At 44.6% G+C, this 60948-nt stretch overlaps 1 protein-coding gene across 2 annotated transcripts; it reads left to right on the top strand.

The window, feature by feature from the left end:
- The first annotated feature begins 16958 nt into the window (after positions 1-16958).
- On the top strand, positions 16959-25296 carry LOC132591828 (uncharacterized). 2 transcript variants are annotated; one of them, XM_088652649.1, is made up of 2 exons: positions 16959-17218; positions 19186-25296. In XM_088652649.1, exon 2 carries the CDS (start codon positions 19242-19244, stop codon positions 20556-20558), a length of 1317 nt encoding a protein of 438 aa, XP_088508775.1. In that variant the 5' UTR covers positions 16959-17218; positions 19186-19241; the 3' UTR covers positions 20559-25296. The 2 variants fall into 2 exon arrangements, with proteins under 2 accessions (XP_088508775.1, XP_088508774.1); XM_088652648.1 differs by having other exon boundaries at positions 16959-19686; positions 23086-25296.
- The last annotated feature ends 35652 nt before the right edge of the window (positions 25297-60948 follow it).

The raw sequence follows: 60948 nt of genomic DNA, 5'->3' as shown, positions 1-60948 counted from the left end.
TCCTGAAAGTGGATGCAGGATTGCAGTGTAAAAAACAAGTTTATTGTCTGTTTATTATTGTTTCTTAACTCAATGCTGTTCAGATAGTGTAAAGGAATGAATCTGTTCCAGCTATTTTGTGTTTTGCTTTGAAGATGTAAAATGGTAGCTTTCTTGTTAGGATCTCCTACTCACGAGTAGGACTCTGGCAGAGACACATGCCTGACTGGCATTTTCCCTCCCTCCTGGTCGATCGTTTGGGAGCTTCAAAAGCTTTCTTCAGCCCGAACATCACAGCGACTGATGCCAAGAAACATCAGCACACTTACAGATCAGCAGAGTTTGTGCAGTTGCGTAACAGAACTAAGCAACTCAGCAATTTGGCTAATCTACTTTTATTTACATAAAATACACTCGGAGCACTGCAACATGGCCATAGCTGCCAAGTTTTCCCTTTTCTCGCGAGGAAGCCTATTCAGCATAAGGGAAAATCCCTTTAAAAAAGGGATAACTTGGCAGCTATGAACATGGCTCCCTCTATTTCTAGCGTCAGGCAGCAAAAAGAAAAGAACAAAGGACAATAGTCCCACTTCACGGCACACAGTAACCCAAACATCCTGTCTTCGTCACTTCCCCACTGTGGAATGAAAACATACACCATCATGTGATAAACAACAATCCCATGACAGCAGACACGGGGAATGAATCTTCAACATTTCTGCCTTAAAAGCTGTTCTGAGGAGGGTCAACCTCAGGGCCGTCTTAAGCATATCTGGCGCTGTGGCGCCATAGTGCGAACAGCCCTCTGGTGCCCCCCGCCCCATTTCCCAGCGCAGCTGTCTGGCGGGTGCGGCTGTCGCGGGCTCAGCAGCACGGTGCCCCCCTGGCGGCCTGTGCCACCCAGCCTTGCCGTAGGGCCGGCCCTGGTCAACCTAGGAAACTGACACCTAATGGGGAAATGAACTTTAAAACACGAAATGGGTTGAGGGAGAGAAACAAAGAAATTATGGGAAAGAGTAAACCCAGACATAGCTGTATTGTCCTTCTGGGTGACCAAGAGTTGGGGAGCAGATATAGAAAAAATTACAGTGGAACCTCGGTTTATGAACACCTCGGTTTATGAATTTTCGGTTTATGAATGCCACGGACCCATCTGGAACGGATTAATTCACTTTCCATTACTTTTAATGGGAAAGTTCGCTTCAGTTTATGAACGCTTCAGTTTATGAACAGACTTCCGGAACCAATTACACCCATGTTTCAGTTTATGAACGCTTCAGTTTAAGTACTTTGCGGACCTGTCTGGAACGGATTAATCCACTTTCCATTACTTTCAATGGAAAAGTTCGCTTCAGTTTATGAACGGTTACTCCGCGGACCCATCTGGAACGGATTAATCCACTTTCCATTACTTTCAATGGGAAAGTTCGCTTCAGTTTATGAACGCTTCAGTTTATGAACAGACTTCCGGAACCAATTGTGTTCATAAACCGAGGTACCACTGTATATAAGTAAAGCTGGGCAATAGAGTTAGTTAGAATTGAAGTTTTTGCTCTTAAGGAATGAAAAATGAGCTGCAATCAGAAGAGAAGCTATGATGTAGAGACCTGCAGTGGTCCCGGAATACAGAAGCTAAACCAAAAGGTCTGGAAACTGCTGTACAGAATTGGTAAAAATTTGCTTGGGTGGGGAAACTGTGTAGACTTAGCTTTAGACAGATGTGCTTCTCTGTATTATTTTCAATTGCACTTAAGGTTAACTGTTACAACTGTTTTACAATGAGCTCACCCCCTTCTTAGAAATATATTCACAATAACTTAGGGCCTTTCAAAAAAAACACCTGGATTTGTTTTTGTTTTGCTTTACATGAAGCCCCCCGAGTCTAATTGCTCTTCTACAGGACTCCAGTAAAAAGAGTGAGCTGGATCAGAAAGTAAAACCCAGAAAGGGCTGCTTTGAGTAGAAGCAGCCAGAAAATTAAGATAGCCACATGGTGGCTGCAGGAAAGACCAAAGAAGGGTGGAGAAGACTTTGTTAGTTTGTTTACTCACCTTTCCCCACTTTCATGGTGCAGGTTACAACCCTGACTGTCTCTAATGGGGTGAGAATCTGTGGAGCAAGGGTTTGTGGAAGGAGTCTACTTAACCCTTTTCCTCTGGTCTTTTTCCATCTGAAAATAATCCACTCCCCAAATAGCTTTTTCACATTTGCTATGGAAATAAAACAGCTGTGCTGTTCTTCCACTCAAGACTTCCACCCCACCCAGGCTCTGTGTTGTTGTTGTTTTTTAAAAAAACAAATCATGGAAAAATCTAGCATATGTTTGAGCCTTAGAAGTTCTGCTCAGAATAGACCCACTGAAATTAATGGACTCAAGTTAGTCATTTCTGTTTATTTCAATGGGTCCACTCAGACGATGCATCATGCTGCATATAGTACTTTGTCTGTAAATCACAAACTTTCGAATTGCTGTAGGGTAGATACCATTTATACCACTTGATCTGGAAATGACTGAGCCACTGCTGTATATTACAGGAATACTCCTAGGCTACTTTTAATTTTTTTAGTGGAGAATATTCTATTGAACTATATACCTGCAGTATGGAAATGATCAACGGGACAACGAAAATGGATTTTACGTGCCCTAATGGTGGCCAAGAGACTGATATTGATGAATTGGAGAAATAAAGATATGATACCCTTTAATCAATGGATTGGCGATGTGACATCACTCGTGACATCACTCGCAACCTATGAACGGACTGTTTACAGGTGCAGACTCTGTATGGATAAATACGATAATATTTGGAAGGACTTAATACAAAATGTAGAAGGCTATTAACATTTACATAAGTATTTAGAATAATAATAACACTATACCAAATTATATAAGATTGTATGGAATATCATATATTGCCTATTCTTTTTTTATATTTATCTTTGTTATTCTTTTTTCTTCCTTTTCCTTCTTTTTTCTGTATCACTTTATTTCTTTTAGTTGACACCACTTCAATAAAATATAAATAACATAAAATGAATACTTCTAGGCTGCTATGATAGTTACCATGTGGGCCAATTAACAACCATGAGTCAAAATTCAAATATGTGATATTAGCTACCCTAGTAGGATTAATCATATCCCCCCCCCCCCGGAATGTGTCAGATTTCTCATTTCCATTTCGGAATGGAAATGTGAACATTCCCTTGGTTCCCCCCCCCCCCAAGAAATTCTCCCCAACCCCAAATGGCTAATTATGAGGAGATGGTTGTTATGGCTATGACGGCTGAGCATGGTCTGTGTTCACTGTCAATAGGCCTTTCACTGTTTAACTTGACAAAACACGTGGTCAGGATGTTTTTGTGTTCTGTACACCGTTTTTTGAATGCTTGCTCTATCTCAGTGGGTTTCCAGATGAGGAAACCAGATGTCTCTGTTTCTCCTAGCTTTTCAGATTATTCCACTGGTGGTGGTGAGCAATCTATAGAACAGAATATCATTTCTTCCCCTTACATGAAACCATACACTGTAATGAGAGAACAGCATTGCTGCTTCAAGAAAACAAATACATTATCTAGGCCTTCCTCAAATCCACTACAGTGGAACCTCAGTTTATGAACACCTCGGTTTATGAATTTTCGGTTTACGAACGCTGCAGACCCATCTGGAACAGATTAATTCACTTTCCATCACTTTCAATGGGAAAGTTCCCTTCAGTTTATGAACGCTTCAGTTTATGAACAGACTTCCGGAACCAATTACATCCATGCTTCGGGTTAAGTACGCTTCAGGTTGAGTACTCCGCGGACCCGTCTGGAACCGATTAATCCACTTTCCATTAAATTCAATGGGAAAGTTCGCTTCAGTTTATGAACGCTTCAGTTTATGAACAGACTTCCGGAACCAATTGTGTTCATAAACCGAGGTACCACTGTATTACTGTAGCTTTTAACACACTGACAAATGTTTGAAGTTGTCTCTCCTCTAGAATAGAGCCATTTGCTCCTTAGTGCTGTTTTTATACAATAGCCAAGGAACTGGAGGCAGCTTCCTGTAAGCTGCTACCAGCTACAGCCATGATGGCTGGCTGTGTATGGACACTTCGGCATAGTGATTTTGAGAGATGCTGGCAAAATTCTCCTGAACCAGACCCAGAAACTGATTTTGAAGTTCTATGTCAAGGCTGGAGTACCTTTTTCAGCTTGAGGGCTGCATTCCACCTCAGACCAACTTTTGTGGGGCTGCATCCCAGTGGTGGGTGAGGCCAGACACCTCTCCCTTCCTCAGGGTAAGCAAGAGGCAATCACAGTTGAAGGAGGCATTGCAGCCAGATGAAATCATTAGATTGGAGTCAGTGGCCTGGGCAGAGTCCTGTGGACCAGATAGAGATGCCCAGAGGGCTGTATTCTTGGACTTAAGGTTCCTTATCTCTGCCCTGAGACTTGAAGTCTAAAAGCCTGTCCTGAACAAGAGCCAAGCTTTTAAGGCCCCCAAGTTCTCCACTTGGGATCAAAATCTCACTGGGGAATTTCCTATTTTTCCCTTGCTGTTTACTGCATCTTTCCATTCTTCCCTAAGAGAGCAGCTAATAGAAAACATGCCAGAGAGAGAGAGAGAGAGAGAGAGAGAGAGAGAGAGAGAGAGAGAGAGAGAGAGATCGTGTCCTCCCTCAAAGAGGGCATGTGTTGTGGTGAGACCTGGCAACCAAACCCTGTGTTGTGGGTGGGTACAATTGGATAGACACAACACCCTGTTGGAGGTCCCTCGATGCTGGGTTTAATCAGGCCAATGGAACGCTAGCCAAACCGATCAAGGGACCTATATATGCCCATGCATGTGACCCAGAGCTTCCTCTTTTGCTCAGTGCATAGCAACACCCGCCCACCTCTCCCTATTTTTAGGGCTTGTGCGCTTGACCTTGCTATGCCGTCATGTGTCGTCTGTCATTGGGACAGGGGCACGGCAGGAATTTTCCCCACTTGGCTGATTAGCTGGTGCCACTTGGGTTTTGCCTGCCACGTAGCAAATCGTCACAACTTGTAAGGTTGCTGATAAGCTCTGGTTCAGGTTATAGGGATGGGGGAACGCTCTCGCCATCCCCATGTGAAGGGTATTCCATTAAAGGAATCCAGGGACTCAATGGTTTGGTCAACCCTGTGAGGGGGTTGTGCCCATGCCTGAGTCCAGAGGGACATCTGGTTGGTGGACATAGCTTGTTCCCAGCTTTCCACCATTCCAGGTGTTCACCCTAGGCTGACCTATGCTGGTGCCCTGGGTCAGCTCTACCTGCAAGGGTGCAGGGAGCTAGTCGAACCAGAGCCTATGCAACCACTCACCTGATGTAATCAATAAAGTTGTGGCATAAATTCTGCCAAAAACCAAACCAAAATTTGTGTCTTGTCTGAATTTATTTAAGGGGGGAGGTTTAAAGGTCTAAACATGCAAATGCTGCAAGTGTACAGAACCCAAAAAAAGGAAACACGCAACACCTTGCCTTTCTCTTTGAATTACTTCCAGGCCTTCATCTTTTAATGCATTTCCCCCCTTTCAATTCTTTGTGCAGTTTCGTGGCTGTATCCCAAAATAGTTGAGGCAGTATGCTGAGGAGAAGAAATGGAAATGGATTAATACTAAAATTCACATTCTAGGACTGTGGAAAAATGCAATTTTTAACTTCTGCAAACTGCATGCATGTGCATGTATACACACCCATAAAGACGCCTGTGGATGAGGACAGGGGAAGAGGTTATAGGGGGGATGTTTAAGTGAGTTCCCAGCTAAAAAGCAAAATAAGGCTTTGCAAAGAGGGCGTGAACTCACCTGGCCTTTGTGGCCATGGCTTGCATTGGTTGTCACAGGTGCATTATTGCAATGGGGATTTGGGGGCCTTTCATTGTATTGTGAATATTTGAATGTTAGAAATGGACATGGGTCCCCCTCCCTCTCCTGTGAAGAAAATAGTGACCTGCTATTTTATTTCTGCAGTGTGCTACAGCCTGTGTTTATAACAAGTGTTTCACACTGTGCTACTACTTTAAAGTCCTGAGGTTGATCCATAGCAATTTCCCACATTTTTGGTGCAAAGACTTGAGAAGATGCCTCAAGCAAGACATTCAATCAAAAATAAAACATGCCAGTTATTGACTGTGTCTCCAGCTCCTTGGGGTGGGGGTGGGGGTGGGGAGCTTACTGCTACACTAGTCTGAAGAAACCCATGTTATCAAAACCAAAATGAAAGAAAGCAGAAATTAAAGATAGGAGCTTTGTCTGGGTGTCCCACACCAAGAGAGAGAAAGAGAGAGAACACCTTTCACTCTTCCTACAGAGATTCTTTTTCTTAGGCCATAAACACTCAGACAATGATCTAGACCAGGGGTACCCAAACTAAGGCCTGGGGGCCGTATGCGGCCCAATCACCTTCTAAATCCATCCCGCGGATGGTCCGGGAATCAGCATGTTTGTGAATGTAGAATGTGTGCTTTTATTTAAAATGTATCTCTGGGTTATTTGTGGGACCTGCCTTGTGTTTTTACATGAGTAGAATGTGTCCATTTATTTAAAATGCACCTCTGGGTTATTTGTGGGGCATAGGAATTCGTTCATTTTTTACTTTCAAAATATAGTCCGGCCCCTCAAAAGGTCTGAGGAACAGTGGACCGGCCCCCTGCTGAAAAAGTTTGCTGACCCCTGATCTAGACTGGGGAAACAGGGTGCTATGTATAACACAGTGTTTCCCCTCCTATGACCACATCCAAACAATCTAGTCCACCTGTAGAAGGCATGTGCTCTGGTTGCAGGCAGTGGTGGAGGAACCCTCTCTGGCACCCGGGGCAGGATCCTGAGGGGCAGGGCGAACCACCCTGTGACGCACATGCGACGTCTGTACAGACTGCGCACACGCAGCATACTGTACGGACTGTGCATGTGCGGCATCCCGTACCTACAGATGCCCGTATGGACGGCGTGTGAGAGCGGCAGCTTGTACGGACGCCGCACGAGTGGCGCCCATACTGATTGTGCACGCCCTCGGCCACTCTACAGCTGGGGGGAGGCAGGGGCCATCTTGTCACTCCTCCCAGAGTGGCACCCGGGGCGGCCCGTCCCCTCTGCCCCCCACTTCGTACACCCCTGCTTGCATGGAGTGCTTTTCTTCTGCTCGCAGCCTGGGACTCTTCATCAATGGAAATGTAATCTTATAGCCATTCTCTTACCTGTGGGTGTATTGGGTAAAAAGGTCATGTCCCCACTTATACAAAGTGTTCTGGACTGTGTTTATTTGTGTCACACCTTGGCCAGTGACCTTGGAACTATTGTAGATCCAAAAAATCTTTTTTCCTTATGGCCAGACAAGATGGGATAGGACACCTACATGTATTTTGTGCACTTTATCTGTTCCATTCACATACAAATCAGGGAAGGACATATATTCTTTACCCACCCCAGAAAAGGAGCATGCAGGGAGGGGAGTTTAAACGCTTCCTCTTCCCAGGCATCCCCAAACTTCGGCCCTCCAGATGTTTTGGACTACAATTCCCATCATCCCTGACCACTGGTCCTGTTAGCTAGGGATCATGGGAGTTGTAGGCCAAAACATCTGGAGGGCCGCAGTTTGAGGATGCCTGCTCTTGCCCTTTCAGCTTAGCTGGCTCTCCTCCATTGCTTTAGGAATTCCCCACTCTCACCTGGTTCTGAGACTGGAAAAGCAGGGTAGAGGTAAATTTCCTAAAAGCAATGAGTGCTGTAAGGTCCGTAGAAGTACAATTGATTATTCTTGTCAAGCTCCTGATGAAGTAGACAAGGGGTAACCAATGTGGTATCTTCCAGATCTTGCTGGACTACAGCTCACATCAGCCCTGGCCATGTTGACTGGGGCAAATGGTGTTCAGCAACATCTGGAGGGCTACTCCTGGAGCAGATACATGAATAAAATGCACCAGCCTGCCATGTCGTATCTGGGCCTGCATAATGCTAAACCATGGTTTATTAAACTATAGCTTAGTGTTTATTAACTATGGTTAAAGGTTGCTCACTAACCAAGGTTCCCAGTCATTTTTTAAAACTTTATTTAATGTTAACCACAGTTCAGCATTACAGGTGGACCTGGGCTTTCTCTATAACTATGGTTAAGGAGCTGCCACCACCCAAAAACTCTAGACCTGTGAAAGAAGAGGGGCCAAAAATTCAAGCCACAGTCAAGACTCAGTCACTTGCTAGTTGTTTTAACTATTTTGTAATATCACAAACCAAGGTTTAAGTGATCATCTGCCAAACACATCTTCTTTCACTATGATTAACTGTAGTTAATGTTAACCCTGGCTTAGCATTATGAGTGAACCAGACCCTGGTTTGGACCTATGAGCTGTGAATGTCATATGCTAGAGCAAATGTTCCTGCTATTCTTTTCCAAATCACCGAGGAACATTTTGCACACTTTAAATGTTTTAAGTGTTACAACTGTGTCATATTCATCAAATAGTGAAAGAGAGAGAGAGAAAAATCCTAGCTGAAGCTCAGTAACCCTAAAAGATATGCCAGGGTTCACTTTCTTTCCTGAAAGGCTGCTTTCACATGACTGATTCACCCTGCTTTTGTTTGTAGCTAGATTTATACTTTGCTCGTTTTCGTGGTGCTCAGTGAAGTGTCTTTAATCTCTGTTGGCTATATTTGTATTCAGCTCTTCTGTCAAGTAGCTCAAAGAAGCATTTTAGCCTCACAATTCCTTTTTTTTTGAAGTCAGTTCGGGTGTGTGAATGAGTAATTTGTCCAAGGTTGCCTGGTAGGCTTTATAATTGAATAGAGATTTTAATCTTGGTTGCCCACTTCCAAGACTGCTTTAGCTACTACTTCACAAGACTAGATTACTGCAATGTGTTCTTTGTGGGGCTGCCCATGGCCCTGGTCTGGAAGCTCCAGTTAGAGAGGAATGCAGCAGTCACACTGCTGATGGGAGCAAATAACAAACAGCATGTAACATCTTTGCTAAAAGATGTCTGCCCATATGCTACTGAGCCAGACTGAAGGCTCTTGTAGTAAGCCCTGTACAACTTGGGTCCAGGATGTCTTAAGGATTGCCTGAGTCCTTATATCCCAATTCAAGATCATCTGAAGGATTGCAACTAGTTGTCCCCCACAAGTGACCACAACCAGAAGTTGAGCATTTAGAGTTGTCAGTCCCAGGCTGTGGAACACACTTTCAGCAAAGATTTGGCAGGCACCCTCACTGTTGATTTTCAGATAAGCTCTTTTTATGTAAAGTGGCCTATATAACTGTTTAAGCGTTTTTTTTTGGGGGGGGCAGCCATTTTAATGATTTTTTTACAGGTTTTATGGTGCATTATATTTTATTGCATATATTGGGTGGCAGTCAACTAAATTTTACTCAGAGTAGACCTATTAAAATTAATGGACCCAGTTTAGTCATGATCGTTAATTTCTATGAGTCTGCTCTGAATAAAACTTAGCTGAATGCCACCATGTTGTACACCACCATGTTATGTTGTATGTATTGGCACATATAAATTCAACTAAAATGTATAGTGAAGTCTGGCAGTTGAACCTTGTAGTGACTATTGCCTTTAAAAATGTCTGGCCTTGGCAAAGCTGAAGAGTAACCACTGAGAGGGCCTCTTATGTTGTTGTTGTTTAGTCGTTTAGTTGGGTCCGACTCTTCGTGACCCAAAGGACCATAGCACGCCAGGCACTCCTGTCTTCCACTGCCTCCCGCAGTTTGGTCAGACTCATGTTCGTAGCTTCAAGAACACTGTCCAACCATCTCGTCCTCTGTCGTCCCCTTCTCCTAGTGCCCTCCATCTTTCCCAACATCAGGGTCTTTTCCAGGGAGTCTTCTCTTCTCATGAGGTGGCCAAAGTACTGGAGCCTCAGCTTCACGATCTGTCCTTCCAGTGAGCACTCAGGGCTGTTTTCCTTAACAATGGATAGGTTTGATCTTCTTGCAGTCCATGGGACTCTCAAGAGTCTCCTCCAGCACCATAATTCAAAAGCATCAATTCTTCGGCGACCAGCCTTCTTTATGGTCCAGCTCTCACTTCCATACATCACTAGGGCCTCTTATACACCCCTTATATGCAAGGAAGAATCTCTTCAGTCTTAGCTGGTTGTAGATTCTGGGATGGGACATCAAAGCTAAGATGTTTAGGGCCCAATTTAGGAACATAAGAAGAGCCTTGCTGAATCATACCTGAATCATATCCATCTCGTACAGCATCCTGTCGTGGCCAACCAGAGGGCCAGATTTGATGAAGTGAAGGGCCGTGAGGGCTGACCAAAGTTGTTGACGCTTTTTTTAGGGTTGAAGTTGTTGAGTGTTGTTTTTTTAGGATTTTACCCCAGAAAATAAACTGAGGCAGGGGCCAGATAAAACTGACTGGTGGGTCGGATTAGGCCCCCGAAAAGACTTTGGACATGCCTGGCCTTTGCGAAACCCACAGACAGGACACAAGGGCAACGATCCTTTGCCACTGGTGTTCCTGGAGAATGGTACTCAGAGTATGCTGTCTTTGATCCTGTAGGAAGTATACAGCTATCAAGACTAGCAGATATGGATAGCTTTATCTTCCATTAATGTGCCTAATCCCAGTTTAAAGCCATCTAAATTGAGTGCCACCACGACATTTGTGGTGGAGAATTCCATAGCTTCACTTTGCACTGTGTGAATAAATTCTTCCTTTTGTCTGTCCTGAATCTCCCACCCTTTCCTTCCATTGGGCCATGGGTTCTAGTACTGTATTATGAGAGATTTAATACTTTATAAATTGTGAATTCCTATATGAACCCTGAGCCCTATGTCCTGGCTTTGCTACTTAGATGACTTAAAGAACAGTGGTTGAACCACAGGAAAAATCAGCCCTGTCCCGAAGTAAGCCACCCACCCCTGGGTGGATTATTTGTCAGATAACACAGACAGCGAGCATCCTGAATGCAGAACTGCCATCATTGTAAGAGAGCTGCGACGTTTTAACATCGATATTGCAGTGCTTCAAGAGACTCAAAGAGCAGGCGAGGGACAACTGAAGGAAGAAAAAGGAGGCTACACATTCTTCTGGAAAGGTCTATCTGAACAAGAACATTGAATACATGGGGTAGGCTTCGCTATCAAAAATGACCTTGTGAAGTGCCTGTCAGAAGTCCATACCGGCATTAATGAGCGACTCTCAACCCTTCCAAATAAAGCTTTCAAAAAACCAACAGGCTACTATTATAAGCGCTTATGCACCAACACAGGATGCCGATGAAGACATTAAAGAAAAAAAATTCCTCTTAGCTGGATACCGTCCTAACAGTGACACCTAAGGAAGATAAAATTATCCTCCTGGGTGATTTTAATGCAAGAGTTGGGCAAGATTTTGATCTGTGGCCTGGGACTATTGGGAAAGAAGGAGTTGGCAACAGCAACCAGAACGGAATCTTACTTTTGATGATATGTGCAGCGCACAACCTTCTTATCACCAAAACACTCTTTCGACAGAAAAAGAAAGTTAAAACTTCATGGAGGCATCCTCAATAAACCACTGGCACCTCTTAGACTATGTTATTGTCCGTGCTAAAGATCGCCATGATGTGCTCCTTACCAGAGCTATGATGAGCGCTGACAACTGCTGGACAGATCACCGACTAATACGCTCCACGATGGCTTTCAATATTATACCTCAACGCAGGCTTAAAGGAAGGAAACCAAGGCGCAAAATGAACACTCAAGCCCTTCAAGATCCCATTAAGTGGGATTGCTTCCAAACAACTCTTAAGGACCATCTGATTTCAGAATTCCCTGATAACATTGAGGAACACTGGACCAAGCGAAAAACATCTGTTATTGCAGTCTGTGAACAAACTATTGGATACCAAACCAAGAAACACCAGGACTGGTTTGATGAGAATGACAGTGAGATTGAACACATGATTGACAAGAAAAGGAAGGCCTTTCAGATCTGGCAAAGAGATAGAAACTGTGCCACTAAGAAAAAAACCTATGCCAATGCTAAGGCTGAGTTTCAAAGAAGAACCAGAGAACTTAAAAACACCTGGTGGGGGGGAAAAGCTCAAGAGATCCAGCACTTAGCCAACACTCATGAGGCACAGAGTTTCTTTAAAGCCACAAAGACCATCTATGGGCCAATAAATCATGGCATATGCCCCCTACACTTAGCAGATAGTAACACACTTCTAAAAGATAAAGAAGCTATTGCACTGCACTGGAAAGAACATTACCAACATCTCCTTAACCGCAACTCCCCCGTAGCTGCTGAGGTCCTCTCACAAATTCCATAAAAACAAGTTAGAGATGAGCTTGCAGTATCTCCAAATCTGGGAGAGTTGTGTACAGCTATTAACCAAATGAAAAACAACAAAGTCAGTGGACCTGCCAAAATCTTCAAAGTGGGCGGAATTGAACTTACACATAAAACCGTGTTTATGGAAGACAATCTTACTCGGATACGAGTGAAAGAAGAAGAAGAAGAAGAAGAAGAAGAAGAAGAAGAAGAAGAAGAAGAAGAAGAAGAAGAAGAAGACCCAGTATGTATAGAAAAGTGTGACTGGGCCCATAAAGTTTTAAATATGGTTTAAGAGGAAATACTGCACATCCTCTTGTGTTGTAGACACAGCTGAATAAACTGCTCCAGGGGTGTTAAGGGCCACTACAATGTAAACAGAAAACAGCAGTGACCTGCACTGAATGCTTGAGACACAATAAATACATTCTTTCATGCTGTTGTTTGCCTTTCTGCTGAATCAGGTCACCATAAAGCACCGTGGGTATTCTTGGCATACCAAAAAAAGTCAACCTAATTTTCCATATTTACACTTTCCAAAATTTTGTTTGAAATGTTTCAACTGGAGTTGTCAAAAGTGTATCTGTTGTAAGTTATGCTGTTGGCAGAACATCCATGAAATATAGCAGTTTGAGCAAGTGCAGCTGAGCTCTAAGTAGATGGTAATTGCCCAAACTGGCATAGATCACTGTTGAGTCTCATTGAATTCTTATGAAAGGCTTAGCAAAGATTCATTACATATTTTATGATGTTGCACTTTCTCTTCTAACAATGCCACATATACGTAAGATATTCTTATGAGTATCTTATGAGTGTCTGTACCTTCAGTCTGTATTCTTCTAACTGTTGTCAGTTTGCAGTCTTGGGATATGCCATAAACCAATTTGGAATCTCCACTGGTGGTATTGAGAAGTCTACCTAGAGATCACGCTCTGGATCATCAATGTGATGTGATAGTGACATTAATTTGGGACCTGGTTGAACAGTTCTGGAACAAACCACATTTATCTTCCATGAAGTGTCCTTCAGCCAAGTACTCTGGGCTGCCACAAGCATTCAAGCAAAGGTGAACCTATAACCAAGCAGTTCTCCATGCATGTTTACAAAAAAGATTGTGAACACATTCCTGGCCTTGAAGCTTTTGGCAAGTAGGGCTACAGTCTCCTTGATTGTGTAAACTGCTGTTTTCCCCTGGGGCAGGAGGAGGTGGAAACAGCAGTGAGCACTCCCAGGCCCTGGCAGAGTATCTGTTAGTGCCAGAGGTTGGAATGAACAGCTCCAGAATTTCTGGGCAGGAAGCTGATGTTATGCATACCATTTTCCCAAAAGAGAAGGACTTCCAAGAAGGGATTCTGGGACTTGTAATTCTAGTATCAATTTATTCTATTCTGCTGGGACTTGAGGCTCTCAGTGGAAGTGGTAACAAGCTTGTTTAATTAATGTCATACCAGATAAAAACTTTTCTAGTATGATCATGTCAAGTAAAGTCTCAATGAGCAGATTTGAACTATGTAGAGTCCGATTCAGGTTGCACGAGGCTTGACAAGATAGTGAGAAGCCTTATCAGGACCAAGAAAAGCTCCCAGTGAACTCTTTTGGCTGTGGCTTTCTTCTTGTTACAGGATATGAAGAAATGTTGCCTCAGCAAAGAAGGCTGCTCTTCTGCCCTTGGCCCCACCTCCCCACAGGATCTGGCTCTGCTAAAGGACTCTTGTTTAGTTCTATAACTGATGGTTTCTGTACGGCTGGGGATATGTAGACACTACTGGGGATTGATCCCTGGAGTCAGAGGACAGTGAAAGGGTCACATCCTCAGGTTGGGAGAGCAAAGAAGGAGGTGCTGGATGTCCACCTGGAGAGCAGCAGCCTGTATCTCTTCCTCACCCAATTCTAAGGCAGTGCAAGGGCTTTGTTTTGGAGGTCATAATACAGTCCAGGCTGATAACTGACAACCACTCTCTTGTTCCCAAGAGTAAGTTTCTGGGCCACACTCCAAACCCTACTTGATTACTTTCTGTAAGCACAAGGGTTACAGCGTGGTGACCTGACCTCCTTATGTTAAGGTTAAAGGTAAAAGGGCCCCTGACCATCAGGTCCAGTCGTGTCCGACTCTGGGGTTGCGACGCTCATCTCGCTCTATATGCCGAGGGAGCCGGCGTTTATCCGTAGACAGTATCCGGGTCATGTGGCCAGCATGACAAAGCTGCTTCTGGTGAACCAGAGCAGCGCACGGAAACACCATTTACCTTCCCGCCGGAGCGGTCCCTATTTATCTACTTGCACTTTGACGTGCTTTCGAACTGCTAGGTGGGCAGGAGCTGGGACCGAGCAACAGGAGCTCATCCCGTTGCAGGGATTTGAACCGCTGACCTTCTGATCAGCAAGCCCTAGACTCTGTGGTTTAACCCACAGTGCAACCTGGATCCCTCCTTATGTTATTGGATCCCAAATCCCATCAGCCTCATCCCCAGCATGGCCTATGATGAGAGCTAGGGTCCAGCACCTGGAGGGTGTACGACATTGGCTAACCCTGCTCTAAGCAGTGAAGACTGTAAATATAGCCTGACTGTCCGTTAGGTCTAACATCTATAGTTTGCCATGTCCAGGCTAAGCATTAGTATGTGTTCAAAAGGAGACCGTCCTAGATTGCTGCTGTGTTAAATGCAACAGTACTAACATATACATGGAAGTTCTGGATGACTGACAGCATCAAAATACCTAGCAGTTTGCCAAAACCTAACACACATGGCCGCATTTTATGTGTGCTTCAAAATGCAAATGGTCTCTAGTGAATTCATTAGAGCCACATTACTGTTTTTCCCCTAGCATAACTTTAGTGTGTAGGTTAAATTTTTGAGTGTCAAGCCATATCCTTTATAACAAAAATCAGATGTTTTAGATTAAGCAGTTCAAAGTCAGCAACTCCTTTACCAAACTTTAGTTTATCTTTTCTAAATTAAGCCCAGGCCTGGGCACTTAAATTATGGGATACACTGTGCCAGGTCTTCGTGCACTTTTCTGTGCACATAATAATGTGTAATGAGTGCAATAAAGCTATTGACAGGGATAATTATGGCCATGACTGGTATGAGAATAGCATGGCCATTTCCAGACTGAGTCGTACCTTCCATAGGAATAAAATAAGATACATATGGATTTATAAACTGTGGAAAGAAATAGGGGTGGAATTAAAGCATTCATCTGATGGCAGCAAGTAAGAAATGATAATTCTGGGTGCTTAGTTATAACTATTGCCATAGCAGAAATTCCTTGGGGCAGATCCAGTATTGCACTGGTTTTTATTATATCTACACTGATTTTCTGGTATATATAAGTATTAGAGCTGAGTTAAAGCTGGGTGGGGGATCTCAGAACATTTTTCGATAGGGGGTATATCTTAATTCCAATAACCTCCTGCCACCCCTGGCTGCTACAATGATTCAGCGGGCAGGTTCCATTCAGTGCTTTTAAGCAAGGTAATTAGTTATACAGTATATATCCTGGGCTGAAAAAGTGATGGGAAAGTGCACAACCAAACCCAGATAGCTTTAAATCAATGTAAATCACATTCAGTGTGTATTCCCTGTGACCACTTGAGAAGGAATGAACCAGAGAGATTAAGAAAATAGTGCGGGGGGGGGGGGGATAAGTGTTGACAATTATGAATAACAGTGGGAAAAGGTCCAGTATACCTGAAGGAGCGTCTCCACCCCCATCGTTCTGCCCGGACACTGAGGTCCAGTGCCGAGGGCATTCTGGCGGTTCCCTCACTGCGAGAAGCCAAGTTACAGGGAACCAGGCAGAGGGCCTTCTCGGTGGTGGCGCCCGCCCTGTGGAACGCCCTCCCATCAGATGTCAAAGAAAAAAACAGCTACCAGATTTTTAGAAGACATCTGAAGGCAGCCCTGTTTAGGGAGGCTTTTAATGTTTAATAGATTATTTTATTTCACTTTTCTGCTGTAAGTCGCCCAGAGTGGCTGGGGAAACCCAGCCAGATGGGCGGGGTATAAATAAATTATTATTATTATTGCAGCCTTAGGTATACATCATTGTAACTAAACTGCAGCACACAGTTCTCTTTTCTCCTTCTAAGTCTAGCATAGGGGTCAGCAAACTTTTTCAGCGGGGGGCCAGTTCACTGTCCCTCAGACCTTGTGGGGGGCCGAACTATATTTTGAAAAAAAAATGAACAAATTCCTGTGCCCCAGAGATGCATTTTAAATAAAAGGACACATTCTACTCATGTAAAAACGCCAGGCAGGCCCCACAAATAACCCAGAGATGAATTTTAAATAAAAGGACACATTCTATTCATGTAAAAACATGCTGATTCCTGGACCATCCACGGGCCAGATTTAAAAGGCGATTGGGCCGCATCCGGCCCCCAAGCCTTAGTTTGGGGTCACTGCACCAGAAATGCCACAAGGACGGACAGTTTCTCCCTTCCCCAAGTACACTGTATTCCCTCTGCAAAAGCTGCAGAGTTATTGAGCGTAGAAGCACCTCAAGGGAATTAAAGCCAATTTGGTATCAATGGGACTACTATATATTTGATATTACTACTATATATTTGATACTACTACTCGTACGGTACCTATGGGACTGCCTCTCCTGGTATGCCCCGCTGAGGACCTTAAGGTCCACAAATAACAATATTTTTGAGATCCTGAGCCATAAGGTGGCTAGATAGCGCTTTATATCATCTAATATAAAGCGGATTGTGGTAGGGCTGTTAAGAAATTTAGCTTAGGGTTTGGTTTGTGTAAGGCCACAGCTCATGCTGAGTAATGGGGGGCGTGTGTATGCAAATTCCTTGGATCTGATTGGTTGTTGGGGCCCCTCTTAAAGCTGCGTCCACCATTTTCTGGTCACATTTTTGCCTGGCGTTTGAACTGTGTGTTTCTATCGGTTCCTGTCTGGCAAGAGAGCGTTCCTGGATTCCTGGAGTCTGGTTGTATCTGGCTTATTTAATTTGCTGATTTATTCAGCTTATTGCTTGCTTTTGATTTTTAGCTTTCATTTACTGCCTTATTTAGCTCCGTTTTGATTCTCCCCCTCCCCTCCCTCCCCACTCCCTTCCCCTACGGCTCGGCCTCGGCTGGGGGCGTTGGGAGTCCCCCCCCCCCCGCACAGGCATCCCACTTTATTTAAAGGGCGCACCCCCCTTTAGATTCCTTTAAATTCTTTAAATTCCCCCCCCCGCTTGCCTTGGCTAGCCTGCTGTGGCTCTTGGTGGGCAAGGGGGCCTTGGTACCCTGAGGGAGCCTTGGCTCCTGGCTCCTTGCCTGGCCGTTTTCCTGCTGGGGCTGGGCTGGGCTGGGCTGGAGCCACGTGGGTGGTTAATAGGGCTGTTGCCGGCTGAGGAGCATTGAGGCTGCTTGCGCTCTGCTGGGGGCCTCTAATTTGGCTTATTGGGGGCTGTGGCGTTTGCCGCCCCCCCTGGGGTGCCTGCGGGGTGGGGGTGCATCATTGGGAGGGCGCCAGGCCGTTATTGTGCCTGGTTTGCACGTTGCGTCCGCCATTTTAATGCTTGCAACCCCCTTTGCTATTAAGCAGAGAGCTGCTGCTTGTGCATTGGGGGGAGCGGTTTGAGGGGGGTTGCTGGGTCTTTAGGACCTTGGGAGGGGGTCCCCTCACTTGATTCACCTGGGGGGCCTCTAGTTTTTGTGTCCTGTATAGCGTTTGTTTTCTGTTTGCATCTGTTTTAGCTGAGGAAAAATTTTTTCCTGGCTGCAGTTTATTTCGAGGCTTGAGTGCTTGCAGCCAGTTTCTGGGCGTTTGGCGCCATCTACTGGCCACGAGTTGTTACTACACCTACAAATTTAATTGCCTTTTCCCTCAGCCTATATTGAAGTCCCTTGAACAGGCTTTGACTTTATTGTGTTGCCTGACTAGCTTATTGGGTCATTTTAACTTATTGGTTTCCTTTAATTACTTGATTTAATTTATATCCTTTTATTTAGGAATCTTAATTGATTCAATTGGATTATAATTGGCTTTGACCTGCGTGGGCTTGCTTTGGTTAAGTGAAAGGAAAAAACTTTTACTCCTTGCCTTTAATTGGAGGCCTGAGTACTGCAGCCTACTTTAGGTTCTCTATGCCATCGGCTGGCCTCAAGGGGGTTATCGCACCTTGTTAGTTTTGATACTGTTCCTTCCCAATAGATAGGGAATACATTGCTTGGCCTGCGTTTTGGGTTTCTTGCATTGTTTAATTGGCTTAATTGATGTCCATTGTTTAATTCAATTTAATTTTAATTCACGTTAATTTAGTTTTCACGTATTCTGGTTAAGGATTCTATTTGGTTGCGTGGGTGGGAGTTTGGCTTTGGCCTGCGCATTTCCCTCTCCCTCCCTTTTAGGGGGGGGGCCGGGGCGTGTGCCGGGGTCCGGCCTACACCAGCCTGCAATACAAGTCTAACTGATTTCCCTGGGGCCTTTCAGAGGCCTGGGTGTCCCCAAATATTTTGCAGTTAGTTTTGCAGATTGGTTGGGAAGGCTCCAATATTTGAGGGGTGGGGTGACGCCGCCTAGTGGTTAAAGTGGTAATACGCACCCCTGTGTGATTCCACGTGTGTTTGCTTGTTATTCCAAGTAGTTAATAGTTCAGGATGGCGGCCCACCCATCCACTTCAGGGAAATCTAAGAGGGTCATTAAGGGCGCTTCGCAGAAGCTGCGTTCGCCAGCCTCGCAGGCAGCGGGTCGCGTGGAAGCATTCATCGCTAGCATTGCTGGTGACCCACAGGCCCTGGCCCAGCTTGGATCTGGGCTTGATGCCTTATTACAGAACCCGGCCTCTCATCCTGCCGCCTCGACCTCTGCTGGTTTACCTCTGGAAGCAGGGCGGGAGGCGGCGACTACGGCCATGCCTCCAGACCGGCAAGGCCCAGACCCTCTTTCTGCCCCCTCTACCTCTGCAGGTGTATCCCTGGACCCTGGGCAAGCTACGGTGGCGGCGTCGCAGCCTCTGTCCCCCATGGCGACCATTCTGGAACTGCCTGAGACCACCACGTCTGGGCCAGCTGACTCGTCGGATGACGACTTCGTGGGGCCTTCTGGTGTTCTGATGCCGAATGCCTCTTCCACTCCTATGGTGGTGCCGGCGCCCCCTCCCGTCAAACGACGGAGTGAGGGGAAGCAGCCTCGGCGCACCAGGAGGGCGAGGCAGGCTAAGGGCAGAGTAAGTGGGCAAGGGCAGGGGGGGCGGACGGGGGCCTCCTCTAATGTTGTTGTTTCGCCCGTTGCTCCATCCCAGACTCTTGCCGTCACCTCGCGGCGCGAGGGGCTTTCGTCGGCATCCGGCGAGGAAGCCCTCCCAGTGCCGGCTAGAGCGTCGAGTGGCGGAAAACGTCGTCACAAAAGTCGTTCCAGGAGGCGGGCAAAGAGGCGCAAGGACGATACCTCGGCTTCGACCACCTCAGGTTCGTCCTCTAGCTCCGAGGGTTCTGATCACTCTATGGGGTTGTACTGGGCTTACGGGGAAGTGGATTCTGGCCTTCCTCGTTGGGCCTGGGCTCGTCGAGCGAATTCGCATCGTGCTCGTTATGGAGCTGTTCAAGAATGTCTCGACGGAGAGTTGGTCCCGGAAACCACGGTTTCCACCAACAGTACTAGGGATATTATTCCGGGCAGTCACTTGTCCTCTAAATTGAGGTCTAGGATATTGGATGGTAAATATGTAGACATTTTTGATTTAGCTCCACCAGAGGAGGTGGTCCCTGAGCAAGGAAACGCCCTCGTTGGTACTAAGAAGAAAGGCAGGGGGAGAAAGGTGGAGCGGACTTTCGAGCGTTGGCTCGATTGTTATCAAGTTTTTTCCGGGGTAGTAGTAGCGGCATATCCCCGCAGGGCTCTACACCTTATCGTGTACCAGTCCATCGTAAGGTCAGCATATAACATGGCAGGGGAAGCGGCCGCAATTGCTTATGATGAAAGATTTCGCAGGCGGGCGTCAAAAATTGACACCGCCCGCTTTGACAGGAAAGACTTGGACCTTTGGACCACGTATGTGGCTCCGTCGGTTTCACGGAAACCCGCCGAGCAGCAAAGGGCTAAGACCCAGCCTTTTAAGGCGGCACCTAAATTGCGCTGCTGGGATTTCAATAAAGGACTGTGTCAGCGCCCGCGGTGTATTTATGCGCACACTTGTGACCGGTGTGGCGGTAGCCACCCGGCTGTTAACTGCTATGCGGGCCGGCGGCCCTTTCGTGGGGGTCGGGGAGGATTCAGGCAGGCGCCAAGGGGTTCCGCCCCTGCCCTCCCCGCTCCCCCCGCAGCTTCCACATCAAAGTGAATTGCTTCAGTTAGCTTTTTCTCCCATTAAGTTACCGGCCCTTAAACATTGGTTAGCCTCCTATCCCAATATTGAGGCGGCTGCATATCTTCGGGATGGTTTCTCCTTCGGGTTCCGGATTCCGATAGCTTCGGTTCCCCTGGCTAGGAATCCTAGGAACCAGAAGTCGGTGAGAGAGATGCACGAGGTCGCAAGGCGGAAGGTTAATAAAGAAATAGCCCTCCAGCGCATGGCTGGTCCTTTTGCGTCTCCGCCTTTTCCCAATCTGCACCTCTCTCCCTTGGGAATCGTCCCCAAGAAGGCTCCGGGTGAGTTTCGGCTCATTCATAATTTGTCTCACCCTAGGGACACGTCCGTGAACGACGTGATCCCTCCGGAGCTTTGTACGGTCAAATACGCTTCTCTCGACCAGGCAATTAAAATGATCAGAAAGTTTGGGCCGGGGGCCTTGTTGGCAAAATGTGATATCGAATCGGCTTTCCGATTATTACCAATTCATCCGCATGATTTTTGGTTGCTGGGCTTTCAGTTTGAAGGCGCCTATTATTTTGATAAGGCCATGCCAATGGGCTGCTCCGTAGCCTGTGCGGCCTTCGAGTGCTTTAGTACGTTTTTGGAATGGGCCCTTCGCACGAAGACCGGATTAACGGGGGTCACTCATTATTTGGATGATTTTTTAATGGTTTCTGCGGCCGATACGGGTGACTGCGTCACCCTGCTACAGGCCTTTAACGACCTTACCAATGAGCTGGGCGTGCCCCTCGCAGCGGATAAGACTGAAGGCCCAGCTACCAGGCTCACGTACCTGGGTATCCTTCTGGATACCGTTAATCAGACTTCCAGCTTACCTATGGAGAAGATCACCACGCTTCGACGGGTGATAGAGGAAATGCTGGTGCCGGAAAAAGTGACGCTTCGCCAGCTGCAATCGTTGCTGGGTCACTTTAATTTTGCCTGTAAAGTTGTGTCACCCGGTCGCCCCTTTTGTGCGCGTTTGAACAAACGCACCGTTGGCCTGCGTCAGCCTCATCACCGGGTGCGCTTATCGCAGGGTGAGAAGGCTGACATGAGGATGTGGCTGGTATTCCTGGAGGAATACAATGGGGTATCCTTGTGGCAGGATGTTTTAAACCTGCACAACGATTTCCAAGTGCACTCCGATGCGGCGGGTTCCCTGGGATTTGGTTTGTTTTGGAATGGCAGGTGGTGCGCACAAAGATGGCCCCCTGCTTGGCGGGACACTGAAATCACGCGGGATTTAACTTTTCTTGAGTTCTTTCCTATAGCAGTTGCAGTCCATATTTGGGTTGACGACTTCAAGGACCGCCGCGTATGCTTTTGGTCAGATAACCAGGCTGTGGTGACTGTCCTTGCGAAACAATCTTCTAAGTCAACTCGGGTATCGGCTCTGCTGCGGGCATTCGTGCTGCAGTGCCTGCGTTTTAACATTATTTTCTCTGCGCGTTTTGTCCCGGGCGTGGCCAACGATATAGCTGACGCTTTGTCACGATTTCAGATGGAGCGCTTCAGGTCCCTGGTTCCAGACGCACAACATCAGCCGGAGATTTTCCCGGATCGTCTTTGGAACCTTGGCAGCTGCTAGTCTTGCAGGGAGTAGCTGCTTCTGTTTCCCCCTCTACCCTGCGGGCTTATCAAAAAGCTTGGACTGACTTTTTAACTTTTCGCAGTCAGTCGCTCGCGGTGGAGGGAGCGGCCCGCCCCTCTTCTTCCCAGGTGCTTCAATATTTGGCACACCTGTTTCACCTGGGAAGGGCTGCCAGGACCATAAAGCTCCAGTCTGCGGCCATTTCATTTTTCTCGAAATTGTTTTTTAATAGGGACCCTTGCGCCAAATTTGTGGTGCGTAAGGCCATGGAGGGATGGGGTAGGCTTTGTCCTCCCCGTTCCCCTACCAGGAACCCGATTTCTTTTGATCTTCTCACTAAAATGAGATTGAAGCTTAGGGTGGTGTGTTGGTCTAAATATGAGGCCCGTTTGTTTTCGGCCGCCTTCTCAGTGGCCTTTTTTGGCGCTTTGAGAATTGGTGAAATTGTAGGGGGTCAGATGCGTCAGGGGGTGCCAGGGGGTTTGCTACTCCAGGACATACGTCTGTCACCAACGGAATTGTTAATCACGATTCGGAGTTCCAAGACCGACCAGGCTGGTAAAGGAGCAGTAATGCGACTGCCTGCTACGGGGCAGACGGGCCCCTGCCCGGTTAAGGACGTAGCCAAATTCTTGGCGGAAAGGCCAGCTGGGGAGGGCCCCTTGTTTGTGCATCAGGATGGTAACCCGATGACTAGGCTGCAATTTACTAGAGTTATGAGGAAGGTGATAGCGGCATGCGGTTGCGTGGCCGCTAATTACGCTCCTCATTCCTTTCGCATTGGGGCCGCCACTACGGCGGCCCACTGGGGTCTTTCGGTTGATGCTATTAAGGATTTGGGCAGGTGGAAATCTGCAGCGTATAGATCTTATGTTCGGAAGCGCTCCTAACTTTGTCGTTTGTTTTCCAATGTTTTCCCAGGGCTCGCGGACGTGCACATATGGATGGTGGGACATTCCATAGTCCATTGGGCAGGCCTTCGCGCTGGCCAAACGCCATTGGGTCCTCGACTTGGCCTTCCATCCAACATCCAAGTGACCTGGATGGGCAAGAGGGGCATGCGCTGGGGGGAGCTTCTCCCTTTGCTGCGGCGCAAAGCCCTCTTGCTCGGGTGCCCGTCCGCCCTGGTGATCCAGCTGGGAGAAAATGACATCCCCGCTGTGGACCCGTTATCTCTTCGCCTGGCTATCCTACGAGATTTGTTGGAGATAAGGACTTGGTTCCCTGATACCGTCGTTTTTTGGTCCCAAATGTTGCAGAGGATGCAATGGCGGGGTGATATTCCTCCTCTGGCTGGGGAAAGAGCTAGGAAGAGGGTTAACAGCGCAGCATCCAAACGGGTGTACGAAATCGGGGGGAGTTTGATTCGTCATCCCGTAATTAATGTTAGAGCCCCGCTTTTATATCGGGATGATGGGGTTCACTTATCCCCTGATGGGTATGATATTTGGCTGCGTGATGTGTCTGAGGGTTTAAAAAGTTGGTTAGGTCTCTGAGTGTTGGCGGCAAGCCAGGGCTGGCTTGATTGGCGGTTAGGCTTTTGGTTGGTTAATCGGTTGGTAGAGGGGGTGGCACACGGATGCCTACCCTCACCTCCGTTTGCTCCATATAGAAGTATTCCGTTAAAGGAATCTCAGGGCTTACACTCTTGTCCTTACCATCCCGCCATTGGCGGGAATGGTGGGCCCAATTTTAAGAGCAAGAGCCTTGAGGAACATTCTTGGTGAAGGTGAGGAGGGAATGACTGGGCGCAGCCACCTCCTCACTCCCAGGTATGTTTACTTGACTTCCATGCGGAAGTCGGAGCAGGAACTGTCCAAGCGGACAGTGGTGAGTCCTGTCCTATGGTGACAGCTGATGTGAGTCCTGCCACGTGGGCAGATGAGGTGAGTCCTGTCCAATGGTGACAGCTGATGTGAGTCCTGCCACGTGGGGCAGATGAGGTGAGTCCTGTCCTAAGGGGACAGCTGATTGAGTCCTGTCCTGGATGGACAGATGGGGATAGTCCTTCTTTAGGAAGGACGAGTGAATAACCAAAAGCCTAAGCCAACACTCGGATTAAAATTGTGTATTTAATAAAGTTGTGGCCCTAAATTATTTGCCAAAAACCAAACCATAATTCTGTTGTCAGTTGTGAGTTATTTAAGGTAATTTTCTGGGAAGCCTCGACACACAAAGCGCTTTATATCATCTAATATAAAGCGGATTGTGGTAGGGCTGTTAAGAAATTTAGCTTAGGGTTTGGTTTGTGTAAGGCCACAGCTCATGCTGAGTAATGGGGGGCGTGTGTATGCAAATTCCTTGGATCTGATTGGTTGTTGGGGCCCCTCTTAAAGCTGCGTCCACCATTTTCTGGTCACATTTTTGCCTGGCGTTTGAACCCCTCCCACCCGCCCTTTCTTTCTTGCAGGTTAGCACGACATTGCTATTGCCTTCGGGGCCGCCTGTATTCAGGGGTCAGTAGGAATTTTTCCAATTGGCTGATTGGCTGTGCCTCTTGGTTTTCGCCTACTGCGCTAGCAAATTGTCACAACTTGTTAGGTTGGCGGTTAGGCTTTTGGTTGGTTAATCGGTTGGTAGAGGGGGTGGCACACGGATGCCTACCCTCACCTCCGTTTGCTCCATATAGAAGTATTCCGTTAAAGGAATCTCAGGGCTTACACTCTTGTCCTTACCATCCCGCCATTGGCGGGAATGGTGGGCCCAATTTTAAGAGCAAGAGCCTTGAGGAACATTCTTGGTGAAGGTGAGGAGGGAATGACTGGGCGCAGCCACCTCCTCACTCCCAGGTATGTTTACTTGACTTCCATGCGGAAGTCGGAGCAGGAACTGTCCAAGCGGACAGTGGTGAGTCCTGTCCTATGGTGACAGCTGATGTGAGTCCTGCCACGTGGGCAGATGAGGTGAGTCCTGTCCAATGGTGACAGCTGATGTGAGTCCTGCCACGTGGGGCAGATGAGGTGAGTCCTGTCCTAAGGGGACAGCTGATTGAGTCCTGTCCTGGATGGACAGATGGGGATAGTCCTTCTTTAGGAAGGACGAGTGAATAACCAAAAGCCTAAGCCAACACTCGGATTAAAATTGTGTATTTAATAAAGTTGTGGCCCTAAATTATTTGCCAAAAACCAAACCATAATTCTGTTGTCAGTTGTGAGTTATTTAAGGTAATTTTCTGGGAAGCCTCGACACACAATGGCCTCAACTAGGGCCAGGGCCTTTTCAATATTGGCCCCGACTTGGTGGAATGCTCTCTCACAGGAGACCAGGGCCCTGAGGGATTTGACATATTTCCGCAGGGCCTGCAAGATGGAGCTGTTCCGCCTGGCCTTTGGGCTGGACTCAGTCTGACCACTATGTTTTTCCTCCCTTATGGTTTTGATTTGGGCCATTTTAAAATGAGGCTGCATTTAAAAAATAATAATATTTTTTTAAAAAAATATATATCTGGGGATTGTATTTTAATCTGCATTTTAATCGATTGTTTTTCTTTCTTTTACGTTTTGTTGTGATCTTGTTGATGTCAGCCACCCTGAGCCTGGCTCTCGCTGGGGAGGGCAGGGTATAAATAAAAATTTGTTGTTGTTGTTGTTGTTGTATTATATTTGCTGTGGCAAAATTGATAAAACAATGCAAGCGATAAGTGCAGAAAAGCACATTTTATTTAACACTTTGTAACTTTTGCAGCCATTCATCTTAAAATGGATGCTGTTCTAGGTATAAACTTTTTCCTGGTGTTCCACTTGAGGAACACTGTAGTTCCAGTTATTATGACAGGCTGATAGCCAATGGAGTCCATCCACCAGTGGAAGGCAGACTGTTTGTGAAACACATTTTCCCTCCCCTCTCAGGACACTGGATTTGGTTGCCACAATTTTTATTAAGGCTGTCACTTTTTCATATCAACTATTGTGTGCCTATCTTTAGCTTTCAGAACCAACATCTTTCAGAGTTGGTAATTATCTCTCATGGCTTTACAACATAACTGCTGGAAGCTCCTCCTAACTTACCTTCTATCGAATTACACTTCTGTAGGGCCAAATTAAGTTTAATCACAGATTTGCCCTTTAGTCCACAATTTCCCTTTTAGAAATAGCCAGCCTGGGAAATGGGGCTGGTTGAGAACAGGATCTTGGTATGGAGGAGGGGTCTGTCATGTGCTCCCTGAGCTAGCTATTTCATCCATTCAAAGTCTAACAACACGATTAACATCACATTTAGGGTTTCTCTCTCTCCATATGATGAGGGAAAGCCCATGGACTCCCAAGTTTCCCTCAACAAATCCTGCCACCTGTGACAAGTTGCTCTTATCTCTGACATCATCACTGATCTTTGCCTCCACTCATTGTTTCATCTTTCGCTGGGATGCTGACAACATGTATTTCTGTGGAGCTGAAATCTTTTTCTGGTTTCTGTCTGTTTGCTGTCAAAACAACAGCTAAGGAGTCAGGGGCCAGGCCACGAAGATGTGTTTGTTGAAATGTACCCTCGCCACCCTGTCCAATTTGGGTCTGTCTACTTGTAGTCTCAGTTCAGATAATGAAACAACAGCTCACAAGGTCAACAAGTAGAAGTCTTGCTTGGCATTAAGATTCCTCATACTAGACAAACAGTACACCCCAAAAGTTGTTCTTAGTGGATCTTGACAATGGTAAAGAAGCAGAGATAGAAGCAGTGGACATCTATCTCATAAGGCTCCACCTGAAATTTCCCACTGGAGCAGATACGTTTTAGCTGCCAAGTACAAGGAGTGACTGGACCAGAGAAGCTTTCTTAAGAAGGTTGTTCCACTATCTCAGAGCTACCATATAAACTGGGCCACATGCCACACATTGAGCTGCAGCATCAGCAGATCATTTCTTTGGTGGAGACCATTCTTGGACCACTTAGTCATGGCTTCCCCAAAGAATTTTGGGGACTGTGGTTTGTTAGGAGTGCTAAGAGCTGTTAGGAGACATTCACAGAGCTATAATTCTCAGGACCCTTAAAATCCAGTCCCAGAATTTGAAGGGGAAGCCATGACTGTCAAAGTGGCATAAGAGTACTTTAAATGGATGGTGCGGGTGTGACCAAGGTCAAATAGGGCTTTCTAGGACAAAATCATTTATTTGAATTAACCTGGAAAACAAATCAGTGGCCAATTAAGGTGGTAATATTCAGAGATATATCTTTTTAAAAATTCCTCCACTTACTGAGGTTTTTGAAATGCTTTCAAAGGAAACCCCAACCAAATTCATCACACATCATAGTAATCTCAATTGGAATTAACTACCGGTAAGAATGGACAATGGACTTAATGGTTGCATTGCATCATGGACAAAATTCTGTGGGGTTGAATGCCAGTGAGGGAATGGGAAACGGCTAGTAAATGATGTGATCTCAGGAAGAGGGGTATGGCCTGCAGAAAGGCTTTGTTTGGGGAGAACATTGAGGGCTAGATAGAGAGGCATGGATGGCCATATTTGTTCTCCACTTTTGATGTACTGCATGAATGACAAAGGCCTGGTCTGGCTTCTTAAGCACAGCAGGTGCACCAACCTTATCTGGTTAAAGGTATTCTTAACCGTTGCTGCAGTTGAAGCACAGGTGGTCAGAGCCGGTCCTACCATTAGGCAGAGTGAGGCAGTCACCTCAGGTGGCAAATGATGGAGTTCAGCAGCGGCAACCCCCCTCTGCAGCTATGACTCACTCGCAAGTGAGTCACTCCCTAAGTCAGAAATTCTCTAACTGAGCTTTTCTTTCCAGAATGAAGCCCACAAACAGAACCTAAGTACAACAGCACACACCCCAATTACGATTTCCAGCTGCTGATATTCAGAGGCATGGTGCTTCCAGCGGTTTAGGCAGAACATACCCATCATGGCTGATAGCCATTACTGTAACCTTATCCTACATGAATTTATCTAATCCTCTTTTAAAGTCATCCAAGTTGGTGTCCATTACATCTTATGGGAAGAAATTCTATTAGTTATGCACCATGTGAAGAAGGGCTTTGACCTTCCACTTATTTCAATATTCCCAAGTTCTAGCATTATGACAGAGGGAGAAAAACTCCTCCCAATTAATTTTCTCCTGGTTACCATCTCTTTCTCACTCATTTCCCCAGAGGCTGGAGAAGAGAGAGAGCATGGAGACAGGCCAGCCGAATACAGCTAAGCTGTTATTTTTCTCAAGTCAGATCAAAGTTGGTTTGGCAGAAACGCATCAACATGCAGTATTTAATAAGAAATTGCAGGATAGATATGAATTGGGGCTACCTATTTGTATATATCACTTCCAAAACCGATGGTGGAAGCACACGGGATGCAGAGTAAATGGGAGTGTGTAGGCTACACAGCCAGAAAACCTGTAGTAGTAGTAGTAGTAGTAGTAGTAGTAGTAATTATTATTATTTATTATTTATACCCCACCCATCTGGCTGGGTTTCCCCAGCCACTCTGGGCGGCTTCCAACAGAAATATTAGAATACATGAATTTCTTCAAGATTAAAAGCTTCCCTAAACTGGGCTGCCTTCAGGTGTCCTCTAAACATCTGGTAATTATTTTTCTTTTTGACATCTGGTGGGAGGGCGTTCCACAGGGCGGGTGCCACTACCGAGAAGGCCCTCTGCCTGGTTCCCTGTAACTTGGCTTCTTGCAGCGAGGGAACCGCCAGAAGGCCCTCGGCACTGGACTTCAGTGTCCAGGCAGAGCGATGGAGGTGGAGACGCTCCTTCAGGTATACTGGACCGAGGCCGTTTAGGGCTTTAAAGGTCAACACCAACACTTTGAATTGTGCTCGGAAACTGTGCTTGCCTTTCAATCAGGACCTGCCTCTCTTGGTCCCCTGAGAGAGTCTGAGATGCTGACTAGAAGGCAGACACACATCGGTGGAGGCCTGGCAGTCTGGGTTCAGACTGTGGTTCCTCACCCCTACTGTACAGTATAGTCAAAAACTCTATTTCTAGCTTTCTGTTAATTCTCTTGTCACTTATTATCACAAACAAGTGGATTAGGTGGAAAATCTGAGTGGTGCCATTTCACATCGTTTGAATATTCCCTCCATACAAAAAAATGTATGGAAAAGTAGCAGTCTGAAATAAATGTCCAAGCCTACTTCCCCAACATCCTAGGTTTTCTATACATAGGAATATATTTTCATATATTCAGTCATGGGAATCACCTGCAGTTCAAAGTGGCATAGTCCAGACACAGTTGTACTGATGCTGTTTGTGAAAAGCAGTCTTTAGAGTCTGAATAGTCTCTGCAAGTGCTCCTTGATTGCCAGTTTTCTTTCTTTGTCAATTTTCTATGGGGAAAAAAATAGACCGTTCACTCTATGTAAGGGGGCTGATCAGACCCTCTGTGTGAGGTCCTTGGCAAAATAATCCCACTCCAAAGATCTAGGTGGCTGGAATTCCCCACCCCCTGCTTTTACCCCCCCCCCTTTTAATACAAATCCTTAAGCATTAAGTGAGGCAGAAAATGAGTCTACTCTACATTTATCTTGCTGAATGGCAGCCAACTCCAGCCTAATCTTTCAACATATATTTGTTGAATGAATAAACAGATCCCGTAAGCTGTTTGGTAGGCGGGTTTCAAAAGGTGTCTGCCTGTGTTTGATTTTTACTGTTTTTTGACCATTTTTTTGTGATTCTAGAATAATTTATATCCCTGGAATTAGTGTGAAATTAGTGTGAAGGCATTCATTGCAGGGCATCTCCCTTAAGCACTGACTGAGCATTGTACAACAACAACAACAACAACAACAACAACAACAACAACAACAACAACAACAACATTAGTAGTGATGATAATAATAATAATAATAATAATAAATAACAACAACAACAACAACAACAACAATAATAATAAATAATTAAAACTTGCCTTGTTTCCTCCCTCAGTAGAATTGCTATAATCCACTCTCTTCTGGAATAGAAGAGATTTTGTTAGTAAATATTAAACTGGCTTCAGAACTGAAAACTGCTATCACATGTAGATATATCACTGGATCGATCTCTGAATTATTTTTGTGCTGCTACTGTAGTTATAGGGAATCTAAAGTGTTTATAACAACAACAACAACAACAACAACAACAACAACAACATATTATTTATACCCTGCCCATCTGGCTGGGTTTCCCCAGCTACTCTGGGCGGCTTCCAACAGAAAAATGAAATAAAATAATCTATTAAACATTAAAAGCCTCCCTAAACAGGGCTGCCTTCAAATGTCTTCTAAAAATCTGGTAGCTGTTTTTTGACATCTGATGGGAGGGTGTTCCACAGGGCGGGCATCACTACTGAGAAGGCTCTCTGTCTGGTTCCCTGCAACTTGGCTTCTCGCAACGAGGGAACCGCCAGAAGGCCCTCGGTGCTGGACCTCAGTGTCCGGGCAGAACGATGGGGGTGGAGACGCTCCTTCAGGTATACTGGACCAAGGCCGTTTAGGGCTTTAAAGGTCAGCACCAACACTTTGAACTGTGCTCGGAAACGTACTGGGAGCCAATGCAGATCTTTCAAGACCGGTGTTATGTGGTCTTGGTGGCCGCTCTGGATTAGTTGTAGTTTCCAGGTCACCTTCAGAGGTAGCCCCATGTAGAGCGCATTGCAGTAGTCCAAGCGGGAGATAACTAGAGGATGCACCACTCTGGCGAGACAATCTGCAGGCAGGTAGGGTCTCAGCCTGCGTACCAGATGGAGCTGATAGACAGCCACCCTGGACACAGAATTAACCTGTGCCTCCATGGACAGCTGTGGGTCCAGACTGATTCCCAGGCTGCGCACCTGGTCCTTCAGAGGCCCAGTTACCCCATTCAGGACCAGGGAGTCCTCCACACCTGCCCGCCTCCTGTCCCCCACAAACAGTACTTCTGTCTTGTCAGGATTCAACCTCAATCTGTTAGCCACCATCCATCCTCCAACCGCCAACTTATGTATTCTCACTTTGATAACAAGGAATAAACATCTTCATCCAGCCTTGAAGTTGAGGGAGTATTAAGGATTGTTTTCATTGGATACCCGTTGACCACCAAAAAGCTCACCACCTACCCAAGACAACTTGATGAGTTGCTCTTTGCTACCACAGCCATTCCCAGGATCACTTCACCCACTGCCCTCTCCCTTCCCAGGCGGGGGGGGGGGAGGAGGAGGAGGAGGAGGAGGAGGAGGAGGAGGAGGAGGAGGAGAAGAAGAAGAAGAAGAAGAAGAAGAAGAAGAAGAAGAAGAAGAAGAAGAAGAAGACCTGTTCTTGATTCCAGTCACAAGCATTTTAGCAGGGGTGCTTGCTCAGAAGCTCACCACCTTATTCATAGTTGGAACCCTTTCCCTTGACTTCTACATGCAATTCAGATCAAGAACCTACCAACTCCCATGCCCCCCCATGTCACCAGTGATCATGTATGACGGGAATAGAATTGTAGAGTTGGAAGGGACCACAAGGGCCATCTAGTCCAGCCCCCTGCAATGCAGGGATCTTTTGGTCCAACATAAGGTTCAAACCCATGACCCCAAGATTGAGTCCCATGCTCTACCAACTAAGCTTGTACAAATCAGCTTCTTATGTTCCTAATTGTTTCTGCCAAGTCCAGAAGAGCTTGGTGACATAAATAACAAGAGGAGAGAAGAAACCAACTCACTCAGAGACTGGATAAAAAATAAGATATTTCCACATCTTATATAATAAATGCAGTTGCTGTGAGTTCACTGGGGTTTAGGGTACGCAGTAGTGTGCACATAGCTTTTGTGTTTGCTTTGTAAAGCATGGAGCCATCATTTTCCCATGTTATATTCATTTATGTACTCTATCCACATCCGTGTGTACATGTGATAGCTTCTTAAACACAGTAAAGAAACACATATCTATCACACAACCATCTCCAGGTACTTCATTATCTCCCATTAAGAAAAAAATGCAACGAACCTGGAAACAATAAGGTCTTGTCCAGATAGTATCTTCTTATCTGTCTATTTATAGATATTACTAGCTGACCCGGCCACGCGTTGCTGTGGTTCTTTCTTGTCATCTGCCTATTTATAGATATTATAAACTACGATTCCCATCAGTCTTTGCAAGAATACAGGAAGTAAAGGTAACCAGGAGAAAGAGCTATAAACTGGAATAACTTTTACAAGAATAAAGAGGTGAAAACAGCCTTCACCAACCTGGTGCCTTCCAGATGTTTGGGATTATTTCTATTTATTTCATTTATGAATCACTTCCCATTAGGCATCCAGAAGTGTATGGCATATATATAACAATCACACATATAAAAAGTCCTAAAACTATTGCATATTTAAAATCCATTATCAAAAAGGTTTAATATGACAGTAACACACACAAAAAGATTCAGGTAGGTAGCCGTGTTGGTCTGACACAGTAGAAATATATAATAATAATATTTTTTTTTTAAAAAAAAAGTCCAGTAGCACCTTAGAGACCAACTAAGTTTGTTCTTGGTATGAGCTTTCGTGTGCATGCACACTTCTTCAGGGTGCATAAAGTGCGCATGCACACGAAAGTTCATACCAAGAACAAACTTAGGTGCTACTGGACAATTTTTTTAATTTTTTTAAAATATAATTCTACAAAAAAAGAAATAAATTCCAATCTAAAACAGATGTCAACTGAGATAAAGATTTTAGACTACAACCTGGTCTTCAGTGTTGTAGTAAACTGCAGAGGAAGAAAATGTATCACAAGATAGAAGCACCAGAATTTTGGTGGCCATCTCTTAATTCTAGTCCAGCATGATGACAGAAAAGTCCCAAATTTTCTTTGGCTTCCCCTCCTCCCTGTATCTAAACTGAACATTTCAGGGCTTGATTCTTGCATGTTGAATCTGGAAGGAGAAGGTAAGTGGTTGCAGCTGGCAGTGTCTTTCTGCCTTAGTTGTTATTTAGATTCTCTGGTCCCCATATCATTGTCATTGAACCTTTGCAATGGTATAGTTGAGTCACTCAGTTGTAATCAGAAATGCATCCTTAGGCTATTTTCTGCAACTGCTTAGTGTTTTATTTGATTTTATCGGGTTTACACAGCATGTAAATGTTGCTAAATATATTAACAGCATTTTTTTTGTTAGCAGTTTTCAAAACTTTTATGACAACATATTGTTAGAAAGGGACGCGGGTGGTGCTGTGGTCTAAACCACTGAGCCTCTTGGGCTTGCCGATCAGAAGGTCGGTGGTTCGAATCCATTGCTTGGTCCCTGCTCCTGTCAACCTAGCAGTTCGAAAGCACAGCAAAGTGCAAGTAGATAAATAGGCATGGGCATAGGAAGATAGGGGTGGTGGGGGCGGTGTGCTCTGAGTGATGCGATCCCAGGGGCGCCATCGCCGCTGCCCGCCCTGCCCCCCCAACGCACACCCCGTCCCCTGCGCACGGCACGCCCCGTCACTTTGCACGGCGCGCCCCGCCCCAAAACACACACTACGTCATTGCGCACAGCGCACCCCGCCTCCAGAACATGCGCCACGTCACTGGGGGCAGCGCTCCTGCTCTCCGCCCCCGGTGGTGGAGCATGAAGCTCCGCCGCTGTAAATAGGTACCACTCTGGCGGGAAGGTAAACAACATTTCCATGCGCTGCTCTGGTTTGCCAGAAGCGGCTTAGTCATGCTGGCCACATGACCCGGAAAAACTGTCTGCGGACAAACGCTGGCTCCCTCAGCCAGTAAAGTGAGATGAGCGTCGCAACCCCAGAGTCGTTAGCGACTTGAGTTAACTTTCAGGGGATCCTTTACCTTTACTGTTAGAAAACCTTTTTGAAAATGCAAAGTTTGTGTTCACATTTCCTTACAAGGCCTTCCTGAAGAGAGAGCTAATGGAAAAAGGTGGGGCAAGTGGTCTCCAGCTTTGTCACCACTAGCCAGTCAGACCCCATGCCTGGGGGGGATCAGCTCTAAACACTGGGAACCACCTAAGGACAAGCTACCTGGCCACAAGGCCATTATCCTTAAGTGGAAATGAAGCTGGACTGCAGGTGCTGCTTAAAATATAATAATATTCTTTCAACAGTGACCCATTTTTTTGCACCCAAAAAGCAAGTGCATGGGATTCTTCTTCACCATTCTTCCCAAAGGTGCTTGGTAATGCTTCTGCCCTTTAGATGCAGGGAAGGGGAACAGTTTGAGACATCCACAACCAGTGGAGGGTATGAAAAGGCTTCCTGGCATGGAGGCATTTAACTTCTGCGGTTGCCACTTCAACCATCATCTTGATTTGTAGCGATTTCTTTAAGTTTGGCATCACACAAAGCTTGAAGGAACCCCATGTTTGAAGACAAGGCTTTCCTAAAATAGCCCAGTGTTACAGATCCTGAAGAACAGAGCAAGCCATTCTTGCCTGTCCTGGCTTGTCAGTAGGGGACGATCTTGGGAGATGAAGGGTGAATACGGAAATGTCAGATGTCAAAACTACAATCATATAAAAAAGTCAGTCCTGCACTGAAGACAACCATGACTGAGAGCCTTATTGTCAGACAAATAACTTGCATCTATGGGAATGGTGAACCCCCAAAGCATGCATTATTTGTGGAAGGAAACATAACATAATTTGTTTCACAAAGAAAGTGCACTACAGTATTGTACTTTACTGATTCCTCCTTTCTTTTCCCTGTTGTACAACATCTTTGAAAACTGAATAAAATATATTTTAAAAAACCATAATTTGACTGGATTTTACACTAATTTAGTCAGGTAAACCCACAGAACAGTACACAGAAGGAGGAAAGGGGGATCATGTTGAATTGCCCCATTCAACTTTTTGAGTGTGTTATATGCATGAATCAGTAATACAGTATATGTCCAGGTAACTGAGTAAATTTTGTGTATAATAAAGAATGTACAGCTTTCTCTTTAACTTTTTTCTCTTTTAGAAGGCAACACCATCAAAGTAAAAACACCCAGGATCATTTCCCCCCTAGATAAATGCATTTCACTGCATAAGTGCTTTCACTTTAAGAACTTTAATATCAATATGGATTTCACATGCAATTCACATAAAAACCATATAAACAATATAATGAATGCACTATATAAGAGGTTGAATTATAGTTGTGCATATTCTGCATGGTGTGCAAATGTTAAACTAACCATTGCTTTCCATTGATGGCACACTTCATTTGGACTTCTGTCTTCTGCATTATTTTCTACATACACGAATCAACCTGCAAAAGCACACAAATCTCAGAGGGGGGCTAATTTTCTCTTATGTTAACATTCTCTGAGGATGTGCTATTAGTGCTTAATGGTTTTGTAGATTGAGTATAAAACTCTTCAGCATTTGCATTTTGGGTCTGAGCACAAGTCTTGCTAGTGATAGAAAAATTGACATGTTAGACAGAATTGCCCTAAGTTGTAATGTTCCTTAAAATTGACACAAAAATTGGCTCCAATTGGTACCCATCCCCTCTTTTTGCTGCTATTTGAATTGGCTGACCTGCAAGTCTGGTTAACTCCACCACACACCGGGAAAGTGGATGTATGAACGAAACACGGCTATCTTTAGCCCAATCAACTACTCCATATGATATTATATTAAGCTTTCTGCACAGGAGTTATGAAGTTAAACAAAAGCATTATTAAGCGTGGACTCATTCTACTGTAATATTAATTACTGTTTCATAAAACTATGGAACGGACAAAACAAGGAAGGGTTTCTTGATCAAGTTGCTTCTTCCATCTAGCATGACACTAAGGCTAATTGCATGCTGAAATTCCCCCAGGAGATTCCACGTACACCGGAGAACAAAACATTTGCCTGGTATATAATGAAAAAGGAGGGAGAAAGAAAACTCTAGCAGCTTTAGCCAGAACTCATTGCTAGAGTAGGTCACATAGAAAGACATTTTTATAATGAGCCATATGTATACTTTCTTATGGAGGCTTAAATTATCCTCAGGAAATATGATTTCTGTCATATTTACTCTTATCATTCTAGCTAGTCTTCCGAATATGTGAAAGAGGCTACACTAAACCTTCCAGACTGAGCTTCCCAACCAACTTTTCAATCAGATGAGACCAAAGATTTGTTGAATGTTGTTCTTTGTCTTTAAAAAAAGAGCAATAAGGAAACTGGAGATGGCTGAAGAACATATGGCACTCTTTTTCATGCAGACGTTGCTTCTGCTTCTCTTTGTTCTTAAATCTTTCCCACTCACCTGTTCGTGTGTTTGTTCTTTTTGTTCACTTCATCTTGTACTGTGAGTGCTGGGAAAGATGGAGCCAAGGAGTACACATCTAATAATGATGTAGAAAACAACATTCTACGGCTGCACTTTCCTAAAGCTAATATATACTGGGGAAATGGTCTATAAAAGCCATTCATTTGTATGTTCAAAGCACATAAAGAAATGTGTGCCAAAAATGCCAACTGCTGGGATTAATACTTTTAGTAAGGACACAAATTGGGTGTGTTAGGTTTAAGAAACCAGCCAATTGAAGAGTTACTAAACAAGATACAGGAGGAGCTTGAAATGGCATGGCTGGTGACATGGTCTTTAAGGTCTTTAAGCAAAGGCTTGACAGGCATATGTCAATAATGCTTTGGTGGTGTTTCCTGCTTGGCAGGGGGTTGGACTGGATGGCCCTTGTGGTCTCTTCCAACTCTATGATTCTATGTGTTCAGGAAGGACGGCTGGCTTTCCTGAATCTTGGACTGCAGCTGCCAATTATACAGGTAAGAATGTTTGACGGCTCAGTTCAAGAGGCCTACAGCATGCACTTGCATTTGATTTACCAAATTAAATGATGTAAGAAATGAATACTAGCGTTCTAAATAGCTTGCATGTAACTGTACACTGACAGGCTGTGTAGTTTGGTGGTTATAATGTTGGATTGGGAGCTGGGGGGCAGAGTTCAAATCTCCACTCAGCCATGAAGCTCAGCTGGGTTAGTCGTAGTCTTCCAGCCTTACCTACCCCACAGGGTTGTTGTGAGGATAAAATGGGGATGAGGAGAACCATGTATGCCACTTCAATCTCCTTGGAGAAAAGGTGATCTACCCTTGGAAACATGATCAAGTGAAATCAGTGTGAGTTTGGACAAGTTTACACAGACACATTCCACCACTCAATGGACTGAATGATCAAGTGATCATCACGAAAGCCGGGTAGGCAGCCATGTTGGTCTGACACAGTCGAAATAAATAAAATAATTGTCCGGTAGCACCTTAGAGACCAGCTAAGTTTGTTCTGGGTATAAGCTTTCGTGTGCATGCACACTTCCTCAGATACCATGCACACAAAAGCTTATACCCAGAACAAACTTAGTTGGTCTCTAAGGTGCTACTGGACAACTTTTCATTTATCATGACAGCCATCATAGATGATTGCAAATCGTTTTCATCCCTTCATTTCGTATTTTCATTTAAGTCTTCAAGGGAGGCAGTTTGTACATTCAGCCAGGAGGAACTGAGTCATAAACTCACTGGGCCAGAGTCAGTCAAGTAGTTCCACTAACAGGCTCCAGTGCGGAGGTGCCAACTTCTGAAGGAGAATGGGGGTGCTAATATCACATGGAACATGATGTCAGGAAGCAGTGGTACCATGGAAGCAGCGCAACATCAATGGCCACAGCTCCTCCTCCTACCAGTGCCACCAGCCAGGGGCTGCTTCCCTGCTTCTTCCCCTCTGCAGCAGCAGCAGCAGCAGGAGGAGGAGGAGCCAGCCACGATTCACTCCGTTCCATGCTTGCCCTCCTCCACCCTTTTTGAACATTGGGGGGGGCAGCCTCCATACCAAAATATTGGGGGCCCCAAAAGAGCTCAGCCCCTAGGACAGTGATGGGCAACCTTTTGAGCTTGGTGTGTCAAAATTCGCCAAAAAACCAAGCATAACTCGGGTGGTGTGTCACTTCGAGAGGAAAAAACCCATAATTTTGCAATATTTATAGTTTAAATAACAAAAATGTATAATTGTAGTATATAACTGTATTTAATAAACCAAATCTAATTATTTAACCAAACCAAACCAAAAACCCCTTATTTATCACAAAGTGCCCAGAGTTGTTGAGCTTTTGGGGGGGAGCTGCTGACCAAAGTTTTGGAGGTTTTTTTGCGGGAGTGCAAAAGTTGCTTTGCTTTTGGGGGGGGGGTGCCCCAAAGCTGCTGCGCATTTGGGGGGGAGAGAACAGAAATAAATGATGAATAATAATACTTTCGCTGGAACTAACATGCAGCGCTGGAACTAATAGTCTGCTAAAGTGCAAAAAAAACCAGCACAGAATGGGTTAAAAAATGAATGCTGTTACACCCATAGTCTGCCAAAGCTCCAGAAAAAACAGCACAGAAAGGGTTAAAAACCAATCTCTTGCTACCAGAAACAACAACAACAACAACAAAAGGATCCGGGTTTTAACAGTGGAAACAAGCTGTAGCGTGAGGAGGAGTGGGAGCACAAATGGGGGAAAAACAACAACAACAGCGCGAATGGACCGATGGGGCGCATGCCAGCAATGAGGGCTCTGCGTGTCACGTCTGACACGCGTGTCATAGGTTCGCCATCACTGCCCTAGGAGATGTTTACCCCTGCGCCAGTGTAAGGGCTCTTGCTAATGCAATGGGGCTTCCCCCTCCCACTTCCTCCCCCCCCCGTGCCCCCCTCAAGAGAACTGCCTGAGCAAATCACTGGGGAAGCAGAAGGGGCACAAATGCTTGCCTTGCATTGATGGAATGTTTGTTTTATTATGACACTGAATTCTTCTCACTGAGCGATAAGTCACTGAGGGGCATAAATGCATATATGAATCTGTGGCCCCGTATGTCAGCATTCAAATAAATAAACCTTCAAACAAATGGATTATTGGTGATTACAATATAGTGAAAGAAAGCTAGATTCATCATTAAATCTCTAGCAGCTCTGCCACAGTCGTATTTCTCAGGATGATTTTTTTATTATTTGCATTTTTGTGGGGTAAAAATATGTTGTTCTTGTTAAATACTGTGGCTAGTCCAATGACTATATAAAAAGCTGCCATAGTATAAATTTGACTGGATTTTACACTAATTTATAGTTTGACTGGGCATGGGGACTTGCAGGGCGGGGAAAGGGGGGGAAGCCTTGTTAGGTGAATCCCACCCATTGTGTTTCATGCCATGTTCTGAAAAATCTCAAAGAACTGATTTGAATAGGAGAGTTCAGTCTGTGTTTAGCTCTCTCTTTGGCATCAATGTAACCCCATATCACTAAATCAGCATTTGGGCCCAGCTTGGCATGTTCAGACAAGCACAAGATACATTGAATCCAGGCTGACAAAAAAAAATATCCAAGAAAATAGTTGTGTAAAGGGGGCATTGGTTTTCAAGCAGGCACAGATGCTTAAAGATATCAAGAAGCAACTAGGATGACATAGTAATTTGATTTGGAAGCAGTATGAACCTATGATCTTGGTCTTTACTATATATTCTCAATATCTTGAGTGTTGAGGGCTTCTAGAACTGAAATAATTTTCGCTCAGACTTTATTTGTCTATAGTTTACCATTCAGATCCTTGCTATTACTTTTACTTTTGCCCCATGAAAGCATCATTGGAATAAAGTTATTTAGTAAATGAGTCAGGTATCTTAAGCAGGGGCCGGGGTGGGGGTGGGGAGCCTTGTCACAAAATGGAAGAAAGGATGTAATGCTCTATACAACGGTGTAGCTAGCCGCCTGGCCGCCCAGGGTGGCAAACCCGAAGGCACCCCACCGGGGGAGGGAATGTCCACCACACAATGCGTCGCACGTCATGACGCATGCGCCATGTGCACGGCGCATGCATCACGACACATGATGCTTGCGTGCACAGGAAGGATACAACGCGGCACCACAGTGCCACAGCAGGCAGCGGCGGGCAGCGTCCGGCAGGCCTCCCCCTCCCCCTCTGGCCCTCCCTCCGCCAGTCCTTACCGCGCTTGAGGCGGTTCTCCTCACAGCCAGTTTGCGCTGGCTCTGCAGGGGCTGGTCCTGCTTACCCACTGCCTGGTTTTCTTCAGGGCCATCGTGGAGGCAGGCAAGGGCTGCGCTGCCAGCGGAGGGTGGGTCCTCCGGCAGGGAGGAGACGCCGTGGAGGAGCCAGGCTCAGAAGCCACCGGAGCTCTTTCCACAGTCCCCCCCCCCCGGCCTCACCTCCACGTGGGCGGCGAGGGGCACTCGCAGCAGCAGCAGCGGCTGTTGAAAGTGGTCAACCCCGTCCAGCCTGCTGCCCCCCGCCCAGCCTGCCGCCCGGGGCGGCACGCCCCCGCCCCCCCCATTACTATGCTACTGGCTCTATAGCAGGGGTAGGCAAACTAAGGCCTGGGGGCCGGATGCGGCCCAATCGCCTTCTCAATCCGGCCCGCGGACGGTCCGGGAATCAGTGTGTTGTATGCTTCCAGAGTGTAGGCCTACATTGAAGGTTTTCCCTGGTGGTGTACCTCTGATAATAATAATAATAATAATAATAATAATAATAATAATAATAATAATAATAATTCATAAAGGTTTTACGTGTATGAGGACTGAACATGAGTGTGTTGCTTCTATCTTCTTTGACAGCTCTTGTGACAATCATCCATGCTCCTCAGTTGTTCCAAGATGCCATTCATACAGTTGTACAACATCCAAAATACTGAGGGCCTAATAAGATTTAGTTTCCCCTCAATATAAATAATTTAATCAGATTAATGACATTGTTCAACCTGAGGGATTCTATAATTAGTAGATTACTGGAGCAGCAAGCCAAGCTATCTACTATTAGCACCTGGAGGAATTCCTGTTGTCTTAGTTGGTGGAATTGAATATGAATATTCCTGTCATGCAAACTGTAAAGATAATAAGCCACTGGCATTTTGTAAGCTATATAAATCCATGATTTCACATTAAATATTTAAAGCACAGGAGGTGTTATTTGTTAGGGTAGTGATAAAAGGAGTTCAACCATTACTGCTTTCTCATTCTTTTGGCAAATCCCTCTTTGTGTGAAGACGTTTTCCTGCCGTTCTGTATTTGTTTTTTCCCCCTCGGGCTGTATATTGTTTCAGTTCCTCTGGAGGTGGGTTTCAGACTTTGCAGGCGAAACACTCCAAATATTTTTACAGAAGGTTTATCCTTTTGATATAAAAAGGAAATTCAAACTATGAGCATAAACAGATGTGAGGCTGTCTGAAACTGTCTCAACTGTAACCAGAGCCCCTGAAATATTTGCAGAAAGGGCTGCCTTTTTCCTTGCAAAGGAAAGGACTGCTTGCAAGACCAGTCTGAATGTACATAGTTTATTTATCCAAAAATTATACGGAAGGGGGGGGAGGAGTTTGGCAAAGTGAGTGTGTATTAAAATATCACAAAAAGGAATATTGTAAAATAAAGGCTGCAGGAGGTAGCTAATTCCATAATAAACTGTGAATAACTTGAACAGAAGCTTTTTATGCTTCTTAAAATGTGAAAAGTCTTTGCCTGAAAAAGAGTGGTTATAAATTACCAGGTAAATGAAACTGTGAATTGAAAAACTTTGTTGGCTGAAGTGTCTCTGTTTTTAATAATTGCCACATCAGGCTGGAGTGAAACCGAGATAACTAATGACCTTTTGAAGTCCTTAGGATAAATTATGGTTTGTGTGCAAGAGATGATAACACTGTTTAAAAGATTTATGTAATCGTTCTTCACAGAGTCTGAGATATTAGCACACAGTCATAAATTAGCAGGAGTTTCAAGGAATTACTTTAAATGGGAGAATCCTAGAATTTTATCCATCGATATTCTTCGACTCCAGCTCCCATCATCCCTGACCATTGGCCACACTGGCTGGTGGTGATGGAAGTTGGAGTCCAACAACATCTGGGGGCTCATACGTTCCCCATCTCTGCCAATCTTTCCCAGCACCACCTGCTTTCTGATCCAAGCATTTATTGAAGATTTTAAGTATGAAATTGCTTGATGAATTTTCTAGGCAAGTATAGTTGAGGTGGTCTTGACCGTGATAATAACTTATGACAGCTCAGAGCTAACTAAAGAGCTTTCCTTAGCAGGGAACCTAGGTCCCACTGGCAGGGCACATGTCCAAAACGAGTTGAAGGGATCTTCAATCTTTCAGACCTCTTTGGTGGTCTAGGTGAATCATTGCAACATGAATACATGGGTTAAAAAAACTTTCACCATATCAGAAATATCTGACATGTCTAAATAAATCCTTATCTTACTGCAGTGATGGTACTATTTACTCTGTCAATGTGGTGTAGTGGTTAAGAGTGGTAGACTCGTAATCTGGGGAACGGGTTCTTGTCTCTGCTCCTCCACATGCAGCTGCTGGGTGACCTTGGACTAGTCACACTTCCTTGAAGTCTCTCAGCCCCACTCACCTCACAGAGTGTTTGTTGTGGGGGAGGAAGGGAAAGGAGAATGTTAGCCGCTTTGAGACTCCTTCGGGTAGTGATAAAGCGGGATATCAAATCCAAACTCTTCTTAAAAAACAGTGTTACAGATTTTACCCAGGAGGTAGCACAGTGCAACGTAACACTTTTCCTGATTTAGGATCAAGTATTTCTATATATACAGTGGTACCTCTACTTACGAATAACTCTACTTACAAATGTTTCAACTTACTAATGGAGCTCTGTCCGCCATCTTGGATGTTGTTTAGATAGGATTTTTTCTACTTACAAATTTTTAGATAGGGTTGCTTCTACTTACGAATTTTTTTCTCTCAATTCATTCCTATGGGATTCAACTTACATTTTTTTTTGACTTACAAATGTGCATTCGGAACACATTAAATTCGTAAGTAGAGGTACCACTGTATACGTAAAGGTAAAGGGACCCCTGACTATTAGGTCCAGTCTTGACCGACTCTGGGGTTGCGGCGCTCATCTCACATTATTGGCCGAGGGAGCCGGCATACAGCTTCCAGGTCATGTGGCCAGCATGACAAAGCCGCTTCTGGTGAACCAGAGCAGCACACGGAAATGCTGTTTACCTTCCCGCTGTAGCGGTTCCTATTTATCTACTTGCATTTTGACGTGCTTTCGAACTGCTAGGTTGGCAGGAGCTGGGACCAAGCAACGGGAGCTCACCCCGTCACAGGGATTTGAACTGTCGACCTTCTGATCAGCAAGCCCTAGGCTCTGTGGTTTAACCCACGGCGCCACCTGGGTCCATGCTAGAGTTTATAATCATGAAGGGGGGAGAAGTAAAGGGTCATCTTGCGTCCATTTCGTTTCTGTAACCCAGAAGCATTCTCTCTCTTTCTCTCTCAAAATGGAAAGCAAATGGATAGAAAGAGGAAAGAGGGCATTTACAGTACATATATTTTGAGTACTAGTCACAGTGTTTAATATCTTTTTTTGTTTTCAAAAAATTGGGCTATGTATTGGAAAGATTATGTAAGCCAAAGGTTTCCATGCTTAGTACATACTTATTAAAACCTCTAAACAATGTTACTAAGAACCACCAAAATCAATCATCTACAAAACATGAAAAAAATACCCTCCAACATTTCTCCGATGAAAATAGGGACATCCCATTCCATAATGATAATTTTACTATTTGTACCCCACACATCTTACTGGGTTGCCCTAGCCACTCTGGGCAGTTTCCAACATATATAAATACATAATCAAACATTAAACATTTTTTTAAAAAACATCCCTATATGGGATTGCCTTCAGACACTTCGGGGTCAGATAACTCCATACCGTCCAACATTTCTCCAATGAAAATAGGGATGTCCTAAGGAAAGGTGGGACATTCCAGGATCAAATCAGAAACTGGGATGGCTTCTCTTAAAGCAGGGTCATCCATGGAAAACAGGGACACTTGGAGGGTCTGTGAAAATATGTCAAAATACATCCAGGTTGTGAATTGGAAGGTGACAGAAATAGTGACCAGGGATGGGGGCAGAGCAATTTGCTCTATTTCAAATGTGCAGCTCACCACACATGGGAAAAATATTTTTGACATGCTAAGATTTATTTGTGAATATGTGTTGGTAAATGCAGAATTATTACAATGAAGAGAAATGTGTCTTTGTGTGGGAAGTGCATCTTACTGTGGGGGAAAAGGACCGGGAAAGGCCCCCGACTGTATTGTTGTCAGAATTCTATTATATCAGTATCTCATACTAATTGAATGTCTTCAGGATGTAAATGCAATGTACTCTAATTATCTGTTTAGACTCATTCTCCCACCTTGTGGGCTTTTTATTATCTTAGCCATGAGATAAGAACCTTGGTTACATTACATCTCTGCACATCAATGCAATTAATAACTGGTGGTTCTCCTCCCCCCCCCACTCAGCCAGAGATTGAGATTAGATATTTTGGTACAATATGAGCTATTCCCTAGCCTCTGTCTGCTAACCTTGCTAGCTTCTGAAGCTTCTTTTGTTTTGATTATGGACTTTAGGAGAAGCAAAGCTTTAATTATGACATTCCTGCGGCTGTTTATAAAGATGTATTTGCAAATTGATGTTCCTCCTTGGTTTCATGTTAGCCGGGTTGCAAATAGACCTAGAAAACCAGCTGCATTTCGATCATCGCTTCCTGCCCATACTCTTAGTGGTGGAAACTGCATCTGGCAAAGTCCGTCACCTGCCCTTTTATCTTCAGTTTTACTTTCAGATTGGGTAATACAACAAACCTCAAACCACTTTAATCAGACTGTTTTAAGTTAAGTTGTCTGAGTGTAGCTTCCTCCTCCCCTTCTTTGGGTTTTCTTGATCTGCACCTTCCCTCATGCATAACAGTAATCCCACAATTTAAGGAGGGAGACTACAAATCACAAAACAAGCTGGCTCTACAACAAGAGTTATCCTGGAGCCTTGACACCGCATTGGCTCAAATAAACAAAAGCAAGGCCATGTCAGCCTCCTTATCTCACGCCACAGTGGTGAGAGTTAACATTTCCACCCTAACTAAATATTCTGTGTATCTGTGAGGTAAATAGTATTTTGATCATAGCGCTCTTTGAAGAGGGGAGGTTTCCCTGAGTCATGCTACTGGGGAAATGAACTATTTTCACATTGTCTGGAGACTGCCTGCCAGCGTGTATGGGGAGGACAAAAGGAGACATGTCAGTCCCCCTCGTCCTGTGGGAAAGTGAGGAGGAAGCTGAGTCAAGTTCCCATGTTTAAAGAGGAGTGTTTGAGTTAAGACTCAAACTGCAGTCATGACTGCAGAAATACTTAAGGGCTCTATATGTGCATAATGTGATGTGCTTGTACCACTGGGTCACCCATCCCAAAGTGACCTGGAACAAAGTAAACCTTTGCTAGCAGGAATTATAAACGTGGGAGCACCATTCACCAACATGCTACAACTTGGAGCACCAAGAGATTACAAAATTAAGCCTCCGCAGAAAATGTGAATGCTTCCATGATTTCTTGCATCTTATACCTGGGGATTCTGAGAAACCATCTTCAAATTGTCACAGGCCATTTCATCTAACTGTTATGAAAAATGTACCCAAAATGCGTTGCCTTTTAAGAAGGACAGACGCGGGTCGGAAGCTCCAAAATTTGCACTAAGTTCAGCTCCGCCGGGAAAATGACAGAGACCACACGATGCTGTCAGGAAAAACAAACTGATCCCTTTATTGCAGAATGCAAAGCTACAGCTGTAGGGTCCCTGCCTCTGGAAAGAAGGAAGGAACCCCGGGAAATGGTGAAGTCCCCCTATATACCCTCCTGTTCATGCATGGAAATCTCTGGACTAGGAGGGAGGGGGAGACAAGGGCGACGGGTGGGAGATCGGATTAGCTGGGTGCGGAGATGACTTCTCCTTTCAGATGGAGAGATGTCAATCTCTCTTCTCCTGTCGTTGATGGTGCTCCCTGTTGTTTGGCAGGAAGGGCAATCAGTCGAGATGGGTGCAGAGGTGGGGCAGTTCCTGGCGATTTCCATGGGGTGGAAGTCCGCCCGGCAGTGTTTTCCTCCAGGCCATGGAAGGGTGGGCTACGTTGAGGATGGCAATTTATTTGAATAAAGTTGTTCCAGCTAATCCCTCTATTGTCCGTGTGTCCTTGAATGGGTATAGGGTGGTAGTAGGGCAAGGTTCAGGTGGGTTGGGATCATACAGGGTTCATACAGAAAATATACCTGGAAAACATACCTAATGCAGGGATTTCTAATTAAAAGGTAGCAGTCCTGACATATACAGTTCTAAGATATAAAACAGCAATTCTAATACAGAGGCAGCGGATAGAGATTTCATGGTAAGAGAACATATAATAGGCTGTATTATTAACTTGAGTAGAAAAGTTTAACTTTGGATTTGGGCGGTTTCCCCCCCCCTTCTTCTGGAAACATTGTTTTGTTCTGGGCGGAGGGGAGGTGGAGAGGGGAAATGTGTGAGTTTATGCTAACTGTTGTGCATATGCAGATCCTTAAGCCTTCCTTCAGGCAGGGTCGAGTCCTAGCTGGAGGGGTGGGGAGACAGGGAAGATGGCATTGAACAGGATTCTGGGTATTGCAGCTGTCAAATTCTGTCACCCCTCTCTGTTCATTAATAATGGTGTCCTGCAAACCCCCCCCCAATATGATTTTATAACAATTTTATAACAGCCCCCTCTCTGAGGCAATATTGTTGTGTAACAACCAATCATTGCCTCATATAATCGACAGTGACGTATTCTCCATTTCACTGTATGCAGCAGTATTCTAGCACTTATGGGAAAAACAAGTGGTCTATGCTTTACATTTACCAGAAGATCCACCAATATTGACTGGAAAGTGTAGTTTGTTTGTTTGTTTTTACCTTTTTGTGTGTTGTCAGGTGTCAAAGCTAGCTCTCCTCTGGTCTCACACCTCCATCATGGCACAGCAGCAACAATCCCTGGTGAATCCCCTTAGGGCTTTCATATCGACCATGTCACCTGGCACTCACCATAGCTGCCACAGGTTTGGACATGTCATGAGAGAGATGCCTTTGCCTTGGGCTTTCTATGGGATTTTTTATTATAGGCTCTGGTCTTGCACTGTAGTAGGGAGTTGCTCAGTTACTCTTAAAGGGAGAAAGCTACTTGCACCTTGGATTCACTTGCCCAATTAGAACTGACCCAATTATAATTTATACAGCCCCATAAAAACCATTCTGAAAAGGGCACATGTCCAAATTGGTCAATTTAATTCTATAAGGAATCATTCCAGGTAAATCAAGGCATATACACCTTCTTGTATCTGCTGGTTTCATGAATCCTGAAACTGCTTCTTGGTAAAAAGAAGGCTGGCACACTACAAAGTGCCAGGTGAGATAAGGAAATGTGGTCATAAATTGATCTAAATCTCAATAATGGACTATGCAATAGCCTGATCTTTTAGAAAACATGAGTCCTCCATTGGGCGTATAAGGAATAATACCACCATACAATAACTTACTATACATTAAACATGAAAACAATTACACACAAAAATGCCCCCCCCCTTTGTGGAAATAACATATACTTGTCAGGCATAGGTCAACGTTTCTGCATAATATCACGTAACATAAAACATAATTATATATCAGTTGCATATCTTGAGGCCAACTCTTAACAGGGCACAGAGTCCTGAAGTCAAAAGAGAGCATATGTCCTTGCAATTCACTTTCCCCCCTTTGTCAGCCCATATCCTTTTGGAATGAGATAGTTGTGGCCAGTTTGAAAACTCTGGTGTCTGTTGTTGCAGGTAAAAGTCTTGTGGTCCGGAGGATTTGGGTTCAAGGTTTTTTCCATCATTGCGTCTGTAGTAACATCTGTAGAAGGAGTATGCTGTAAGGGGCAGGGTTAGGGTACTTAAGGGCACAGTTAGAAGAAGGAAAGGGCAAAAGCCAAAGGGAAGAAGAGGGAAAAAGGGGAAAAAACATCTCCTGGAGTTTTCTTAGGAAGCTGCAAACAATAAAATCTTGATGCATTAAGTATTTTTTCTATATAATTACTACTGTTGTTAGCTGCTAAGTCTGTTTTCCTTTACCTAGGGGTTTATTATTATCATTATCATTATTATTATTATTATTACTACTACTACTACGGAAAGAATGACTTAGATGTTACATTCACATGTACAGAAATAAAGAGTAGAAATACAAAAAAAGTAGAAGTGCAAAATAAATCAAAAATAAGAACAAAATAATATTTAGATTACCACTCAAACAACAATTTTTTCAGATGGACTTGACACAAAAATCTCAGATTAAAAAAAAGAATTATTATCAAATAATATGAAGACATTATAAAGACCATACAGGTTAATATTGGACTGTAACCTAAAGATTTGAAGGTGAATGGTAAAATAATGGGGAAAAACCTTAAAAGTCATCATGTGCTATCTGATAAAAGAGAACTCTATGGGGAAAAACACAGATGGTACCTGAATAAACATCAGTCTAATAATGAGCATCTCAAATGAAAATAAAGAGTAGCAATCTAAAGTTGTACAAGTATGGTTAGATTAATTTCATAGACATAATGGAAAAACTGATTTAATAAATGAAAGCAGATTATTTGCAACCTAAAGAGAAGCATCAAAGTAAAGGAAATATATAAAACTATAGCGGGAAGTAAACTAATACAGCAGGGATTTAAGCTCGTTTTGCAGACTGTAAGGAAAGAAATTACTGTTTGTATCTCTTCACTACCCCCCCTTTTTTTTTTTGCTGTGGGAGAAAGGAAAAAATAAACACTTGTTACTGGGGTTTAGTCTTCTTAAAGGTTCACATATCCTTTAGAAATGTTCTTCCTGGGAAAGCTGTGAGAATAATTTTTGCATGTTAGGTTGGAACTTTGCAAGGGGGGAGGTTATGCAGGAGTTAATGCTTGGGGTGAAATGCAAATGCGAGATAAGTATCTGAAGGTGCTTCCTGAATACCCATTGGAAAGGGGGAGCAGACCCTTGGTTTGCATAGTCTGGAGTTTTTTCTAAGCCCTTGACTAAAATCACAATCAGTATCCTGTTGAAAGGGGAAACAAACAACAACAAAAAGTACTCAAGCGATGAAAGTACTCAAGCGATGAACTCAAAGTGGGAGTGCTGAGATATTTACCTCTGGAAAGAATTTTGCATATTAGATTTGGAATGATGGTCCAACACTTGACCCTTTTGTTTTCTCAAGTGACCCCCTGGAGTCAAAGACACATAAGGAAATTTAAACAAATTTTCCCCTGCATGGCACAGGCCCTTCAGCATTTGGTTGCTGTTTTTGTTTTGTTTTGTTTTTAACCTCCTTTTTCTCTCTATTTTTTCTCTTCAAGCTGGCATAGCCTCTGTGCATGTACAAAGTTCATGATTCAGAAATCCATTGTACCATTTGAAAGTGTTGCTGGTGTTGGCTGAATTACCATTTGAATAGAGGAAGGGAAGGGTGAATAGGTTAGATTTTACACAGAAACCCAACAATTTACACTTCCACCAAACCAGCAACAAAAAGTGGTCAAATTAAATTATTTTTGGTCAGTTTAAATCCATTTCTATAGCTTTTGTGTCCTGAGATATTTCTGACACCTCTTACTTCCTGTTCCTTGCTGCTTAGGAAGCAGGCTTATAAATCTTAAACTTTAAATATATAAAACTTCAACATCCAGACAACCCAATATTTTCACAGACAACCCAACCCAATATTTTCACAAGAAAGCTGCAAGAAAAGTTTGGTCAAATTAAACTCCTTAATGAAGTCATGGCACTAATTAGCCATGTTTACTGTACTATATAAACATCTCATACCCCAGGCAAAAGAAATCTAGATTTGCCCCCTTTATCTACAGGGTTTTTGGGGATACCCCAGGCAAAAGAAATCTAGATTTGCCCCCTTTATCTACAGGGTTTTTGGGGTGCAGACTTTTATTCAAAATATTTCACAAATGTGGATTATTATTATTAGTGTGCTTTCCCTCTAGTCATTAGCGGAACAATGACCCGCCCCCTTATGTACGGGTAAATGACCAGTCAGAATTCATAAATTGCAAATGTTTGGTTTTTTTTTTAAATAACTTCAGCCATGGGCAGACTAAAATTCCCTGCCCCCTCATATATGGGAAAATGGCTACAGGGTCACAATTCATAAGATATTTTCTGCCATTTATTTACAAGGGAAAATGGTCAAGACTTTCATATGTGCTTAAACTTTAAACCTTAATAGACAAAATGGTAAAAACTTATATAATCACTCCTTAAAAACCAACGACACTCTTGTTCTAACTCTGAAAACCAATAATCTTTCCTTGCCAGAAAGCAGAGCTGGGCTGAATTTCAACCCATCACCACATCAGACACATTGCCTTTCACATAGCTCTAAAATGGAAGTTAGAAGGGACCCTGAGGTCATTTAGTCTAACCCTCTAAGATGCAGGATTCAGAAGATTTGACTGAGAATACCAACCCTATACAGAACCCTTTAGCAGATGAGTTTTTTCCTTAAGAGACTGATATGGGGAGCCCAACAATAACCCTTCTGTCCAACACAATTGAAGTTAAAACTAGACTCAGATAGACAATTCCTGGCTATGGAAGCTCTACTTTTGACAAACAAATCGCCTTTATAGGAATAGCTGTTCAATTTTCCTTTAGTCAATATTCCTCTAGTCACTTGGAGAAAGACTCCCCTTTGTAGCCTCTCTCAATAACAACATTTGCACACCTCATTCTCATATTTATCATGTTTAAGATTGATTGGTTCAACATTGTTTCTTTATACTAGAAATTTAAAACAAGTTGGCAGTTTTAACTATGCACACTTAAGAAGGCAGTCTATGGATGTTGTGGCCAATCTAAACACAACCCCACAACATTTCTAAACATTGAGTACATCTCTTATCCACTTATAGCTGGAGTTTATGAAGTGAATATTTTCAAGTTTCGAAATTTTTTCAAAGCATTGAGCAAGCATTTTCAAAGTTACAACTCTTTATTTTCCTTCATCCTGCCCCTCTTTTCTGTTGAAAAATGGGTAGGTACACACACACACACCTCTTTATACTTTTGGAGAGAAAAAAAAAAACCTTCTACAGCCTCTTTAAAACAAACCTTTACACACTACTTCCACTCTTTTTAATATTTGCCATGTTTTTGGGTTGATCAAGCCCTTACATAAAAATTATTTAAGCAAGCTTGCATTTTGTTTTGGTTTTTTTCTTTTGTTTTTTTAGACCCTGAAACATTTCTTAAATACAATTGGAGGCGTCTATCAGAGTTCAGACGGGAAGTAAGCTCTCCTTGGGCTTATTTCTCCCCTGAAGCCTGCAGAGTTGTCTCTTTGGACAGGGGTGCACCCATTTTTGCCCTGGTCAGTCTCCGAAGGGGCACTTGCGCAAGTTCTAGCCCTGGGCAGTCTCCGACGGGGCTGTGGGGTCTCTCGGGGTTCTGGGGACTCCTTGGGAACCTGGGGCACGTCTAAGGAAAGTGGACAGACTCCGATAGGAAAGTGGACCGACTCCGATAGGAAAGTGGGCTTGGGAAGGTTTGCTAAAGGGCTCTCTAAGGGAAAATGGGGTTTGGAAAGTCTCCTTAGGAAAACGTTCTAGGAAAGTGGACACACTCCGAGGAGGACTCCTATTCCCCCCCACAATTTAATAGTGCCACAGCAATCTCCCTGCCTCTTGCTCTCTAGACTCAGGTCCTACTGAACGCTTGCCTACGCAATGCCAGATCGGACCTGAGGAATGCAAAGTAGGAAAAGGGAACGGGCGCACTTGCAATCTCTGGTCATGGGTCATACCTAACAAAAGGTCGCCATGGCAGAGGGGCGTCTTCACCCGGGATAGCTAAGCGAGAGAAGGAAGAGTTGCCAAGGCTCGCTATCTGGGCAAAACTCCGACGGACAACAAGCCTTGGGGAGGAAAAGGGCAGCCGCAAAACCTCCAGCCTGGGCAGACTCCGACGGGCTTTGGGCTTTTTGGCTATGAAAAATAGGAAAGAGTTTGATTGCTGTGACAATTCCCACCCCGAAAAGCCAATTTCCCTATTGATACTCACGTCGCAGCGCGCTGCCTTCTTTTCCTGAAGCTTGATCACCTCGCGACAACAGGAGAAGAAAATCTTGGAAAACAACCCCCACGGCCGTCTGGATCCTGTTTGTTTTCCCTGTGTGGTCCCGCTAAGGATCCCAGTTAGGCCAGAACTCCAGGGACAGTCGGGGAAGGGGATCCCCCCTGCAAATGGCTGGGTGCGCTTGGGCTCCCCAACCACGGCGCCCCAAGAGTACGGCTAAACGGAGTCTCCTGCCCTGGCTCGCCATATTGTTATGAAAAATGTACCCAAAATGCGTTGCCTTTTAAGAAGGACAGACGCGGGTCGGAAGCTCCAAAATTTGCACTAAGTTCAGCTCCGCCGGGAAAATGACAGAGACCACACGATGCTGTCAGGAAAAACAAACTGATCCCTTTATTGCAGAATGCAAAGCTACAGCTGTAGGGTCCCTGCCTCTGGAAAGAAGGAAGGAACCCCGGGAAATGGTGAAGTCCCCCTATATACCCTCCTGTTCATGCATGGAAATCTCTGGACTAGGAGGGAGGGGGAGACAAGGGCGACGGGTGGGAGATCGGATTAGCTGGGTGCGGAGATGACTTCTCCTTTCAGATGGAGAGATGTCAATCTCTCTTCTCCTGTCGTTGATGGTGCTCCCTGTTGTTTGGCAGGAAGGGCAATCAGTCGAGATGGGTGCAGAGGTGGGGCAGTTCCTGGCGATTTCCATGGGGTGGAAGTCCGCCCGGCAGTGTTTTCCTCCAGGCCATGGAAGGGTGGGCTACGTTGAGGATGGCAATTTATTTGAATAAAGTTGTTCCAGCTAATCCCTCTATTGTCCGTGTGTCCTTGAATGGGTATAGGGTGGTAGTAGGGCAAGGTTCAGGTGGGTTGGGATCATACAGGGTTCATACAGAAAATATACCTGGAAAACATACCTAATGCAGGGATTTCTAATTAAAAGGTAGCAGTCCTGACATATACGCTGTTATAAAATTGTTATAAAATCATATTGGGGGGGGGGGTTTGCAGGACACCATTATTAATGAACAGAGAGGGGTGACAGAATTTGACAGCTGCAATACCCAGAATCCTGTTCAATGCCATCTTCCCTGTCTCCCCACCCCTCCAGCTAGGACTCGACCCTGCCTGAAGGAAGGCTTAAGGATCTGCATATGCACAACAGTTAGCATAAACTCACACATTTCCCCTCTCCACCTCCCCTCCGCCCAGAACAAAACAATGTTTCCAGAAGAAGGGGGGGGGGGGAAACCGCCCAAATCCAAAGTTAAACTTTTCTACTCAAGTTAATAATACAGCCTATTATATGTTCTTTTACCATGAAATCTCTATCCGCTGCCTCTGTATTAGAATTGCTGTTTTATATCTTAGAACTGTATATGTCAGGACTGCTACCTTTTAATTAGAAATCCCTGCATTAGGTATGTTTTCCAGGTATATTTTCTGTATGAACCCTGTATGATCCCAACCCACCTGAACCTTGCCCTACTACCACCCTATACCCATTCAAGGACACACGGACAATAGAGGGATTAGCTGGAACAACTTTATTCAAATAAATTGCCATCCTCAACGTAGCCCACCCTTCCATGGCCTGGAGGAAAACACTGCCGGGCGGACTTCCACCCCATGGAAATCGCCAGGAACTGCCCCACCTCTGCACCCATCTCGACTGATTGCCCTTCCTGCCAAACAACAGGGAGCACCATCAACGACAGGAGAAGAGAGATTGACATCTCTCCATCTGAAAGGAGAAGTCATCTCCGCACCCAGCTAATCCGATCTCCCACCCGTCGCCCTTGTCTCCCCCTCCCTCCTAGTCCAGAGATTTCCATGCATGAACAGGAGGGTATATAGGGGGACTTCACCATTTCCCGGGGTTCCTTCCTTCTTTCCAGAGGCAGGGACCCTACAGCTGTAGCTTTGCATTCTGCAATAAAGGGATCAGTTTGTTTTTCCTGACAGCATCGTGTGGTCTCTGTCATTTTCCCGGCGGAGCTGAACTTAGTGCAAATTTTGGAGCTTCCGACCCGCGTCTGTCCTTCTTAAAAGGCAACGCATTTTGGGTACATTTTTCATAACATAACCTTGCATGGTTTACCTCACTTTTTCTTCCCTCGTGAAACTTTGTGCAAGTTCCGGAAGGATGCCAGAAACTAGATGAGCCCTACAATCCAGGGGACACAGCAGACAAATGACACGTCAGGCAATATGAAATGAAACCAGAAAGGATCGTAATTTTGTTTTGCGTGTTCGGACCCAGAAACCTCCCCCCTAAATAAATTCACACATGACTCAAATTCTGGTTTGGTTTTTGGCAGAATTTAGGCCACAACTTTATTGATTACAACAGGTGAGTGGTTGCATAGGCTCTGGTTCGACTAGCTCCCTGCACCCTTGCAGGTAGAGCTGACCCAGGGCACCAGCATAGGTCAGCCTAGGGTGAACACCTGGAATGGCGGAAAGCTGGGGACAAGCTATATCCACTACCCAGATGTCCCCCTGGACTCAGGCATGGGCACAACCCCCTCACAGGGGTTGACCAAACCATTTGGAGCCCCTGGATTCCTTTAACGGAATACCCTTTCACATAGGGATGGTGAGATCGTTCTCCCATCCCTATCACCTGAACCAGTGCATATCCGCAACCTTACAAGTTGTCACAATTTGCTACACGGCAGGCGAAACCCAAATAGCACTAGCCAATCAGCCAAGAGGGGGAAATTCCTCCTGTGCCCCTGTCCCAATGACAGATGACACACAATGGCATAGCAAGGTCATGCGTTCAAGCCCTAAATATAGGGAGAGGTGGGCGGGTGTTCCTAATGCACACACAGAAAGAAGAAGCTCTGGTTCACATCTATGGGCATATATAGGTCCCTTGATCCGTTTGGACTGCGCCCCATTGGCCAGATTTAACCCAACATCGAGGGGCCTACCAATCGGGTGTTGTGGCTGACCAATCTTACCCACCCACAACACAGGGTGTCAGTTTCCAGGTCTCACCGCAACACATGCCCTCTCTGAGGGAGGACCTGATTTAATTGACTTTGACTTTAATAATTGCAACCAAACTTAATAAGGGTTACCAACTTTTCACACCATTGTAAACTCCTCATTTAAAACTATTTATATGTCACCTTGCCAGGCAAGGCCCATCCAAAGTACTTTACAACAATAAAAAGTGTGTGTGTGTATTATTATTATCTTTAAAAATGAAACTTTGGTTTTGCTTCCCTATATTGTTGTACGAAGAGTTTCATGGGACCATAAAGTGAACAGTTTGGTTCTGACCCTCAAAATATGCTATGCTATCTTAACAAGCCCAGGGAAAGTAAACTAGAAAAAGTTCAAAACACTCATTTAAGACCTTGCTTTGAGCCTCTCTACATGTTGATTTATATTGGCCCCATTTCCCTTGTCTGTTTACTTACATAAGAGCACCAGCTGTCCCTCAAATCTTAACTGTCTGGATTACTCAAGCAGCCACCTGATTAGCAATGAAGCTGCAAATTAGCAAATGAATGCTGAATTGTTTTTAAGAAGTCACAGAATTTGGGAGCTTTGTATAAGCACTATAGCTGCTCTTTGGCAGTTACATTAGCCAGCAGCTTTTCTTCTTTTGTTAAAATTAAGGCTTTAAAAATTAAGGGTTGGTTGGGGGGGAATCACCATTGAACTTTCCTCTTAAAGATTCCACTCATTTGCCTAATGTCATTCTTTTTTAATTAGGAGGATACACATATGAATTAATCGAGCCTGTCTTAGGGAATTATACATTTATTAATGATTTCAGCACTCAAACACATTATTAAGGGATTTCTGCTAAGTTAGGAAAAGGTAAACGGACCCCTGACCATTCGGTCCAGCCGTGACCGACTCTGGGGTTGCGGTGCTAATCTCGCGTTATTGGTCGAGGGAGCCAGTGTACAGCTTCCACATCATGTGGCCAGCATGACAATGCCGCTCCTGGTGAACCAGAGCAGCGCATGGAAACACCATTTACCTTCCCGCTGTAGTGGTACCTATTTATCTACTTGCACTTTGACGTGCTTTCAAACTGCTAGGTTGGCAGGATCTGGGAGCGAACAATGGGAGCTCACCCCGTCACGGGGATTCGAACCGCCGACCTTCTGATTGGCAAGCCCTAGGCTCTCTGGTTTAACCCACAGCGCCACCCATATGAGTGCTAAGTACCTGACACAAAACAGCATAATTTTGCTTGCTTTGCTTAACTTGCTGTGAAACAGCTCATTGATCATTTCTAAGCAATGTTATATTTAGAACAGTTGATAACACTTCAGCTCAGTATTCTGCACCAGAGAGCTGGAGTGGTGGAGTGGTCAGAGGGTTGAACTAGGACCTTGGAAGCTAGAGTTCAAATTCTGACGTAGCCAATGAAGCTCACAGAGTGACCTTGAGCCTGTCACTGTCTCTTAGTCTAGCCCTACTCCTCAGGATGAGGATAAAATAGGAAGGGGGAGAACTATATCTGCCATATAGGGAAAGTAGGATATACCGGTACATGTACTATGCTTATAAATAAATGTACTGTTTCTGCATGCACATAACCTCAAAGGGGTATTGTTTATATCTATGTGTTTTAGCCTGACCCTCCCACGGGATATAAAAATGGTTATGCTGTTTACTTCTACACTACTAGAAAAAGCTATGGAAGGATTACTCTAGTGCAGGGGGCCGGTCCACTGTCCCTCAGACCTTGGGGGGGGGAGCTATATTTGGGAAGGAAAAAATGAACGAATTCCTATGCCCCACAAATTACCCAGAGATGCATTTTAAATAAAATCACACATTCTACTCATGTAAACGCACCCGGCAGGCCCCACAAATAACCCAGAGATGCATTTTAAATAAAAGGACACATTCTACTCATGTAAAAACACGCTGATTCCTGGACCATCCACGGGCCGGATTGAGAAGGCGATTGAGCCGGATCCGGCCCCAGGGTCTTAGTTTGCCTACCCATGCTCTAGTGTGATTACGATCCGCTCCTGCCAAGTATGCCTGCTCAGACAATCACTGTTGCATGATCCAAGATTTTGATAGCAGCTCGTCACTCGTGTGATGCATAAACTGGGCCTGAATTGCTGGCTGACTTTTGGGTAGAGTGACAACTTGCCGCATTCTTCTGTTCCACACAACTATTACAGGTATAGAAGACCTGTCTACTTTGGCATTTGGCAATGGCTTTTTAAATTAACTGTTAGGATAGTTCTAGAACAGACAGAAATTTGTCTTATTTTATACAGAAGAGTGCAACATACTGATTGCTAGCAAAGGCTGAGATTAGAACATACTTATTCCTATCAGGTGAAACCTAGGACAGGGAGTTGAAATGAGAGTATGACTCATAGCTGCCAAGTTTTCCCTTTTCTCGCGAGGAAGCCTATTCAGCATAAGGGAAAATCCCTTAAAAAAAGGGATAACTTGGCAGCTATGGTATGACTCTCGTTTGATTGCATGGCTGTAGGAACATTACCGTCTCCCAGTGATTGTCTGAGGGCAGTGGATTTATAAGAAGCTGGATTTCATTGTATAGTTTACTTACAGAGAACTGTAAAATGCAAAGGTACAAAAGGTGACTCTGAATATAACTGAAATTGATTTAGATTTACAAGTTACCAGATGAATATGATATTTTTGGAGTGTGGATGCAATGCACTTTAAATATATTGTTTTAGCTATGTCAAGAGGAGCAGTTTAGGCCATCTGAGATGTGATGGAAGACGGTTAAAGACTCTTCCCCTTTCTGGACTGCCCCGATTCATCAAACCAATGCTCCCATCTAATGGCACTGCAGGTAAATGCCAAGTCATTCCATAATGAAAAGCTACTCATATATAGTACAATCATGGATTAGAGGACTAACCTTGTATGGATCACTGAGACCTGGGTGGTCAAGCAGACCCATATCTTCCATTCAGAGGTATGGGAAGCATGGTAGTCAACCATGCTTTTTTAAAACCATCTTTTTAAAAATAATATTTTTATTAGGTTTTTAATAATTGTATACATATTATAACTTTTCAAACATTCAAATACAAGGTTCTTTTGAGCCTTCAGAACTCCTTCCCTCCCTCCCTCCCTCCCTCCCTCCCTCCCTCCCTGGATTCCATATTTAAATTTAAGTTTGCCGCATCTTTTACCATTATCTATTAATTAACCATAATTATCATAAATAATTCCACATTACAAGTGTCCTTACATCCCTGCCAAAGATTTTAACTGTTTACAGTGGTCTTTTAAATAAATTACAAATTAACTCCAATCTTTAGTAAATCCTTGATCTTCCTGGTTTCGGATCTTCCCTGCCAGTTTCGCCATCTCCGTATACTCCATCAGTTTCATCTGCCATTCTTCTTTTGTTGGCACTTCTCCTTCCTTCCGTCTCTGGGCTAGTAGCATTTTTCACTGCCATTGTTGCGTACCAAAAAAAGTCTTTTATCTTCTCTTGGTAACTCTTCACCTGTTAGATAAATTCCATCTTATTGCTGCTGCTGTATTGTACTTCTGAGTAAACTACTTGACTTTAATCCCATTTATTTAGGAGGAAGTCCCATTTACCTTTATGGGACTTATGTCTGGCCTAAATCAGGGGATTGGGATACATAGCTGGAATCTTACATGTGCTTTCTTGGGAATATTTGTTACATGTATTCATTCCTATTTTATCACGACTCCTTATTTAATTTCAGAGGGAGTGTGTCACTCTCTTAGTTCTACCAGTAGATATTTGCATAGCTATCCCAGAAATTCTTTAAAAATGGCAATCATGTTATATATTTAGGGTATGTCTACAGGGAAGTCCCACAATTCCTCCAGGCTGTTGCATGTGCTATCATTAAGCATCAAGCTGCAACGTGGCATGTGGGATTTGATAGGCTGACTCTGTGTATTTAGGGTCCATTTTTTTGTATATTTCTGTTTATTTCCATGGGGAGTGCTTCAGTTTATGGGCACTGCATTCCTGTGACCACTCCGTTTGAAATCTAACAAGCTTCTCTAGTTATTATGGGAAGATCAACACTTATCATTGGGAGTGAGTGCACATTATGAATAGTCTGTGCATAGTTCCAGATATAGTTTAACCATTGAAATGTTAGCCTTAGGATATATGTGACATTTGAGCAAGCCTGAGTGACACTACATAGAAAAATCAGGTGCAGTTGCCCATTTATAGATGACTGTGTGCCAGAGCACTCATTGTATGCTGTTATTGACTCACCATTTCCCTGTGCAGTGGAAGTTTGAGAGATGGTACTACAGCACTTCGTTTCCCCAGGGGTGCAATGCAATCCTCTAGGTTTCTTTATGCAGCCCTCAAGACTTTTCCCAGGCCACAGCCCATGTCTCAAGCCACTTAGCTCACTGGGCCTGTTTTTTTTCTCCCCCTTGAGCTTTTTTAACCTGCCCGGAACAGATCCTTGAACTGTGACGCCTCTGGCTCTCCTGCATGAAGGGTGAAAGGATGTACAGTGGTACCTCTATTTACAAATAACTCTCCTTACGAATGTTTCTACTTACGAACGGAGCTCCATCCGCCATCTTGGATGCGGTTTAGATAGGATTTTTTCTACTTACGAATTTTTAGATAGGGTTGCTTCGACGTAAGAATTTCTTCTCCCAATGCATTCCTATGGGATTCGACTTACAATTTTTTTCGACTTACGAATGTGCGTTCGGAACACATTAAATTCGCAAGTAGAGGTACCACTATACCTACTGTACAGCGGCAGGAGTGACAGCCTTTGTCCCTGCCCAACATCTGCATGCAGCCCTTCAGAGTTTTCCTTTGAGGGAATGTGGCCCTTGGGTTGATAACAAACAATCTCTGCTTTGGATTAAAGCTTTCCAGAGACCTATGGTTTTTGTAACATCGTATTTATTTGTAAATAGACCACAAGCAGAGGCTACTTATACAAAACAAAAGATCCCTCAAAAAGCAGTCTGGGGACCCTCCCTACATGCTTACGTGGAATCTAAAAGGTAAAGGGACCCCTGACCATTAGGTCCAGTCGTGACCGACTGGGGTTGCGCGCTCATCTCGCGTTATTGGCTGAGGGAGCTGGCGTATAGCTTCCAGGTCATGTGGCCAGCATGACAAAGCCGCTTCTGGTGAACCAGAGCAGCACATGGAAACGCCATTTACCTTCCCGCTGTAGTGGAACCTATTTATCTACTTTTATGTGCTTTCGAACTGCTAGGTTGGCAGGAGCTGGGACCGAACAACGGGAGCTCACCCCGTCGCGGGGATTCAAACCGCCGACCTTCTGACCGGCAAGCCCTAGGCTCTGTGGTTTAAGCCACAGTGCCACCCGCGTCCCGCATAGGTGGACTCTACACACATATAAAAATCATTTTGAAAATCCTTTTTTTTAAAAGCGGTTTTTTAAATACATTGAATTTTCCATAAGGCTCACCATCGCCATCTTGTGACACATTGTATATTGCACTTAAAACACACTTAAAATGTTTTATTTGCAGCTATATATCTGAATCCTTGGGTGGTGCTCTGGTCTAAACCAGAGCTCAGGGCTCGACAATCAGAAGGTCAGCGGTTTGAATCCCAGCTCCTGCCTACCTAGCAGTTCGAAAGCACATCAAAGTGCAAGTAGATAAATAGGTACCACTCTGGTGGGAAGGTAAACGGCATATCTGTGTGCTGCTCTGGTTTTCCAGAAGCTGCTTAGTCCACATGACCTGGAAGCTGTCTGCGGACAAACTCTGGCTCCCTTGGCCAATCGTCCCCAGAGTCTTCCGTGACTGGACTTAACGATCAGGGCCCAGGGTCCCTTTACCTTTTATCTGAGTCCTTAGTTTCTGCTCTCTCTAGCTACTGTCGTTCTGCCCATTCCAATGGCTTCCTACCTGCTATGCAGACCATTTAT

This window comes from Zootoca vivipara, chromosome 10 (genome assembly GCF_965207765.1).
Source record: "Zootoca vivipara chromosome 10, rZooViv2.hap1.1, whole genome shotgun sequence".
In the NCBI taxonomy this organism is placed as follows: domain Eukaryota; kingdom Metazoa; phylum Chordata; class Lepidosauria; order Squamata; family Lacertidae; genus Zootoca; species Zootoca vivipara.
The sequence above is the reverse complement of the archived record's forward strand: the minus strand, read 5'-3'. Positions and strand labels throughout refer to the sequence as shown.

Coding starts and splice junctions, on each gene's coding strand:
- LOC132591828 (XM_088652648.1), top strand. CDS start 18,876: ATGGCGGCCCACCCATCCACTTCAGGGAAATCTAAGAGGGTCATTAAG. Junction 19,687..23,085: donor CTCGGCTTCGACCACCTCAG/GTTCGTCCTCTA, acceptor ATGTTTTCCCAG/GGCTCGCGGACGTGCACATA.